Source organism: Mesoplodon mirus (assembly GCF_964341445.2).
Source record: "Mesoplodon mirus genome assembly, chromosome: 9".
Taxonomy (NCBI): domain Eukaryota; kingdom Metazoa; phylum Chordata; class Mammalia; order Artiodactyla; family Ziphiidae; genus Mesoplodon; species Mesoplodon mirus.
Genome location: NC_138985.1, coordinates 76,058,036 through 76,130,124, shown reverse-complemented (window position 1 = coordinate 76,130,124; position 72,089 = coordinate 76,058,036). Strand labels below are relative to the sequence as shown.

At 36.2% G+C, this 72,089-nt stretch overlaps 2 long non-coding RNA genes across 2 annotated transcripts; both read right to left on the bottom strand.

The window, feature by feature from the left end:
* Positions 1-22,772: 22,772 nt before the first annotated feature.
* LOC309810467 lies at positions 22,773-38,826 on the bottom strand. The gene is made up of 3 exons (XR_014294994.1): positions 38,747-38,826; positions 38,452-38,616; positions 22,773-22,858 (listed from the first exon to the last, which is right to left on the bottom strand). It is a non-coding gene; the product is annotated as an uncharacterized lncRNA (long non-coding RNA).
* On the bottom strand, positions 38,824-56,509 carry LOC309810468. Its single transcript, XR_014294995.1, has 3 exons — positions 56,356-56,509; positions 55,190-55,287; positions 38,824-38,878 (listed from the first exon to the last, which is right to left on the bottom strand). It is a non-coding gene; the product is annotated as an uncharacterized lncRNA (long non-coding RNA).
* Between the last annotated feature and the right edge of the window lie 15,580 nt (positions 56,510-72,089).

Below are 72,089 nucleotides of genomic sequence, written 5' to 3'. Positions count from 1 at the left end.
CTCCTGGACTTGATTAACTATTTCCTTTCCCATATTCGGGAAGTTTTCAACTATAATCTCTTCAAATATTTTCTCAGTCCCTTTTTCTCTTTTTATTCTGGAACCCCTATAATTCGAATGTTGGTGTGTTTAATGTTGTTCCAGAGGTCTCTGAGACTGTCCTCTGTTCTTTTCATTCTTTTTTCTTTGTTCTGCTCTGCAGCATTTATTTCCACTATTTTATCTTCCACATCACTTTTCCGATCTTCTGCCTCTGTTATTCTGCTATTGATCCCATCTAGAGTATTTTTAATTTCATTTATTGTGTTTCTAATCGTTGCTTGATTCATCTTTAGTTCTTCTAGGTCCTTGTTAACTGTTTCTTGCATTTTGTCTATTTCCAAGATTTTGGATCATCTTTACTGTCATTATTCTGAATTCTTTTTCAGGTAGACTGCCTATTTCATTTGTTAGGTGTGGTGGGTTTTTATCTTGCTCCTTCTCCTGCTGTGTGTTTTTCTGTCTTCTCATTTTGCTTATGTTACTGTGTTTGGGGTCTCCTTTTTGCAGGCTGCAGGTTCGTAGTTCCTGTTGTTTTTGGTGTCTGTCCCCAGTGGCTAATGTTGTTTCAGTGGGTTGTGTAGGCTTCCTGTTTGAGGGGACTGGTGCCTGTGTTCTGGTGGATGAGGCTCGATCTTGTCTTTCTGGTGGACAAGTCCACGTCTGGTGGTGTGTTTTGGGGTGTCTGTGGCCTTATTATGATTTTAGGCAGCCTCTCTGCTAATGGGTGGGGTTGTGTTCCTGTCTTGCTAGTTGCTTGGCATAGGGTGTCCAGCACTGTAGCTTGCTGGTCGTTGAGTGAAGCTGGGTACTGGTGTTGAGATGGAGATCTCTGGGAGATTTTCGCCATTTGATATTACGTGGAGCTGGGAGGTCTCTTGTGGACCAGTGTCCTGAAGTTGGCTCTCCCACCTCAGAGGCACAGCACTGACTCCTGTCTGCAGCACCAAGAGCCTTTCATCCTCCCGGCTCAGAATAAAAGGGAGAAAAAGTAGAAAGAAAGAATTAGTAGAAGTAGAAAGAAAGGAAGAAAGAAAGAAGGAAAGAAAGAAAGAGAGGGAGGGAGGAAGGAGGGAAGGTACGAAAAAGAGAAAGAGAGAAGATACAGTAAAATAGAATAAAGTATGATTAAATATATTAATGTTATTAAAATAAAAAAATAATTATTAAAAACAATTGAAAAACAAACAAAAAACGGACAGATAGAACCCTGGAATAAATGGTGGAAGCAAAGCTATACAGACAAAATCTCACACAGAAGCATACACATACACATTCACAAAAAGAGAAAAAGGGGAAAAAGTCGTAAATCTTTCTCTCAAAGTCCACGTCCTCAATTTGGGATAATTCGTTGTAAAAAGAGGAAAATGAGAAAAAATCATAAATCTTGTTCTCAAAGTCCACCTCCTCAATTTGGGATGATTCGTTGTCTATTCATGTATTCCACAGATGCAGGGTACATCAAGTTGATTGTGGAGCTTTAATCCACTGCTTCTGATACTGCTGGGAGAGATTTCCCTTTCTCTTCTTTGTTCTCACAGCCCCTGGGTCTCAGATTTGGATTTGGCCCTGCCTCTGCGTGTAGGTTGCCGGAGGGCGTCTGTTCTTTGCTCAGACAGGAGGGGTCGAAAGGAGCAACTGCTTCGGGGACTATGCCTCACTCAGGCCAGGGAGAGGGAGGGGTACGGAGTGCGGGGTGAGCCTGCGGTGGCAGAAGCCGGCGTGATGTTGCACCAGCTCGAGGCGTGCCATGCGCTCTCCCAGGGAAGCTGTCCCTGGATCCCGGGACCCTGGCAGTGGCGGGCTGCACAGGCTCCCCGGAAAGGGGGCGTGGACAGTGACCTGTGCTCGCACACAGGCCTCTTGGCGGCAGCATCAGCAACCCCAGCATCCCACGCCCGTCTCGGGGGTCCGCACTTTTAGCCATGGCTTGCGCCCGTCTCTGGAGCTCCTTTAAGCAGCGCTCTTAATCCCCTCTCGTCGTGCACTAGGAAACAAAGAGGGAAGAAAAAGTCTCTTGCCTCTTCGGCAGGTCCAGACTTTTTCCCAGACTCCCTCCCGGCTAGCCTTGGTGCACTAACCCCTTCAGGCTCTGTTCACGCCGCCAACCCCAGTCCTCTCCCTGCGCTCCGACCAAGCCCAAGCCTCAGCTCCCAGCCCCGCCCACCCCGTTGGCCAAGCACACCAGCCTCTCGGGCTGGTGAGTGCCGGTCGGCACCGTTCCTCTGTACAGGAATCTCTCCGCCTTGCCCTCCGCACCCCTGTTGCTGTGCTCTCCTCCGCGGCTCCAAAGCTTCCCCCTCTGCCACCCACAGTCTCTGCCCACGAAGGGGCTTCCTAGTGTGTGGAACCTTTTCCTCCTTCACGGCTCCCTCCCACTGGTGCAGGTCCCGTCCCTATTCTTTTGTCTCTGTTTATTCTTTTTTCTTTTGCCCTACCCAGGTACGTGGGGAGTTTCTTGCCTTTTGGGAGGTCTGAGGTCTTCTGCCAGCATTCAGTAGGTGTTCTGTAGGAGTTGTTCCACGTGTAGATGAATTTCTGGTGTATCTGTGGGGAGGAAGGTGATCTCTGCGTCTTACTCTTCCGCCATCTTCCCCCAGCTCTCCCTGAGGTACACATTTATTTTCAGTGTAGTCATTTCTTTATGGATGAATTATGTCCGTGAAGGTGAGTCTACTTAACTGACTTGTTGACATACCACAATGAAAGAAAGGGATGCCAGTATATTAGAACTAAAAAGCTTGCCTTTGAATGTTCATGACAAAACAAAAGGCCCAAGAAAGCAACATCAGCAGAACATACAAAAGAAGCAAAAAAGAATTGCCAATCATTCCATAAGCTTAAGGAAATTTACTCATTGTAAATAAAATGAAAATTCATCTTTAGAGCTGGCAGAAAAGAACAGTGCTCAAATTTGGTCCCCCATTGGAATGAATGCTTCCTCGACAGAGTAACAAATGAAAATTGGATCAGGGACACATTTTCAATGAAAGAGACACACTGCCAGATGGCTTCTTGGCAAAGGAAAGGGAAGAGTTGATTAAACTGTCATGTGATGACTTCAAATTCAGCAAAGTGCAGCTTAACTACTTCTGGTTGAGAAGGATAAAGGAGGACATTCAGGTACGGGGTATGGTTTTGATATTGTTAAGGTTTAAGATTACTTTGCAGTTTCATTGGTTTTCTGCAATGCTTTCAATAAGGAAAAATACAAAATGAACCTCAACCGAGAGCAAAATTTTCTGCTGAATAGAACTTGGGTTTCTCTCGAACTAATTCTTTGAAATCTTGATGCCAAACACTCCTCATAAAGCACAATTTTTCTTTTCAAGAAAAAATATAGTGTGCATGTTCATTTACATACACTGCTATTTCAGCATGAATTAGGATTTGCTCCCCTTATCATACCAGATAAAAAATGGGGATACTATAAAACTTGTACCAACATGCAAACATGTCCCCTAAGGACTTATTATCCTTGCTTGTCTGTCCCCCCTCTCCTTTCTTTTAACAAATCACTAGTTTGCTTTCATAACTGTACTGGCCCATGTGCAGGAGCTGTCATTTAAAAGGTTTCCAACCCACCTAGCCTGGGCATGCCAACAGCAATATGCTATATCCTTGGATTCAGCACTTGGTCCAGGGGTGGGCATATAACTCAAACAGAGCAGTCAACATCAATTTTGGAACTGGTATGGATGCTGGGAGAGGATCTCTTTCCTCCTGATGCTCCTGGATACTAAAAAACATGTTAGCCAATTGCTGCCACATAGTGAGAGCTTGCCTGAGAATAAAGGAAAAGGCAAAAATCAGAGACAAAAATGGGAGGAAAAGAGATAGTTCTGAGGGGACTGTATCCATGCCAGGCTCCTGCCTTGCTTAAAAGCACCTCTCATCTTATAATTTTCAATTATACAAGTCACTAATATTTTTCTATGATTACTGGAATTTTGTCATTAAGAAAAAGAGTGTCTTGACTAATACACTAAGAATCTGTGTTTGGAAGGTGAATCACCTGCATATTTGTTTAAGAAAAAAGATATTTACATTGAACTAAGTAAACAGCCTTCCAGAACAATTTTTCTAAAAAAACAACATCCACAATTGTATGTGTGTATGTGTGTGGTCTGCAGAGCCTAAGATCTTTGAGGTAAGAGGCTATATCACAAAAATTTCTATCTCCCCATAGTCTAGGACTCATGACTTTTTTTTTTAAAATAAATTTTATTTTTGGCTGCGTCAGGTCTTTGTTGCTGCATGCAGGCTTTCTCTAGTTGCAGTGAGCAGGGGATACTCTTTGTTGCAGTGCGTGGGCTTCTCATTGTGGTGGCTTCTCTTGTTGGCAGAGCATGGGCTTTAGGCATGCAGGCTTCAGCAGTTGTGGCACGCGGGCTCAGTAGTTGTGGCTCACAGGCTGTAGAGCACAGGCTCAGTTGTTGTGATGCATGGGCTTAGTTGCTCCACAGCATGTGGGATCTTCCCTGACCAGAGATCGAACCCATGTCCCCTGCACTGGCAGGTGGATTCTTAACCACTGCACCACCAAGGAGGTCCCTCATTAAGACTTTCTGAATCTAATTGAATACTGGTTTCCTTGCATAAAAAACTTTATATACAAACTTATCAGGGAACACAGTTTGTATCTAATGAACTGAACTCATGAGTAAACTATTTCTTATCACACTGCTTTTTTTTCCTTTAGTTTGTGGGTTTTTTTTTTTTAATGTTTTCACGTTCTTGTCTGACTCCATAATAGTAGACACTGAAAAAATAGAAATTAGATATTCAATTAGAGAGTGTCCACAAAACTTAAATTCTTCTATTTACATTCTTCTAGAGAAAATCCCATAATAACACAAATGAGCATTTTCATTCATAATTGTGGTAATTCATGAACATTATCATAATACTGTGCTTTTACTTAGCGTCCTCTGTACTACTTAAAACACATGTATTCGTACTTTTTCACTTTCCCTCTGTACCTTCTTTTTCAGTGAACCTTCTACTCTGTGAATAACATAATTGGTAGAAAACAACTTGGCTACAAAGTAATCAATAAACACCAATCAAATGAAAAATGCACTTGCTGTTGTTGGGCTGGTATTCCCTGGAATTATAAGCAATACATATTTTACTGAAGCTTTCATAGTGGAGATGGAGAGAAGATTTTCAGTTTTAACACTGAAATTTTCCATTAAGAAAGCCCAGTTGGGGCTTCCCTGGTGGCGCAGTGGTTGAGAGTCCGCCTGCCGATGCAGGGGATACGGGTTCATGCCCCGGTCCGGGAAGATCCCACATGCCGCGGAACGGCTGGGCTCGAGAGCCATGGCCGCTGAGCCTGCGCGTCCGGAGCCTGTGCTCCGCAATGGGAGAGGCCACAGCAGTGGGAGGCCCGCGTACCACAAAAAAAAAAAAAAAAAAAAAAGAAAGCCCAGTTAAGCATCCTCTCTCAATTTTCAAGTCTCCGTTTTGAAGTCACAGAGTCTCTTCTCTCTCCTCTCCCTTTACAGGGCTTACTTACCCTAGTTTTTCAACTCACCTTTCTTGCCTCTTCTCTCTTTCTTATCTATACAGAACAGTTTATACCCACCACTGTCCACCATCACTCCACTCATCTAAAGGATCAGCGTGCCTTAAAACGTACTTCTCAAAGCTTATTAACAGGCATATGAATCACCTGGAAATCTTGTTAAAATGCAGATTCTGAATTAGTGGGTTTGGGGAGGAAAACTGAGATTTTCTAGTTCTAAAAGCTGAATGACACAGATGTTTTAAGCCTGGGAACCATCCCTTGGGTAGCAAGGGTTAGAAAATTGAGGATGATCACTGATTACCAAAACTTGTTTCCTCCCTCTCTAACACAGGTCTGTGCCAGTATATGTTTATGAGACAAAATTTGCTCATCTATAAAATGGGAATAAGTACCCTCTCCTGCTACACAGTAATTGTGTAGTTTAAATAAGCTTTTGTTCTGGAAGAGTTTTGGAAACCATGAACAGTTACATAAATGTAAGGGGTCATGATTTTTGAATTCTGTGTATGCCATCATTCAACAAATAATTATAGGTGATCTACTAGTGAAAGGTCCTGGGTTAGGTGACGAAGTTAAGTCAGTGAACAAACAATGCAGTTTCTTTCTTTATAAAATTTATAATCTGTAAGAGAGCAAAATATTATGATATTACAAATTGAATTATTTAACTACAAATACCTTCTAATAAGAAAAAGTGTATGAGAGCACTTACTTGATGGTTGTTTTAGATCAATCTAGGAGTGACATTTCACCTGATTTTAGACACAGGAGTAGTAATTAACTTAAAAAAGAGAAGAATAGAGAATATCCAGGCAGAAGGAACTAAACATGCAAACACTCTGCAATAGGAACCACATGGCTTGTTCACGGAACTTTTTTTTTTTTTTTAATATTCTGCCCTTCTGTGTTTCTTTTGCATTATGATGATATTTTATAATTGATTTTATTTCTTTTATGGAAGAGTAACTGTGAAGTTCTTCTAACTTCAAAATTGTAGAGTGGTTCTCAAATCTTAATTCATATGATCAGTTTATTGACTGTGTACAAGGGGACAACATGCAACCTACTTCCCCAGGTATCTTAACAGCAGATTCACTTTGTTGTGGTAATAACTCACTGTATTGGAAGAGTCTTTCTGAAGCATCCTTTTATTTGGTTATAATTCTGAATTCTTAAATTCAAAGTTCTTAGAAGTTTATTTTAGGAACAATGGAAAGGAAACATGAGAAAGAGTTGGAAGAAAAAAAGATTTTTATGGGGATAATTCATATGAAAGATAAAAGGAAGAGGAAGTAGGAGTGGGTAGGGAGCCTTCAGATCTAAGATGCATTTGTAAGACCTGTGAAAGTAAAGATGAAAGGAAGGAGAATTTTGTAGTAAGGACAGCTCTGGGAAAGCCTCTGCTAGCCCAGTGGGAGGGATGATACAAATATTGCTCCTATACTGGGCAGAAATGGTGAGTCCTTGGAACATCACCTTGCTCAGAAAACAACTTGGCTACAAAGTAATCAATAAACACCAATCAAATCATTGCCTGGGACTGTGAGGGGGTGTGTGGTAGCAGAGGGGGGTCTAGAAGGCATCTTTAGCTACAGGTTTTCAGCTAAGTGACCAGTGCAGAAGTTCCCTCTTGAAAAGAGATCTGAATGATAATGCTTCAATGTCTGCTTCACCATTTCAATCTCTCTCACCATTTGTTCTCTATTGTTTTTTTTCATCAAATGTGTGACTCTGAGTACGTTTTGAACAGTGCCGAATTGTGTCTTTTTATTTATTACACTTTTTTTCCCCTCAGAATACCATTTGACTTCTCACTCTATTTATGATGGTTTCTCCCCCTGCCCCCCCAAGGTATTTTGTTTTCATTTGGAGCTTTTGTGTTTCTAGTCTTGCTTAAGAAAAATCTTACTTGCCCCCAAATTATATCATTTTCTGCTAATATTATTATTTACTAATTATTGAATTTTAAATCTTTGATTTATTGAAATTTATTATTTTATGATGTAATTCATACTTGGTAGACAATATTTTGTTACTTCCAGATAGATAGCCAATTATATACCACCACCATTTATTAAATAAACTACTTTCTCCCCATTCATTTAAAACAACACATTGTCACATAGTTTCTCCATACTTCATTTAGATCCTTTTATGAACTTTTATTTATAGACTTGTAAATTATTTCTACTCTAGGTTCATACTAATTAATAAATTAGTAACCTTATAGTAAGTTGTAAATACATTGTGTAGTAAGTTCCCACTCAATACTCATTTTAAAAAATGTGAGTATGAAAGAATAAAAAAATTGGTAAATTCTTTTCACCCGCTAAAAAAACTAAAAAATTGGGTAAAATCAGCAAAAATCTTTCTGAAAACTACTAACAATAAATGGAAAAGGCTTTATTTACAAAAAGCTGTCAAAACATTGAATAACATCCATGCGAGACAGTGGCTTTTTTCCATGGACCTGGTCTCATCCCACTCCCAGCTTGGTTAGTGTGGTGCTGACCATGTAAAGCAGAGGCTTCACTGCATGGGGAGTGCTGCCATGACCTGCAGGTTCAAAGCACAAGCTGTGAAGGGCGTTGTCAGTAAAGTAGCACATTCAATAGGAAACAAATGAGAAAAGCCTTCAATTCTGCTATCTTTGGATTGTAGTCCCATGTGAGGCTATCAATGGACCTGCCACTTATTTTACCGGGGAACTGCAGGAATGAAAGAGCATTATAAAAGTGAGACTTACTCTTAATTCACACCTGGTTAACTAGCAGACTGTGTGCACATGCAGGGGAGACCCAAGGGGACATGGTTAAAAGCAAATGCCAAAAGAGACTTGAAAGCTGTCTGAACTTTACATACGCTCCTTAACTAAATACACATCTATCTATCTGCAGAGGGTGGAAATCTTATGGGCTCATGGTGTTCAGCACAACCTCTAACCAATCATTGGCTGACCAGTGAGATATGTGGATACAGGAGCAACCCCAGGAAGTCAGGGGAGTTGAAAAAATCAAAAATGAGGAAAAAAAAATAACTGAGCAAAGACATCAACTACTGCAGCATCCAGAGTAGGTACAATACATGACCTAATATGTCTAGTTTTCAATGACTATGAGGCATACAAAGAAACAGAATATGTGACCCACTCAAGAAATAAAGCAGTCAATAGAAACTGTTCCTGAGAGAGTACAGATGTTGAATATAACAAAGACTTCAAAGAAGAAATTATAAATATGTTCAAGAATTAAAAGACATGCTTAAAGGTTAAAGAAACATATGTGGTCAGTGAATCAACACTTAAGGGAATCTCAATAAGGAAACAGAAACTGTTTAAAAGGAACCAAATCGATATTCTAAAATTGAAAAGCACTATAACCAATATGAAAATAGATTGGTCCCACATCACATTTTAGATAGCAGAAGAGAGAATGCTCAAACTTGAAGATGAATCTATTTAATTTATCCAATCTGAAGACAGAAAGGAAAATATTTTTAAAAGAGGAATAGAGTTTCAAAAACCTATGGAATAACATGAAACATATCAACATATATGTCATAGGAGTCCCAGAAGTAAAGGAGAGAAAACTATTTTAATAATAGTGGCTCAAAATGTCCCAAATTTGATGATTAAACAGTTTACAGAGCCAAGAAGCTCAAAAAACTTCCCATGAGACAGAGATTTACCACTGGGCACATCATAGTCAAACTCCTAAAAGACAAATATAAAAAAAAAATTGAAAGCAGCAAGAGAAAAATGACTAATTATGTACAAGGAAACAACAATATGATTCATGGCTAGCTTCTCATCAGAAGCAATGGAATCCAGAAGGCAACAAGATGCCTTTTTCAAAGTCCTGAAAGAAAAAATGAAAACCTGTCAACCCAGAATGTATATGTGATAAAACTACCATCAAAAATAAAGGAGGGAACTTCCCTGGTGGCGCAGTGGTTGAGAGTCCGCCTGCTGAAGCAGGGGACGCGGGTTTGTGCCCCGGTCTGGGAAGATCCCACATGCCGCGAAGCAGCTGGGCCCCTGAGCTATGGCCGCTGAGCCTGCGTGATCAGAGCCTGTGCTCCGCAATGGGAGAGGCCACAACAGTGAGAGGCCCGCGTACCGCAAAAAAAAAAAAAAAAAAAAAAAGGAAAATAAAGACATTCACAGATAAAGATTAAGTGAATTCATTCCTAGCAGAAATGCTTTAAAATGTGTTAAAGGAAGTCTTTCAGTCTTAAAGTACATGACATCAGATGATAAATCTACAGAAAAACATAAAGAGCACTGTAGATGGCAAAAACATAGATAAATATAAATGACTGCAAATGTATTTTTTTCCATTGCCTCTTAAATAGTTAAAGAAAATATTGTTGGAAAGGCCAATGACCTATAACACTATATCATTGAACTTATTACATACATAAATGAAATATACATGAAAATATTAGTATCAAAGAAGGAAAAGAAATAGAATCATACTGGAGAAGTATTGCTATCTATGTCCAGAATTAACAAAGTATTAACCTGAAATTGACCATGATAAGTTAAAATTCATATTGTAATCTCTAGAGCAACCATTAAGAAAATAACTTTTAAAAAGTGCTAAAAAACAAGAGAAATTAAAATGGTACAATAAAAAAATTTTAATCACAAAACAAGGTAGAAAAGTAAAAACAGAAGAACAAAAAAAGACTTGACACATTAAAAAAATGGCAAAATGACAGAGGTTAATCCAATCAATAATAACATTGTGTATAGATTAAACACTAATCCAAAGATATTGTTAGATTGTATTAAAGAACAATATCCAATTATAGCCTGTCTACAAATATACACTACAGATTCATAAACACAAATAGATTAAAAGTAAAAGGATGGGGGCTTCCCTGGTGGTGCAGTGGTTGAGAATCTGCCTGCCAATGCAGGGGACATGGGTTCGATCCCTGGTCCGGGAATATCCCACATGCCGCAGAGCAACTAAGCCCATGTGCCACGACTACTCAGCCCACGTGCCACAACTGCTGAAGCCCGCATGCTTAGAGCCCATGCTCCGCAACAAGAGAAGCCACTGCAATGAGAAGCCTGCACACTGCAATGAAGAGTAGCCCCCACTCACTGCAACTAGAGAAAGCCTGTGCACAGCAATGAAGACCCAACACAGCCAAAAATAAATAAATAAAACAAATAAATTTATTTTAAAAAAAAAAGTAAAAGGATGGAAGAAGTTGCATCATGCAATCAGTAACCATACGTTAAAGAGCTGAAATGGATAGATTAATATCAGAACAGACTCTAAGACAAAAGATATTATTAGAGACAAAGAGGGACATTTCAAAATAATAAATGGATCGATATATCAGGAAAATATAATGCCACTAATATATATGAACCTAACAAAGAACATGGAGCAAAATCTAAGAAAATTAAAAGCATACATAGGCCACTTAAAAATTTTAGGTAGAAATGTCAATACCCTCTATCAAAAATAGGGTTTTTTTGAAAACTAGATAGAAAATTAGTAAGATTATATAAGATTTGACCAACACTATTGGTCAATTTGATCCAATTGATGTTTATAGACTATTCTACCAGACAAGAAAATAATACTCATTCTTTTCATATATACATGCATTCTTCAGGATAAATTTTAGGCTAGACCTTAAACCAAAAGTCAATAATTTTAAGGAATTGACATTATTCAAAATATTGAATTAGAAATTAATAATAGAAAAATATTGAGAAACTCCCAAATACTTATAATCTCAGATCATATCTCTAAATAACACATACATTAAAAAAGAAATAATAAGGGAACTTTAAAAGTATTTTTAACTGAATGAAAATAAAAACATGAAAATTTATGGGGACAGATAAATCGATTCTTGGAGGGAAGTATATGGTTTTAAAAAAGTAAAAAGGTCTTGAACAAGTCATCTAACGTCCACCTTAAAAAACTATGCAAAATAATTAAGCCAAAATTAGGCAGATGATAATAAAAATCAGACAGAAGTCAATCAAATGGAATCAGGAAAAAAGCAGAGAAAAACAAGAAAACCAAAAACTGATTCTTTGATATGATCAACAAAATTGAAAAACTGTAGCTATACTGACCCCATCCCCTTAACTCTCTCCTTGTCCAAACTTTAGTCAAGCTCCTCTGAGCCTGTCAAAGGCTCCATACATCATCCCTCTCTGCCACTGATGCTTCAGGCACCATTGGATCTGCTAGATCTTACAGCCTAAGTGGCAGAACAGCTTGTACAGCAGCCTGGACCCTTTGTAGAGCCTTCTGTTCTGGGCCCCACTCAAAACTAGCAGCTTTTCTGGTCACTCAGTAAAGGATCCAGAATAACACACCCAAATAGTAATACACTGCCTCCAGAATCCAAAGAGGACACTAGACATTCTGGCACTTTTTTTTTTTTTAATTTTTATTTTTTTCAGTTGTAAGAGGGGTCAGATGTAACAACTTATTCTTCACTTTGGAAGGGGTATCTCAACCTACCCTATACCACCCAACCTCCCAGTGGTATCACTGAGTTAAAAGAATACACAAAAGATGAACTGAGGGTACATATAAGACAAGAGAGGTGTATCAAATTTAATCAGCAGTAATGAGTTAAGTTCATATATTGAGGAGATATTTTTCAGGTCAGCTAGTTGGTGGGAGGAGAAAAATCAAAGAAGAGGTAAAAGGCAGTACTTTAGAATACTTGGTGTTCTTCTAACCACAGAAATGAGTGGAACCTCGAGTCTCAAAGGAATCAAAACAAGTTAAAGGTTTGGGTCAAATCTGCAATGGGATTAAACTGCTCTTGCCTGCCACAGAAATGGAAATGCCTCCTTATGGTATTAATGTAGTGAGAAAAATAAATGAAATACACAAAATATTTTGAGCAGTATGACTTTTTAAGTCAGTCTTTTGTTGATGCTCAATATTTGATGTAGATGAATTCAAAGCTACTCTCACAAATGTAGAATAGAAGCTCAGACACCCCTTCTGCATACCTCCACCTTCCTACTGTGGAGCCGCTTATATACCTCCACAAAACTCCCCTTTTCCTCTTCCTTAGCTTTACCATTTAAACATCAGTAAAAACTAGAGTTTAAAAAAAGCCTTCTTTTTTTTTTTTTTTTGCCGTACGCGGGCCTCCCACTGTTGTGGCCTCTCCCGTTGCGGAGCACAGGCTCCGGACGCGCAGGCACAGCGGCCATGGCTCCGGGGCCCAGCCGCTCCGCGGCATGTGGGATCTTCCCAGACCGGGGCACGAACCCGCGTCCCCTGCATCGGCAGGCAGACTCTCAACCACTGCGCCACCAGGGAAGCTCCCCCAATAAGCCTTCTTTTTAACTAGAGTTAAAAAGTTGTTGACAATATCAAACATGTTTAATGAATTGAAGTGGTTCCTGAATTTAGAAGACATATGTTAATAAGAAAACCATTATAAATCGGTGATTTAGTATACTTTTCACCTTCTTAGGACAATTACATTTTAAGGAATGATTACTTAGAAGAAGGAGTTGATACCTGCTTGATTCTCAGGTGTTGGATTGTCAGGTAACAGGTGTAGCTGGGAGAATGCTTACCTATACATTATTCATCACTAGAGGCTATACTTTCTTATGCCTCATGTGAGCAATCCGGTATATAAATAATATGTATTTTTCCATTAATTTGATTCCTTCTCTGCAGTTTCCATACTTTAATTGTGACAGATTCAAATTATAAAATAATATTAGAGCTAATTCACAATATAGTGTTGCTATAGAAATTTTCTAATTTATTTGAATTCCCTAAGCATGTGAGTTTTGGAGAGCATTATTACTGCACATGGGTTATACCTTTAGCTTCAAGTAAATTGGTTACATTGTGTATTTCACAAGTCTATTTTTTGTAGACAAGTTTTCTGAAGTTGGTGTTAGGCTAAGCACTTTGAACCTGTGCTATGCGACAGCCTTATCATCTTTGAGTTACAATTATTTATTTCTCATCTTTGTTCTCCTTCTGACTAGGGAATTAATTTTATTTGCATTTATGTCTCCTCTGCTAGCCTGTGAGTTCGACAAAGGCAGAAAATGTATTTATGCATTTCTTGTACCCCAGAGCCTAGCAAATAGCCGGGTATGAAGTAGGTGTTCAATCAATATTTTTCAATAAAATTAAAGCCCACAAAGTACATTTTTTCTCTCCATAAAAATAAAGCTGGTAATTTTGTAGACATATTTTCAAAATGTCTTATTTTTCACGATTGTGACAGTTGCTACATATGTCCTAGAATTTTTTCTTTTTACAGAGGAGAAAACAGCTAACAGTTCTTATTATGTAAAGGATTTTGCCATAAAGCTTGAAAATAGACTGATTTTCTTACATTCTCAGGGCTTGCTCCGGGCGTAGGAGCACATATTTTCAAATAAAATATAATTACTGATTTTTATAAAGGAAGAAAGAAACCATTGACTTCATTTTATTTCCTGTGTGAGCTGATGCTTGGTGACAGTTCCTATCCCCCATGGGCTTCTCTGACAGTTCTGACTAGGCAACTCTATATTGGAACAGGGTAGGAATATAATCGTGCTCTTGTTAAAACATGCTGTAATGTCAAGCACACTGAATTTTAATTCTCTTGGTGGGTCCAGATAATCAGGAAATTTTCCAACTGCAGGAGGACTTTGAAATAGCATGTGACATTTTTACAGCTGGCCATAATTTCATGTTTTGTCACCTTTGATCAAAGTGTCATCTTAAATGAAAGCAAGGAGACAGAAAATGCTACAGTAAAATACACAATGTAACCAATTTACTTGAAGCTAAAGGTAAAACTCATGTGCAGTAATAATGCTCCCCCAAAACTCACATGCTTAGGGAATTCAAATAAATTAGAAAATTTCTATAGCAACACTATATTGTGAATTAGCTCTAATATTATTTTATAATTTGAATCTGTCACAATTAAAGTATGGAAACTGCAGAGAAGGAATCAAATTAATGGAAAAATACATATTATTTATATACCGGATTGCTCACATGAGGCATAAGAAAATATAGCCTCTAGTGATAAATAATGTATAGGTAAGCATTCTCCCAGCTACACCTGTTACCTGACAATCCAACACCTGAGAATCAAGCAGTATGTATCAACTCCTTCCTCTAAAGGTAGTTCTCACTGGGAAAATATCAACGGTTAGTTTAGGAGAATGAAATATTTAGGACCACCACAAATGTTCATAATACTATACAACGTAATGGTAGGGAAGGAAGTTATCTGCTCTCAAACCTCCTAGGTTTGGTACACATTTAGTTGTGAAGTGTTAAAATATTTGCAACCTAGTTTAGTCTGTTTGGGCTGCTATAATAAAATACCAAAGACTGGGTAGCTTATAAACAATAGAAATGTATTGTATCTGGAGGCTAGAAGGCTGAGATCAGGTGCCAGCATGGTTGGGTTGACTTCTCCTTGAATCCTCATATGGCAGAAGGGAGTTTTGTGAGGTCTCTTTTATAAGAGCACAAGAGGCTCCACCCTCATAACCTAGGTACCTGCCAAAGCCCCTACCTCTTAATACCATCACATTGGGCATTAGGATTTCAACATATGGATTTCAGGGACACCCAGACAATCCAGACCATAGCACAACCTAATGACTGGATTGTAAATTTTAAAACTCCTTATTTTCCTGCTGCCTCAACGTCCCCCCTAACAGGCTATAAGCACCCCTCCCAGGTGACCAGGTACACTAGTATGATAAGGCTGACCCCCTGCTACAGGTTCCCCTTCTTGCCCTCCCCTGACCATGACCTAGTGACATTCAAACACAACAATGAAATCCTCTGGCACCTTTTGCTGAATACTCCACCCTGACCTTCACTTGCCCACGGGTCCTCACTCTCTCTCTCAGCTCCCCACTCACTTGGCTGAGCCAGCTCCCCTGGTGCTCCCCTCATGAGGTCCCTTCACGACCCTGTTTCTCTCGGACCTAGGATATAAGAAACCTTGTTTTCTTGTGGCCACACCTGACTGACCATCTCATGAAAGAATATAGGACAATGACACAGCAGGGGCTTAGAGGTATTTCAAGGAGATGGAAGTAACCTCTGGATAGGCAATCTAATGAGTTAATGTTATAGATGAAGAATTTAAAACCCACGAAGATAGTGACTTGATCAAAGTCTCCAAGCTAATGAGTGACAGAGTAGATGTTTTATCTTATATTTTTGATAGGCACCTAATTCTTCTCTGCAAATACAATAAACGGCCTCTATAAATACCCGATTTTCCTGTGTCCTCTCTTGACTTTTACAACAGGTTACTTCTGTAAAGTAAAATAGTAAAGACCAATAATTATTGCAAAGATTATTCACACATATTAATAAAACTCTCGGTCAGTTAATCTGCTCAAACAAGTTTGGATACATTAGTGTACGATTACTATTTTAACCGTTAATACATGTAAACCTAATCAGTTGTCTATGTAATTGCAAATGGCAAGAAATTCTTTTCCTTCTACTTTTTTGTTGTTGTTATTGTTGTTATCTATTATAGTGTAACTAGCTACCCTATAATTTCGTGGTCTAAACAAAAACATGTTAGTATATTTCATGATTTTACAGATCAGGAATTTGAGCAGGGCTCAGATTAGTGATTTTTCTGCTCTGCATGACATTCACTGGGGCCATTCTACAGTATTCAACTGGTGGATGGGTAAATCTAGAGGGTCCAAGATAACTTTAACTACATTTTTGTTTTATTGGCACAGATAGCGAGAAGGTTGGTCTCAACTGGGTCACTTTCTTTCTCCATGTAAAACCTCAGAGCCTCTCCACATGGGCTCTTCAACAGGGTCATCGGACTTCTTACATGGCACCCTAGGGCTCCAAGAGATGTAGGGGGAATCTGTCTGTCCTGCTAAAGGCTAAGCCAGAGCTGTCATGGTGTCACCACTACCATGCTCTATTTGTTAAGGAAGTAGCGAGGGAACCCCAGATCCTTGATAGAAGTGTCAATTCATTTGTACTTATCCTTAATCTTGCACAATACATTATCAGCAAAAAGGTTAGATTTGAAACTTCAACAGTTACATTCTTTTCATTATCCTTCTGATTCAGAATATCTAAGCTTTCTTAATCAATGTTTAATCAGAATTTATAGTAGTCTTAAGACATTCTAAGTTACTCATGTTGAAATAACAAAAGCAGTCCTTTTTATTTTATGGTTGTAAACTATCAGATGCACTTTAGTTTTATTTAAACTTCCTGCTTAACAAGACTCACATTTTTGGTGGTACTGTCTATTGTTATGTTGTAGGTTTTTGATATCACTGAGGCTCAAATTCAGGTAGATTTGAAATGAAAAGCCTTTTCCACTGCTTGAGATTACAGAGTATTTTTAAGTGATTTTGTGAAATAGATAATTTTTAATTTAATGGATGTGTAACAAAATATCTTTCTAGATATTTTATTACTAAAACTCAAACTGAGAAGTAAAAGAGACCATGCTGATATTTGCAGATATGCAGATATTTCTCTGACAGAAGAGAACCTTGGAAGCAGCTGTAGCCAAAATCACTTCTCACATGAAAGGATGTGAAACCACCACAGATATTAATAGTATCTGAGAAAGAAGCCAGGTGATTACCAAGGCTAATCAGCATTTCTAAAAACTCAGATAAAGTTGAGACTGTAATAGGATTACATTTTCTGCTACTCAAGCCATCAATATTTGCATATGAAACTGGTAAGGTTTACAAATTGGGGTAGCTCTAATAAGCCCAGATTTGTGCCAGTAACAGCTAGAAGCTAGAACTTTTCTTGACTTTTCTTTCTGCAAAGACAAAATAGCAGGGAAAAAAAAAAGCCTCCTTCAAAGTATTTGCTTTGAAATCTCATGATTAGATGAGACTCAATCTGATATCAAATCAGAGAGAGAGAGAAAAATCATTTCAGGTGCTAATTATAGGAAATTCAAAATACAGGGAGAATAGTAGAATACTTTACTTTTATTAAATTTACCTTTTAAAAAAATTCCAGTGTTGACTGAAGTCACATGAGGCAGAACCTAGGTAAAAGAAAATGTTTTCTCCTAAAAAATAGAAAAGGATGTTACAAGACATTACATAAAAATATATACTATTGAATTAAGAATGCATACCTTGTAAAAGTATTAATATATTAACAGAATATTGGCAAAATAGAATAGCATGACATTCAATATTATGGAGCCATTTCCTCATAGTTGACGAATTAAATTTCACTTGAGCAGAATCATTTACTATTTCTGAATGTTGAGCATCTAAATGCTAAGTCTGATTGCAAGAGAGTTGATTGACTTGACACGTCAAAATGGATCAACTTGACTGAGTGTGAGTCATTCTAACCAGTTCTTCAGTAACACATACGAAAGGTTATTTATGCAAAATTTCAGTATATTTCAGTATATTTTAACTCAAGTTAAAAAACCACACTCTCCCCCTCTCCTGCCCAGAGAATCAATTCTAAGCACATGAAAGAACTTTGGACTTTCCCTCTCCATTAAAGGAGCCACTAGCCACATGTGGCTATTTAAATTTAAACTTAAATGAATTAAAATGAAATAAAATTAGGTTTGTAATTCCTCAGCCATATTACTCCATTTCAAGTGCTCAACAGTCCCATGTGGCTCATGGATTCCATACTGGACAGCATAGATACAGAACATTTCCATCATAGCAGAAAGTCCTATTGGACAGCATTGATCTAGAGAATTTCATTGGCTGAAATTAAGCTTTTGTGTATTGTATTAGAGACTATCTAATTATTAAGTCTCGTAAGAGCCTTCAAAGATACAATATTGAACAAAAGGTTGTTGATATTACCCTAGTTTTAACTTTCTACAAATGGACAAATAAAAGATAAAAAAATAGATTTCCCCCCTAATTGGCTAAAAATAAAAACAGGCATAATTCTAAATAGTAGATTAGCATATGAAAATAAGCACAACATAATTAATAGTCAAATAAAATGGATGTATTCCTGATAACTTTTTTAAAATCTGTAAGATTAACCGAACTTTAAAAATTGGCCCTCTTCATTCATGACTGGTGTGAATGTAAATTCAGCAAGAGATCAGATATTATCTTTTGTAGTTAAAAATATACATTTTGACCCACCTGTATGAATCTATCCGATAGAAATTAAGGTCTTGCTATAGAAGGAGGCTTATTTAGAATAATTTCTAGTGGCAAAAACTTGGAAACAACATGAATGGACATCAATAAAGGAATAGTTGAATAACTTACAGTACATTCACCATATAAAATTATAAAGTGATTTTTAAAAATATGTTAGATCTTCTACCTTTCATGTGCGGAGATCACAAAGTACACAAACATGACATACTTTCAAGTAAAAAAGTGAATGAAAAAGCAAAGCCACAAGAATATGTATAAGTGAAAAATAATGAGGAAAAACAAGAATAATTATCAAATGTAAAACTAAAGTTAACTATATTAATATACAACTTACATGAACATGAACAAAGTTGTGGAACATTATATACTGTGCTTTTAATATCACTTGTGTCTGAGAATTAAGAAAGGGGTTTACAGTAAAGTTATTAATTTTGTCTTTACATATTCTTGCATTGTTTCTCTTCTTCCAAGGAGCATCCATCATTTTGCAATTTAAAAATATTTAATTAAAAACAGTGCATTGTGAATCTCCTAAAAATAAGCCCACTTTTCAAATTAGGGATACAGCAATAGATATTAATAGATTAGACTTAGATAGAACTTTGTAATTTATAAAGTACTTTCATATATATTTGATGCTTACAAGGAACTTGTCAGGGTGGTTATTAACTGAAAGTATATCCAGTTAATAAATGGTGGAGCCAGGAGCAGCATCCAGGTCTTCTGAATCTCTGTTTCATCTTCTTTCCACAGTACCACAGCTCCTCCAAAAAATATCCCCAAAGAAAAAATTTTACAGATGGAGAAATGAAGTCCTAAAAAAGCCCATATGTCAGGTCTTTCCAATTCTATTATTTTAGTACTTGTCTCCGGCACCATCCTCTCTTCTCCAACCAAAATCCTTTTTCAACATTTCTAAATAAAGATGAGTTTGTAATTAGGATAAAAAGCATATGTGTGAAGAATCGTAATATGTTTGTATCAGAGATGTATTTTTATGTATAAGATAATGTTTAAATGTTGGAAAATTATTTTTAAGTGAAATACAATGTTCCTTATTTTATTCATTTGCATCAAATAGTAGCACCCTTTGGAAGAGATGGTGAACAGATAAATTTCTGTGTATTGTTAAAGCCAGGAGTGTCCTTAGACATCAAGTATTAGGGTAAAAAACAGCATCTCTTTTACATAATCAAAATTAAAAGGGAAGTGGTAAAGCCAGGAAGGCAAAGGTGCAGAAGGAAGTGGGGTAGCAAACAGAGTAGCATCATTTTTCACCTTCATTTTTCAGATAAGGAAAACTTGTCTATGAAAAGTGGATTTAACTTACAAATAATGTGGTTTAAATGTATGAAGTCCTGTTTTGTTATAATAATGAGTAAACTGAGGTAGATATATGCAATATTTATCCAGAAGAAAAAAGTAACATTTTAAAATAGCAATGAGCAAACAGCAGTAGAAGTATATATAATCTCTCATACAGAATGAATCAATTCAAACGTCAGAAAGCTTTCATTGTGCATTACGCTAAGCTGTAAGGGTTATCTGATGTCTGTTTTCAGTATTGATAAATAATGTCATTTTTTAAGTTGGCTTCTTTGCAAAGAAAGGACACTGAACATGACCTGTTCTAAACTTCAGTTGGAAAGGACTGCAGAATAATGCCATGCACTTTCCATTCTTAAGCCGTCTTTTCGGTTCAGCCTTTGTCAGTTTGTTTTCAGTGCAGGTTCCTATTTGCTTTTAGTCTCCACAGTAACTAGGCATATTAGGGAGCTCAGACACTTATAAATATCTTAAACCAGATGCTCTCTTACCCACAGGATTTCTGAAAAACTTCCAATGGGAAAAATGGGCTGGAATCCAGGGCCAAAATCCCTGAGCCCAAGTTGATGCAAGTAGCAGAAAATAAAAGAACAGGGGAAAAAAGAAACAGAAGATGTTTGATTAGCAACTCTCAATGATTACTAAATCTATTCTAACATCTTTTTTTCCAGGTGATTGGAACCATTCAACACCCATTACATGAGTTTTGGTATAAACTTTTCTTTGAGTTATTTTGTCCATACATCTGTTTTCACAGATGAATATAACTCATTAAGGCATTTTTAAAGTAATACATCTGTTGAAATTGAACATATAATGCCTCTTGAAAAATAAAAAAGAATGGTGACCTCATGAATAAGAGGGGAAAAATAATGTCAAAAGTAACAGCTGATTAGGGCTCAAAGAGTGGGAGAAGAATTGAGATTTCCAAATGTTTATAGACAAACCAGTATGGGCTCTTCAACTATAAGAAGGAAACTTTTGTAGAGATGATTTACCTCCAGTTCCAAGGAGCCCAATGTAACGTCCTGTGGAGCCATAATACTATCTACTATAGATTTCCACATTCAGATGAGAACTCTGCAGACAGCAGTACTCAAAGGGAAAAGAAGTAGAAATATTCCTACAGATATTTAAGTTATTTACAGATGTCATTTAAAATGCAAGAGTGAAAGGTAAATTTTAATATCTCATGTGCTGAATTCACTGCCAAATTTTTATTCCTATAAGCATGAGAGAGAAGTTTTGATGTTTTATAAAATTATACAAATATTACGCTAAAAGTTTGGTATCTACAGAATTGTCAGTTAATACTAAGCAAATAGCAAGGACACTAGATACTTATTAAATCCACGGAAAATGTTATCAACATCTTTGGTTTTAACAATAATAGGTGAAACAATCTACACTCTAATTTAAATATTCAGTGCAATTCTGTAATAACTTATTAGTGCTTATCAACATAGATGTGAGGGTCCTTATATTCATCATTCATTAAGTCTGGGCAATATAGACTGTCACCACCTGATAGAATTTGTTCACTCCAGCTTAAATATTCTGAGCAGGTTCTGTGGCTATAGTATTAAGATTGTGGTATACAATCTTATACTTATTACTTATTATGTGGTTGCAGTATTAAGCTTTGTCCAATTAGTGGCCCTGGAAAACACTGGGGATATAGGAATCTACTCTCTGCCCCTTTATTCCCTGAGACTGAGTTGCTGGCCAATTCTCTGGCAAGAGACAAGCATCATCTTCCCCTCCAATTCATTTCTACTCTTACTTATCCTCAAGGAGAACATAAGAATGCCCACTTCCCCTGCACAGGGTAGGGGAAACACAACAGTCAGCGTAGGTAACAGATACTTGTGTTATTGTGAGGCTTTAATGTGTTTATACACCAGGTGATTGTAAGCCATCTTATGAGGGAAATGAGCAAAGTTTGAATTGCTTTCTTATTTCTTAATGCACTGATAATTCTACTGCATATATGAATTAATTCAGTTTCTTTGATTCTATGCTCTAATTATGGAGGCAAGCTATATACATATGAGTAAAATAACAATCCAACGCACAATATTTGAACATGCTATAGATTGGAATTGACAGTTATTGATAAAGTCTGTTAATTTATTCCAATTATTCAAATTTCCTTAGCATAATCATAATATTTAAAAATATATTTTATAGTTAGGTTTATTATTTGATTTTCCTACACCCTTTATTGTTCCAAGATGACAGAGGCTTTTGTTTTTCTTATTTACTTGCCTGGTAATAATATATATGCAAGGAATATGTATTGAATGAATGAAAGAAGGGAAATATGAGTGTGTTCTAGAATAGCAGGAGAAGATGCAACACTTGAGAAAAAAAGGAGAAAATGAAATTTGTTTTAGCTGCAGGGATGTTTGAAGAGTAAAGGTGGGAATGCTCATGGTGTGTTCAGAAGACCGTGATGAGATCAACCTGACTTGAGCAGAGGTTTTTAGAAGAAAGCATAAGGAGACAGGGTTGAAGAATTAATATGGAGCCAGATTACCAAGGACTTTGAAAGTCAATTTAAATAACTGATTGGGATCTGTAGAATTAAGAGCAGAAGTGACATAGGGACCAACAGATACTTATCTCCCAGTTTTGGTAAAATTATAACTATATATTACTGCTCATGAAGCAGAAGGGGAAAATAACCTTTGTACATAATCTTTACCTTATATTAGCCTGAGTGAAAAATGCAGATTCATAAAAGGTCAAAACCTTGAACAGATTTCCAATATCTTGCAGCAGTAAAGGCAAAATGTCTGTTAAAAAAAAAAAAAGAAAAAGAGATGCATCATTAATATTCTCATATAGTATTCCATGGTTTACAAAATAATTATAGAAGTAGAATGAATCTCTAGGTGGAGTTCAGAAACCTCTATAGGCATTAAAAGTGGGTTAAGGGGCTTCCCTGGTGGCGCAGTGGTTGAGAGTCTGCCTGCCGATGCAGGGGAAATGGGTTCGTGCCCCGGTCTGGGAAGATCCCACATGCTGTGGAGCGGCTGGGCCCGTGAGCCATGGCCGCTGGGCCTGTGCGTCCGGAGCCTGTGCTCCGCAACGGGAGAGGCCACAACAGTGAGAGGCCCACATACCGCAAAAAAAAAAAGTGGGTTAAGGAAGCTGGGGCAGACCAGGTTACGGATGGCTGTGACCTGGAGACAAGGCATTCAGGGAGGGTCTCAGCAGCATAGGGGCAAAGGATAGAACCTAACATTTACTGAAGGACTGCTGTGTGCAAAGGACTTTAGATACACAACCTCAGTTAACGGGTATTTGATGAGCTCTAGGCAAGTAGGAAAAATGTTACAGGGGGATCTGGTAAAGTAATGGAGACTCAGACACTTCTACAAGGTCAAGATCTGAAAGATAGAAGTAGGTGTCAAGCACATGGTGTAAGAGAGGACCACAATAAAGCACTCAATAGAAAATGACAGGGCTTCCCTGGTGGCTCAGTGGTTGAGAGTCCGCCTGCCGATGCAGGGGACACGGGTTTGTGCCCCGGTCCAGGAAGATCCCACATGCCGCGGAGCAGCTGGGCCCGTGAGCCATGGCCGCTGAGCCTGCGCATCTGGAGCCTGTGCTCCGCAATGGGGGAGGCCACAGCAGTGAGAGGCCCGTGTACCGCAAAAAAAAAAAAAAAAAAATGGCAGCTACTATCTGCTTACCATTTTTCTTGAGCACATACTACTGTCCTTCCCTAATTCTTTTTTTCAAATAATAATGCACAATTTTCCCATATTGTAATATCTCTGTATTTGGGTTGACTACTAAATCTTTCAGTCACTCTCAGTCTCATGTCAGTTGTGACATGTTTGTCAGTTGTCCTTGAGTAAACATGGTTGTTACTCATGAAAGTTTGACTAGACAATTGCAGTCACTTAACTGTTAAATCAAAAATCATCTTGGGACCAATCTGAAGAAAGAATGTTAGTCATGGTATAATTTGAAAATCTTTTGTTGATACCTTCTGATAAAATTGTTTTATTTCTAGCATCCAAACTGGAAAAATAAGTCACTGGCTGGACAAATAAACACCCTGAGCCAACAGTTGACCATTCTTTTCAGTAATGTTTGTATCATGATGCTGGTAGAACAGAAGATGGACTTATGAATTTCAAAGGTATTGAGTCAATCTCAGAATGTTTAGAAGTTTTAGAAATGCCTCCAAGAATTCATTTTGCTTATGTTTTATTTTAATGTATTCAAATAATGCTATATGATTAGATATATGTATATACATGTTTAAAATAACTTTCAATAAATACAAAATAAAATGTCTACGTGATTACTGAGTATCGTCATAGTGTAATTCCTCTTCTTCCTACTATACATAAAATAATCTTACATCTTTAAATCGATGGCATCTTATATTTGATGAAATGTAATTGGTTCCAAGAATTGTACTAAAAGATTTATAAGTAATACTTTACTATATTTTCATATCTAGTCTGTACTACAGTCTATAGTATACTGTACTTCAGATATGTAAGATGAGCCACACATGTTAAGTCCATTTCCACAATCCTACATATAGTAAATAGCAATTTCCTTGGACCCCACATCTGGCTAATTCCAAGACTTGCTCTGAATCATGGTGGCAGTGGATATCAACTTCACTGTGCACAATTATCACCCAGTGAACTTGGTAAATATTTAGTTTTCTGCACTATTTCCCAAGATATTCTGCTTCAATAAGTATAGTATAGACTCTGGAATACACATTGTTAACAAACATCTAAATTGATTTTTTAGCAGGAGGTTTGCATACCTCACTAAAGTTCTTCTCTATTAGATGATGGTGAAACATAAAAAAGGAACACAGTTAGCCTATTTGGGGCACACAATCAACAGTAGACAGCAGGAAGGCAAATTGGAAATTAGTTCTCCAAGTTCCCTTGGCATTTATACAAGATAGACTCCAGAGTCTGCTGGAAAATAGTAAAAGAACAACTTGAATGCATCAGTTGTGAAAATTAGACAAATTCAGGGGCAGATAGCCAATCAAATAACTGTTCCAGTAGATTTAGGTAGAGAGTATCAAGTATTTAAACAAGTCACCATGCGCCTGAATTGCAAACATATTAAAAATAGTAAATCTCAGAATGTTTAAAAATGTTATAAATAACTTATCAATTTGTTTTGCTTATATTTATTTATTTATTTATTTATTTTTTGGCGGTACGCGGGCCTCTCACTGTTGTGGCCTCTCCCGTTGCAGAGCACAGGCTCCGGACGCGCAGGCTCAGCGGCCATGGCTCACGGGCCCAGCCGCTCCGTGGCATGCGGGATCCTCCCGGACTGGGGCACGAACCTGCGTCCCCTGCATCGGCAGGCGAACTCTCAACCACTGTGCCACCAGGGAAGCCCTGTATTTATTTTAATGTATGTAAATAATACTATATGATTGTATATATGTACATATACATATATGTTTAAAAGAGTTCTTTCAATAAGAATTTTAAAAATAACTATGTTCATAAAGATGGAATTAATGACATCTAATTTCCTTCAAAAAGCAATATCCTATGTTACTTTGATATGTTGTCATCAGTTTAGACAAAAACAATGTTTAAAATAAAATATTTTGTATACTCACAGATAACACCTGAACACACTTATCTAATTTCACTGCCCCTACTTCGAAAAAAAAATTTCATTAAAATTAGATTTTAATAAATTCAGAAGAATATCAAAGTAATATCCACAGATTAGGGATTCTGATTAATTTCTCCCATGAACAGTGGAAATAACCAAATGGGAGAAAGGAGACACACTACTTGGCTCCTTGGTAATACAAAGGAATATACCACATGAAAGTAAATGGGAGAAAACCTGGAAGAGCTTTACTTAGAAACCTTATCAATTAATAAATGCTAGAATCAGAGACAAGTTATGGGGCATGTGCAATACAAACATTTCCCTCAGTCACTTTTGGGAAGCACACCGGACAAAGGCAGTTGCACTGAATTTGGATTCTGTGGCGGTGCTTGTACAAGCTTATTTTGACGTGAATGGAAACCCTAATTCCGTGCTATACCACACAAAATTCAAAATTAATTTGACACAGAAGCCAAGCTAATATTGGCTTCCACTCTATTCCCAACAAGCTTCTGTGTTTCTAAATTAGCAATGTAATGTTATGGCCAAGCTAAGCACTTCTACTTTGTTTTGTCAGGACTGAACTATTTGAACATATCAAAACAGGAATAGAAGCAACCAGATATAAATTATCTAAGTTTTCTACTGAAAAAGAAGAAAACTCTCTTTAAAACAATTTTTAAAGCTTCACTAAACATAAGAAAACATACTTAAATAGAAATAAACCTTTGTAAACTAAGATTATCTTATGAAATAGAACTAGAAGGACAAAAGGAATTTTAGAAAATGTGTAAATCTATTCTCAATGATAGTCAAGAAGAAACTGCATCTATACAATTTATCAAAAGTCCCGATTAGGAACCATTTAAATAAGGAAAAATTGAGTGGAATTTTAAAAAGAAGTTAAAACCAAAATGAGAAACAGAATACAGATTTAAAATTTTAAAACATGATTCAGTGAAATAGCAGTCAAACTTAAGACTTTTTCCATAATGAAAAGAAAAGGAAAAACAATGTAAAATAATGAGATAAGATTTGAAAAGCATTTTAATTAATGTAATATGGCTACTGGTAAAGGAGTAAGAAAAATATCTTCTTCAAAGCATTAAAGAAATGACAAGCTACTTAATCTAGTAAAGACTGGTGTTAGAGAGATGTATGGAGAAAAATGAATGAATTTTTTTCCTGGTGGCATTTGCTAAACCTGGTGAACTGGATCTCAGATTTTCTCATCTTTATGGAGCAAGAAGTTTGAAAATAAACCTAGGTAGAGACCTAAGGCAGAGAATCCAATAGTAGATGCAGCCACCCATCAATCTAGAAGCCCAAAGATCTAAACATTCAGTATAGAAGTATGTTTACAAAAAAATTCAACTGAGTAAATTTTAAAGATCTTATTGGCTTTATTCAATGATTCATGAATTAAGCAGCACCTAATCTAGCAGATGGAAAGTGATTCTGAGTAGCTCTACAAAATGAAAGACTTTATACGCAGGAGGAAGCAGGAACAACAAGGTAGTTAATACTGGACAAAAAAGTGGGTTGGTTATTGCAAGGTTACTTTTCTATAGGGGATGGCAGGGATCTATCAAGCAGATTACCTCACTAGTGCTGATCAGATGATTCCTGATTGGCTGGTTTAAGATTCCATTTCTGGGAGAGTCCAAACTGTAATTAAGTCTCAGTTTGGTGACATAGGGCTTAGCCTAAGCAACTCCATTTTGGGTCTGTTTTATTGTTTTTTTAATAAATTTATTTATTTTATTTATTTTGGCTGCTTTGGGTCTTTGTTGCTGTGCTCGGGCTTTCTCTAGTTGTGGCGAGCGGGGGCTACTCTTCATTGCGGTGTGCAGGCTTCTCATTGTGGTGGCTTCTCGTTGTGGAGCACGGGCTCTAGGCGCATGGGCTTCCAGTAGTTGTGGCATGTGGGCTCAGTAGTTGTGGCTCACGGGCTTAGTTGCTCCGCGGCATGTGGGATCTTCCTGGACCAGGGCTCAAACCCATGTCCCCTACATTGGCAGGCATATTCTTAACCACTGCGCCACCAGGGAAGCCCTGTTTTATTGTTTTTAAAAGATTCTGGAAGAAGAAAATTCATCCCAGATGTTAGGGTAGAGATACAGGAAGGAGTGGGAGTGAGTGCTTGCTATTCCAGGAAAGATGGATGGGACAGTCATATGCAATAATCTTCAAAAATATTTTAAAACCATCTCCTTGAGACCATCCAAAAGCTGCTTAAGCAATATGAATTTTTTTAGCCACTATTTTGGAGAAACTGGAAGTCAAAAGAGGTAAAAATGACATTGGGTGCTGCTTTGCCAGCATGTTGATTGGTGATACTAAAAGCTGTAACTGAGAAGTAGTTGAAAACTTGAGCAGAACTTTCCATAGTCTCATGCGGTTAAGGGCCGGTGGCAGGGGGGTGTGGAAATCAGGACTTGCCAATGAGGAAAAGTTCTTGTAAATAACTGAGGTTTGGGAACCTAAAGGTCTACAAAATAATGATTAAAGTTGAACTGAAAATAAACCAGAGAATAAAGACCAGCTGTTATAATTTCAAGTGCTGATTATATTAATTAGGTTTGTCATCTGCCTGCCAGAGAAAAAGTAAATCCTCTCTGGAGAAAGATAACATTATCCAGAAGCTCAAATGATCTCTAAAACATTTCACATGTAATGTTTAACTTATAAACAAAAGTCGCCAAGTATATAACAGGACAAAATTTGAGTAAAAACAACAACAAACAGAAAATAAAAGAAGGACCACAGGAGAAGCATAAAGGAGATTATCTTACAAAACACAAGATTATGTTTAATATAGTCAGAATATGAAAACACAGATGGAGAATTTTGGTACAGAAATGGAAATATATACATAAAAATCATATAAATGCATTATAAATGCATCAAACAATATCACTGCCAATTGGGGAAAACGGTGCTAACCTAAGTAACTTTGTAAATTAGTTTAGTTTGTAAGACTAAAGGCAAAGAAACTTTGCATAGCACTATACTCTCCTTGATAAATTTGTGTCCAGGGGATATGGGTTAACAAGGTTAAAACCAGTAATATTTATACTAGAATTGAACAATTAAGTAAATGGATGGTGGATAGTGAGAGCCAGGTTTCTCAATGTTGAAGTAAGCAGTTACAGATAAACAAAGGAATGTTCTATGTGGTAATGGATAAGGTTTGGTGACATCAGTATGAACTCATGGCTTAACATAGATACAGATGGTTACATATAGAAATAGTTATAAGCATGTATAAATACATGGGTTAGTATCCATGAATATATTTACTTGTTCTTTCAGCTGAGTGGGCCCAGAAGCAACGGGCACATCTACTGCCCAGCTCGTGGTTTCTAATGCCACTCTCCAATAAAAGGAACCAGCACCTCCTGGAAAAAAAGGCTGATTCTAGGACTGGGGCAGGAAATATACAAGATGAGCCTGATGTATCGTATAGTGCCAGAAAATATAGATATGCCTCCTCTCCCCCAAAATAGTACATACACACTGATGGGGGTATGTCAAAGGAACACAGGAGCTAACTGAAAGATTTCCCAATTGCCAAAGCTGGAACACTTTGAACAACAAATAAAGCAGAGTCGAATTATATGCCACAGTATAAATAAATATCTATGTCTTATGTTGATACAAACAAATGATTGAGTTAAATGAGGACAAATAGGCAAATTTTCTATGCAAAAAAACTCTAAATAATTTTTGTCAATACTCTGCTCTCAAGGAGGTGAAGTGTCACTTCCCACTCGTTATGTATGGGCTGTACATAGTGACTCCCTTCCAAAGACAACACTATGAAAAAGTGGAGGGAAGTAACTTTACAATAGAAACACCTGCCAAACGACCTCAAGGTTAACATCAGTTTTAAGCCATGTTGATATTGTATCCTTGATATGATGTAATGAGAATGGCACTTTTCCTTTCTGGACTTTCTCCCCAAAATGCACAACCAGAGTCTAATCATGTAAAAAGTAACTAACAAATCTTGAGGGACACACTCTGCAGAATAACTGACCAGTACTCCCCAAAATGCAAAGGTCATCAAAAACAAGAAAATTCGGAGAAATTGTCACAACCAAGAGGAATCTAAATGTAATACAATATCCTGTTACAGAAAGAAAATAGGTAAAAATTAAGGGAATTCAAATTAAGTATGGATTTAGTCAGTAATAATATATTGATACTGTTTCATTGATTATTTCACACTTACCATTCTATAATATAGAGTAATAACAATGGAGGAGACTGTGTGTAGGGTATGTGGGCATTCTCTGTAGTATCTTCACAATTTTTCTGTAGATTTAAAACTGTTTCAGGGCTTCCCTGGTGGCGCAGTGGTTGAGAGTCCGCCTGCCAATGCAGGGAACACGGGTTTGTGCCCCGTTCTGGGAAGATCCCACATGTTGCGGAGTGGCTGGGCTCGTGAGCCATGGCCGCTGAGCCTGCGCGTCCGGAGCCTGTGCTCCACAATGTGAGAGGCCACAACAGTGAGAGGCCCGCGTACCACAAAAAAAAAAAAAAAAAAAAAAAAAAAAATTGGCAAGCTAGAAATAAAATGGAACTTTACTAGATAAGATATGAATATTGGGATGCAGAATTCAAAATTGCAATTATTTTCAAACATTATAATGAAAAAAGAAAATTAATTTCCCATTTTTAGACATCTAAAATAAACAAGTGGCCAAATTAAAAATTAACACAATTTTCTACCTATGTGACATTTTTATCAAATAGAAAATGAAAGAAGTATTTAAAAAGTGTAGCACACACATAAGAACCACTTTAGAACTCACAAATAACCAAAAGGTGGTCATGTCTAAATGAAAAAGAAAAGCTAAAGCTTTCCTGAAAGTTGTAAAAGAAGACCTCAATGAACTGAAAGAGAACAAATTCCTGTAAGGGAGAACTCACTATTGTAAAAATGTCATTTCTCCTTCAATTACTCTATAAATCCCTACAGGACTTTTATGAAACTTGTCAAACCATCTAAAATGTATCTGGAAGTGAAAATGTGCTGTAATAGCCTAGTACATTTTGAAGAGGAGGACAGTAAGCAGTAACTTCTCCTGTCAGATACCAAAACATACATATAGTATTTAACACAAGTTGATATTATCAAAGGCATATGTGAACTTTACCTTTGTGTACCCTGCACATGCATAATGTTTTAAAGCAACGTTTGCCAACCTTTTTGGCACCAGGGACCGGTTTGGTGGAAGACAAATTTTCCACGGACGGGGGTGGGGTGCCGATGGTTCAGGCGGTAATGCGAGCGATGGGGAGCAATGGGGAGTGGCAGATGAAGCTTCGCTTTTTTTGGGGGGGGTTGGGGACCCCTGTTTTTTTTTTTTTTTTTTTTTTTTTGCGGTATGCGGGCCTCTCACTGTTGTGGCCTCCCCCATTGCGGAGCACAGGCTCCGGACGCTCAGGCCCAGCGGCCATGGCTCACGGGCCCAGCCGCTCCGCGGCATATGGGATCCTCCCAGACCGGGGCACGAACCCGTATCCCCTGCATCGGCAGGCGGACTCCCAACCACTGCGCCACCAGGGAGGCCCGGGACCCCTGTTTTAAAGCATTAGTTTTCACACTTATGCCTTAAAGACTCAGTTGCCTTACCAACAAATCCAAGTAGATACTTTGACCAGCGTCTAAATTTAAAAGCCCTTGTCTAATATCATCCAAAGCACAGGCATTATTTTCTTATACTGCTTATCTGCTCCGCTCCCTCATTCATTCATTCTTTTCCATCCCAAAGTTCTCCATTAAGAACCAGTTATCTTAATTTTGCAGAGTTCTCTAGTTGCTTGCTATTAGAATCCTAAGAGAGATTCTTCACCTGCACATGTGAGAGGACAAAAGTGCAGTAAAATCCTGAAAAAAGTAGACTCATTTTATAAAGCTCTAATCTTATCAATTTCAAGTAGTTTTGCATCCCTATCAAAATTCTGCTAGAGCTGGCTAGCAATGGCCTCCCTTTAAACAAAATGCTGTTAAGAATACAGTTCTCCTACTGTATAACGGGGAACTCTACTCAATACTCTGTAATGGAAAAGACTCTTAAAAAAAAAAAGAGTAGATATATGTATATGTATAACTAATTCACTTGTACACCTGAAATTAACACAACATTGTAAATCAGCTATACTCCAATAAAAATTAAAAAAAAAAAGAATATAGTTCTCCAGTTTAGTATGTCTTAATTTTACCCACAGCTTCTATAATCAATGATGGCTGTAACTGCATAAAACTTAAAGGTTCTGTATAACCAAAAGCACCATAAATAAAGGTCGTAAATGACACAACTAGAATAAATATTTACAATATATAACAGAGGATCAACATCTTTAATATGTAAGAAATTTCCATAAACTAATCAGGAAAATATAAGCTACCAATGGAAAATGTTTCAATTAGAAAAAATATATACAAAAGAAAAAACACAAATTGCAAATATTAAAAAAAATCCTTAAAATCCATTCTTAATATTAAAGCGCACAGGTAATAATTTTTTAATGAGATTCAATTTTTAACTGATCATATTAAAGAAAAAAGTAAATGATCATGAACAATGCTGATAGGAGTACAAAATCTGGTATTTTCAGACACTATTAAAAGAGTACAATTTGATGCATATATTTGCAAGTCCATTTGACGGAAACTATCAAGATTTAATATACTTATAACTTCTAAATTAGCACTTCTCAGGATTCCAAAGCAAAGCTATGTGTGCAGTGATGTTCACTGGTGTATGGTTTGCAATAGCAAAATACTAGAAACTATCCCAAACTCCATTAATGAAGGAATTTCTAAATAAACCATGGTACTTCAGTATCACATGCTACTACATGGTAATTAGAAGTAAAATGTATACACAGATATGGACATACCATAAAGTTATATTCTCAAATGAGTCCATTAGGAATAAACACTGAAGACATGCATGGACCTTCCATGGAAACAACAGTCATGGTGGTTAACAGAACCAGCTCTGGAGCCAGATTGTCTAGGTTTAAATCGACATATCCTATTTAGTTTAAGTGTGGTCCTGGGTGAGTCACTTTAACTTTCCGTGCCTAAAGTTTTAATCTGTATGCCCTAAGGGAAAATAGTGAGCCCTAAATGTTGGTACTTCCTTTATTGTTCATTTTAGAATGTAAAATGAGCACTGAAGGACTTTAGTTCTGAGCTGTGAACACTGGACAAAATTCACGGAACAAAAGAAAAGTCCTGCTAGATAAAAAGAAAAAAAAATCAGTCTTGAAACTCATTAACAAACTGTATTAAACTGTTATAAGTGGTTATCTCTCTTTTTTTTTTCGGTATGCAGGCCTCTCACTTTTGTGGTCTCTCCCGTTGTGGAGCACAGGCTCCGGACGCGCAGGCTCAGCGGCCATGGCTCATAGGCCCAGCCGCTCCGCGGCATGTGGGATCTTCCCGGACCGGGGCATGAACCCGTGTCCCCTGCATCGGCAGGCGGACTCTCAACCACTGCGCCACCAGGGAAGCCCATAAGTGGTTATCTCTTAAAAGAAGTGTCAGATTAGAAGTTGACATTAAGAAGACTTCTATTATTTTCTTTAATCTGTTGTCTTTGGACTTTATAAGTATATATAATCAAGTAATGTGTAATTTATATAGATTTTTTAATAAAGGAAGAAAACAAATCATAAACAATTAGCAGGAAGTACACAAGATGGACTCTACTACCGCAGCAAGTTTTTGTTTTGTTTTGCCATACCACTTTTTTTTTCATCCATAGACTATGGTTTGGCTATTAAGGGGTGAAGTTTATAATGTACTATATGGCTCCTGTATGTATTCAGATGCTTAATTCATTCTGTTGCACAATGATTTTTATAAGAAGGACCTCAAATTCCATTTCAAGCTCATCTAATACACAGAATAAATATTGGTTAATTTATCATTTCTCTAGTCTACGGAATTTAACATTTAGAGTTAAATTATTTTTTCTAAAGAAAAAGGGTTTATGACTTTGTATATGTTTGGAAAGTCCAATTAAAAAGATTGTTGGCTAGTTGTGTCTTATGTTTATAAAGGCTCAGCAATAAAATCTAATTTTTTTTTAAACTCTAAAGGACTAACGACTAGCTCTATTTGTGCTCATTTAAAATACTTTTTTAAAAAAATATAGACACTTCTATATTTTAAACACTCAGTTCTCTGATAAAGCGTGACCAATATGTGAATTATCAAATTGCACTCTATAGATATGTACTAGGGACTTATTTTATAGGACTAGTGGACCAGAAATATAAAACACTTCCTATTATAAACTGAATATTGTTACATGTTTAAGTTAATATTTTAAGCTGCCTCATGAAAAATAATCTTTACCATTTTTATCCCCCTTGTAAACATGTATATGATCACCTTATGAGTTTTTATTAACATCTAGTAAGATATTACTACATTTAAAATTGCTTTTAGGGAATTCCTTGGTGGTGCAGTGCTTAGGACTCCATGCTTTCACTGCCATGGATGGCCCCGGGTTCAATCCCTGATCGGGGATCCCACAAGCCATGTGGCATGGCCCAAGATAAAATAAAAAATATATAAATTGCTTTTAAACAAATTAAAGTTATAGCAGAGATTATCAACATAAACACATATTTTATGTTGTACATATTAACACATTTTACAAAGCCTAATATAATGTGGTCTTTTTGGAGGAAAAAACATATTAAAGTGTTTTGTTTCATGCAGTATTTTGGTACAGGAAAGCGATGTAAAATCCTAAGATGTCAGAGCAGTTTCATAAAAGCATTTGAAACTTGAAAATTGGAAATTAATGAAGGTTAAATATTAATGACATAAAAATAGATATACTAAGACATTATAATCTTCATGAAATATTTACCTAATTGATGATGGTTAGACATGATTAATAAAATTAAATTAAGCTAATCATATTAGAGTATTTTGTTTTCAATTAAAATAAATGAATATGAATGTGTAAAGATGATGCTAAATATTTAATCACTTTTCTTTTTATGTCAATGAATTGAATACTATGTTCTTTATACATCCTATCTTTCTGTCAGGTAATGTATGTTTAAGAATATATTATTCTCATTCAGTTCTATCTACCACTTTAACTCTGTTCACCCATAAGCTTCATGAAGGCAGAAGTCTTGTCTTAATAATTTTATACACTATAAAATGATCACCATGATGAGTCTAGTTACCATCTATCTACCATATACAAAGTTACAACAATATTATTGAGTGTATTCCCAATGCTTTACGTCTCTGTGATTTCTTTATTTTATATCTGTAAGTTTATACCTCTTAATCCCCTTCACCTATTTTGCCCATATCCTTACCTCCTCTCCCCTCTGGCAGCCACCACTTTGTTCTCTGTGTCTATGACTATTTCTATTTTATTATGTTTGTTAGTTTGTTTTGTTCTTCAGATTCCACATATGTGTGAAATCATATGGTATTTGTCTTTATCTGACTTGCGTCACTTAATATAATGGCATCAAGGTTCATCCATGTTGTTACAAATGGCAATATTTCATTCTTTTTTATGACTGAGTAGTATTCCATTGATTGATATACCATATCATTCATCTATCAATGGACAGTTACGTTTCTTTCATAATTTGACTACTGTAAATAATGCTGCAGTGAACATCAGTGTGCATATGCACCTTTCAATTTGTGTTTTCATTTTTTTCAGCTAAACACAGAAGTAGAATTATTGAATAGAATGGTGGTTCTATTTTTAATTTTTTTGAAAAATCTCCATACTGTTTTCCATAGTGGCTGCATCAATTCACATTCTCACCAACAGTGCACAAGGGTTCCCTTTTCTCCATATCCTCACTAATGCTTGTTATTTGTTGTTTTTTGATAACAGACCTGCTGATAGGTATGAGATGATATCTCATTGTGGTTTTGATTTGCATTTCCCTGATGATTCATGATGTTGAGCATCTTTCATGCTTCCGTATGGCCAACATTTTTCTTTGGAAAAATGTCTATTCAGGTCCTTTGGCTATTTTTTAATTGGATTGTTTGTTTATTTGATATTGAGTTGTATGAGTTCTTTATATATTCTGGAAATTAATCACTTATCAGACATATCATTTGCAGATATTTTATACCATTTGGTAGGTTGTCTTTTAGTTTTGATGAAGCATTTTAGTTTCCTTCACTGTGCAGAATCATTTTAGTTGGTATTGTCCCACTTGTTTGTTTTTGCTTTTGTTTCCCTTGTCTTTGGAGTCAAATTCACAAAAACATCACTAAGACCAATGTCAAGGAGGTTATTGCCTATGTTTTCTTCTAGGATTTTTATGGTTTCAGGCCTTATATAAAATCTTTAATTCATTTTGACTTGATTTTTGCATATGGTGTATGAAAATGGTCTAGTTTCATTCTTTTGCATGTAGCTGTCCAGTTTTCTCAACACCATTTACTGAAGAGACTGTCTTTTTCCCATTGGATGTTTTTGGCACCTTTGACAATATGAGTGTCGGTTTATTTCTGGGATCTCTCTTCTGTTCCATTGATCTGTGTGTATGTTTTTGTGCCAGTACCATACTGTTTTGACTACTGTAGCTAGTAGTGTAGTATAGTTTGAAATCAGGGAGTGTCACACCTCCGGCTTTGTTCTTCTTTCTCAAGGTTGTCTTGGCTATTCCAGGTCTTTTGTGGTGCCATAAAAATTTTAGGATTATTTGTTCTAGTTCTGTGAAAAATGCCACAGATATTTTCATAGGGGATGCATTGAATCTATAGACAGTTTCAGATAGTATGGAAATTTTAACAATATTAATTGCTCCTATTTATGAAGATGAGCTATCATTCCATTTATTGTGTGGTCTTCAGTTTCTTTCATCAATGTCCTATAGTCTTCAGAGTACAGGACTTTCATCTCTTGGTTAAATTTATCCCTAACCTTTTTTTTGGATTCATTTGTAAATGGGATTTTTTTTTAAACTTCTCTTTCTGTTAGTTCATTGTTAATGTATACAAATGCAATAGATTTCTGTATATTGACTTTGTATCCTGCAACTATACTGAATTCGTTTACTAGTTTTAATAGTCTGTTGGAGTGTTTAGGGTTCTCTAGATAAAGTATTATGTGATCTGCAAATAGAGGCAGTTTTACTTCCTCCTTTCCAATTTGGATCTCTTTTATTTCCTTTTTTTTTGTCTGATTGCTATGACTAAGTCTTCCAATACTATCTTGAATAGCAGTGGTGAGAGTGGACACCCTTGTCTCCTTCCTGATCCTAGAGGTTAAAATTTTCACTTTTCACTATTGATATAATTTTAGCTGTGAACCTGTCATATATAGCCTTTATCATGTTGAGGTATGTACCCTCTCTGTGGTAATACCCTCTTTGGTGAGAGTCTTTATCATAAATGGGTGTTGAATTTTGTCAAATGATTTTTCTGTTTCTCTTGAAAAGATCATGTGATTTTATCCTTCATTTTGTTAATGTGGTGCATCACATTTATTGATTTACAGATATTGAACTATCTTTACATCTCTGGAATAAGTTCCATTTGATCATGGTGTATGATGCTCTTAATGTGTTGTTGAATTTAGTTTGCTAATATTTTGTTGAGGATTTTTGCATCTATGTTCATTAGGGATATTGTCCTCTAATTTTCTTTTCTTTTAGTATCCTTATCTTGTTTTGGCTTTGTAAATGAGTTTGGAAGCATTTCCTCCTCTTCTATTTTTGAAAGAGTTTGAGAAGGATTGGTATCAGTTTTTAAATGTTGAGTAAATTTCAATAGTGAATGCTTATGGTCCTGGACTTTTGTTAGATTTTTGATTACTGGTTCAATCTCCTCAGTAGTAACTGATGTGTTCAGATTTTCTGTTTTCTCATGATTCAGTCTTAATAGGTTGTATATTTCCAGGAATTCATCCATTTCTTCTAGGTTGTCCAGTTTTAGAGTATAATTATTTATAGTAGTCTCTCATGATCGAGTTGTAATGCTGTCTCTTTCATTTCCAGTTTTGTATATTTGATTCCTCTCTTTTTTTCATGTTGAGTCTAGCTAAAGGTTTGTCTATTTTGTTTATCTTGTTAAAAAAACACCTCTTAGTTTCATTGATCTTTTCTAGTGTCCTTTTAGTCTTTAGTTCATTTATTACTGCTCTGATTTTTGTTATTTCCTTCCTTCTGCTAACTTTGGGCTTAGTGTGTTCTTCTTTTTCTAGTTCCTTGAGATGTAAAGTTAACAAGATGTCTCTTCTGATAGAACTTATGTTAATAGGGATGATAGACAATAAACATGGAAAGAACAAATATCAAATGGCAATTGATAAGGACTCTGCAGAAAATTTCAGCTAGTTAATGCGAAAGGATAATTTAAAGGGGAGGTAGCGAGTCAGGGAATATCTCTCTAAATGAATCACAAGAATAATTAACCATATGAAAATCAACATAAAAAATTCCTAATAGATGAACAGTTGGCGCAAAAACCCTAAGGTGAGATCTAACTGTGCATCTTTGAGAGACAGAAATAGCAGCTATGTTGCTAAAGCAGGTAAGAGAAGAAATGGCATGCATGGCACCAGGGAGGTAGACAAAGGTTATTATCACATAAAACTTGATCTATCAAGAAAAATAATTCGTATTTTACTCTAAGTAACCCATTGGAAACCCATTGGAAATTAATGCATCACCACTGTTCTTATGAGAAAGGCAAAATTCCTTAAAAATATTTGATATTTTATACCTGTTAGAATGCATTGTATTATTCCATCCTTCCATCTCCTTTTGCATTATACTCTTCCTTGCTTTGGGTTCTACAGCATAGCTGGCTATATTTCAGTCCATTCAATTTCCATGATTCCTCAGACCACAAGGCATTTAACCATGCTGCTTCTTTCACCTGAGATAACTGAAGTTATAAATAAATGAGTGGATTATTTTTAGACATTGTAAGAAACCAACTCATACCCAGACTTCTGAAATAATAAAACAATGGAAAGGGGGAAAATAGGAGACTTCCTCCCAACCTCACTTCTTACTTCAACGTTAAAGTCGGTGCCTGTTCCACCGAAGTTTCTAGGTCAGCCTTCCTCCTGTATGTGGCTGTAGAACCAGTCTCAATATTTATTATGTATTTGTAGATCCGACATTTCTCTGTAAGGCCACACAGTCTGAAACAGAAGGGGATCTGTGATGGTACATTTTATTCTGAGTTAAGTCATGTAAAGTAAAAATAAGATGAGCATACAAAGCTGTACACTCCAGAGAGAACTGTGTTTACATGCAAAAGAAGACATACAGATTGCTTTAAATTATGACAGAAACCAGGAATGAAAAATATATAATTCTCACCTCAGGCAAACAGAGCTGCATTCTATAAATGCCTAATATAAAGTAGGGCCTATGTAAGAGTTATCTAAATAATTTAACTTAAAATTTTAGAAGTAAAGTAAAGATACATGGAAGTACAGAACATAGACATCCTGTCAGCAGCCTCTTGGTCAGAACAGATCTTTACTGCTTCAAGGCTATATAAACTTGGAAGGTGAGGGTGTGTGTAGGGCTGGGCAGCCTATAAAATATTCCACAACAAAGCATAGAGCCATTTTCTTAAAATAAGCAGAAGTTAAGTAAACCTATAAAAAATATTTATGAAACAATATGACATGTAAAACTATATTAATTTTGATTTTTCAGAAATATTTTAAAAATTCATGAAATAACATTAAAAATTAAATTTAAAAGATTATTATGATATATATGCAACAATGCTAAGAAATTAAAGATGAAAACAGAAAAAATATTTTCATGAGTTAAGAAAGAACAGAATGAACCAACACAAAGTCAAATCAGCAATTTGGGAAACAGACTGAAAATATCTTTAAAATATGATAACTATGAAAGACATGATGGATATCAAAAGCTGATAACATATAGAAAATATACAGAGAATATAGTTTCACATCATGGGTGAACTACATTTCTGAAAAATAAGCTAGAATAAATAAAATAGAAAAATAAAGAAAAAACAAAAAAATATTCAAAAATATTCCCACTGTGTGTGTGTGTCTGTGTTTAACTAACCTACTGACTGTAAGAATTCACTATATTCCACGCTCAAATAATGCAAAAATAACATGAGTTTGACATATTCTGGAAAAGTTTTACATTTTGATAATAAAGAAAATAAGGTCATAAATTCTCATGCATAAAAACATAAGCAACCATTTTTAGGGAATGTAAAGTAATTCTGGTTTGTTATTACATTTTCATAACCTACCATCAATGTGTAAAGACAGTGTAAAGAGATTTTTTAATATGCAAAATAACACAAAATTTTAAAATGATCTTTGTTACCTGGCCCCAAAAATGCACTAACTGAAAACATGAACTCTAAAACAGAGAAGTCTGGATTTATAGAATGGCATAAGCCTGATTCTATCTCATATCATCATCTCTATGATGGCTATTCATTATATTTAAAATTAAGTTTAGATCACTCATTCATTCAATATATATTTTTTGAGCACCAATAGGCCAAGGACTATGCTAGGCAGCAGAATAATGACAAAAATAATGAGCAATATGGTAACAAAAGTGCAAAAGGAAAAGACCAATATTGAATCTTACAGGATGATTACATAAAGTTAATGATACAAGTCTAGAAACACAGATCTTATTGCAAAGAAAGAAATTGCGGAGCAAGAGAGTATTAAGCTAAATTCATCTTAGATTAAGAGGGAGTCATAAGTAATGAAACTGTTCTTGAATATGGAAATTTTGAAAATCATAAATTTAATCGTGTATTATTTTAAAGCTATAGTATAAACTCAATCATTTAAGACAAGTGTAAAAGCAAAGATATACCTATGTAATAAATACTATAATTAAAATAATTTTAAATATGAAAAATAATACATAAAAGACATACTAGATATTAACATACATTAAAAAATTACCCATTAAGAGAAAACATGTATTTTATTTGCAGAAAAAGCAATAAATTGTAAGAATATATTATTTATTTGAGAAATAAAGTACAAAATTAAATAAAAATGTAAAAATGAAATGATATGTGAAATAATTTTGAATATGGAGAATTTTAAGAGTTTTTGTATATGATGCCTATGAGAATGGGTATAGGTAAATAATATCCCTAAATAGCTATACTTGTTGGTACTACAGGTGATTTTACAATTTGTAATTTCTATATTTCCATTTTTTTCTTAAAAAGTATATACTTTAAGATTAGTTTAGGAGTTGAAATTTTTATGAAAAAGCAAACAAACAAATATCTCTGGCTTATTTATTATTTTGTTTGAGCAGAATATTTCTCATCTGTCTTGCTTAATTAACTAGTCAAGTCAGTACTTTGTTATTTTGGCAAAGATGAATAAATCTAGGAATTAATGGCTATGCACAGGGAATATTCTTAGATATCATGACCTTGATTTTAATGTGTCTCTAGAAATGCTGGATATTAAATGAGCTGGAACTTATTTTTCATCATTTGAAGAAATATTTATTCTTACCTGATATACTTAACCCCAAAGCTCTTGAGATTTTTTGTTCTACTTTCCTAGCAAATGACAGCTTTGAAGTGTCTTTCATTTGAAAAGTACTGCATACATTTCAAATGTTTAAATACGACAGGAATAAACATCATTATGATTCCAGTTTGAGGTACAATTTAAATTTTAAAATGGTTATTTTAATCATTTTTTTATGAGGCCATTTTAACCAGTCATCAACTCCCCCATTATCCTCTAATTCCTGTGTTCAGACAGCAGAATTTTCCATTTTTGCCAAGAGTTCTCTTGCCCCATGGCATTTCTGATAATTCATCACCCAGAACTAATTACTTAAAAATCCTTTATACATTTTCCATTTGCTAAGTTCCACCTTAAAGTTTGCATTACCAGAGAATTATTTTTGTTTCTCTTCCCCTCTCTGCACAAAGCCTTCCTGGCCCCTCTCCCCTCCATTTATTCCCGAGATCTTTAATGTTGAGAGGTTAAACTTAGCCCCCGTTTTCCTCCACAGACATGCATGTCCCAACTCATGCCAAAGCTCAGCAAAGCAAAAGGGTTTCTAATGAACAGGACTCTCCTGAATTTTATGGCATTTTATTAAGCATGAATTTTGATTCCTCTCCCGAAACACAAGTATTTCTTCCTAAAATGTAACATACTCCCCCGAAAGGGAGTTCAGTGAATTAGGATTTCTCTGTCCTCTTCCGCCACTATAATAGAGCCCAGTAATGCTCAAAATGTGGTTCCTGGCCTAGTGTCAGCGTCACCCGTGACCATGATAAAAATTCAGATTCTTGGGCCCTAATCCAAACCTACTGAATCAGAAATTCTAGGAGTTTCCCCATTGATTCTGATGCCTGAAAAAGTTAACAAGCAATGAAAATAATCTGCAGCCACACAGAAAAATTGTAACATGTATGGACTCAAAATACACTTCTATGTGACTGGGTCATATTAAGAATGGCAGCATAGGGTTGGGAACGGAGGTGGAGAGGTGGGGAGGCACCGGTACATTCAAAGTCGAGTTCTGGTCATGCTGCCCTGAACTTGCCTCATCCCCTGCTTCACTCTTTAATAGCCCTCTTGAGCCTGTTTGTCCTACTCCACTTTCTTCTTCCTCCATCACACAGTTCACTTTAACTCATTGCTGGATGCCTACATACCTGACCTGGATTCAAACCTACCTGCAACTTTTTCTGTGCTTTCCACAGGCAGGGCTCACCTCACTCCCAGGTGAGACTGACCAACTGCTCCAGTTCTCTATGTATCATTTTCCTAGTTTCCCACTTCTATAGCCTTAAACCACCTGGTAACAATTTTTATGGTGTCTCACTGAATGCCTGAGGTCATCAGCAATTCTCTCCACCCTGTCTGGATTGGAACACCAACATCTTCTGGCACTGAATAACCTGCTGCATCTCTGAGCTATTTCTAGCCCTACAGTAGCCAATCTTTGTTAGATCTTGCTGAGTTTTGCTCTGTGCATGCACAGGCCAGCCTTTGGCCAAATGCCTTAAGGTAAACCCCTTCCCCGCCCCCACACCAGACCTCTGATGCCTTCCTCTGCTCAGCAGCCTTTCCTCATGTACTCTGTTCCAGTCACCTCGGAAGCTTCAAACTTTGATCTGTACCACCTCAGCTTAGCAACATTGTTCTCTTCTTAGTCTCTACCTCCACACTGTCCTGTCAGAGTTCCCCCAGGGAGAAAGGCAACAGAAACATGAGGCTTAAACTGTATGTCTCACTTCTCTTGAGGATTCATCATCCTTTGCTGTCTGTTGTCAAATGCCCAGTATGGGAACATAGTCAAGTGCCAGTTAACCCATCAAGGCTGAAAGAGAAGTTCTGAGTCTTGTTTTAGTTTTATTTTTTTTCAAGTTGTCATCTTTCATGTCTGTCTTTCATTTTGACTATATTTAGCAATCCATAACTTTCTAATTTGCTAATTGTAAACGTTTTGGAATTTTTTTGTAGGCTAGACTCCCTAAGAAGAAGAGCCTGAGCTAGAAACTTGGTGAAAGTGATGTATGGAGGGAGGGCTCTCAGGAGAAGAGGCACGAGGGAAGCAGGATGCAGAAGGAGAGCAAGTCAGGAAAGGTGTGGTTTTGCCCAGAGCACTGCCTTTCGCCTGACCCCACAGGAAGCTCTGGAACACGAACTAAAGCAGAGTCTTCTCCACCGTGAGGCAAGCGGGCCAGTTTTATGTACCCTCATTTCAATCATTGTTGACTAATGGCTGTCCTGGGCAGTGCTGGTGGGTGCTTTTGGGGTGGGAATGTGTAACTTCCCAGACAGGTTTGCTCCTATTTAGCTGAGGGAAATCCTCTGATAAAGGGGGTAACTTCGGGCCTTTAGCAGTGAACATTCGTCCTGCTGGTGAAGAGAATGTGAGCAGACAAAGAAAAAAAGAAAGAAGAGAAGAGGAAAGAGAAGAGGAAAGAAAATGGGAAGGGAAGGAAAAAAAAGAAGAAAAGAAAAAATGCATCCACTAAATTCTTGTAAACCAAATAAATAATTTGGGGGATACAGTGAGTATAAATAGATTCTACATAAAAACAGCATTAGGACTTAGCGTTAGCTACTTTTTAAAAGAAACCTTTTCAGGGCTTCCCTGGTGGCACAGTAGTTAAGAATCTGCCTGCCAATGCAGGGGACACGGGTCCGAGCCCTGGTCCTGGAAGATCCCACATGCTGCAGAGCAACTAAGCCCGTGCGCCACAGCTACTGAGCCTGCGCTCTAGAGCCCGCAAGCCACAGCTACTGAGCCTGCATGCCACAACTACTTAAGCCCGTGCGCCTAGAGCCCATGCTCTGCAACAAGAGAAGCCACCACAATGAAAAGCCCACACACCACAATGAAGACCCAATGCAGCCATAAATAAATAAATAAATAAATTTATATTTTTAAAAAAACCCAAATACTTTATTTGAATGTCTAAAACAATATTTAATGTCAGTTTATTAAATATTAGAGAAAGTTTTATATTTCTACTTAAACTGAAAATGTTTTGCTTTTAATAATATCCAATTCTGAGGTGAAAATCAGAAAAAAACTAACATTGATTCCTTAAAATTAGGAATTCAGATTTTTACAAGGATAACAGACTAATCAATGTTTTTTTATATGAAAACATGTATTCCCTTTGTAAAAAAAAAAAAAAAAAAAAAGACATGATCTCCAGAGAATTCCTAAAGTCACTGTTTGTCTTTCTACAAGCGGTATATAAATTCCTTCCTGTTGGGTTTGCCATTATGATTAGCATCATTGTTGGCAATATTTGCCATCATCTGCTTACTTTTTTCTCATGTATTTAGAATGCTTATGAGTGAAAGTCTTCTTTTTAAATATAATTTGTTAAAGAATATTTTGAAAAATCCCAAAGTCAAATTTTCATACTTAAAACCACAATTATTGAAAATATTTATTCAAAATATGTTTATTCTAGCTGATGTTTACTATTTATTGAGCATTCACCAGGTTGCATGCAATGCCTTTGCTGTATTTTTTCCCTTTCCCCAAAGAAATGGAAGTCATTTAATTCAACTTTAGCCAGCAAAGAATTCTTACCAAAGATGTATGAATTTATGCACACTTATGATCTTCTGAGGATGATCTATAACACCTGTTTTCAACTAAATTGAAGGAAATACCCTGTATAATGCATGTTCTGTCAGAAAAGCAATATGGGGAATGAATGCTAACATTTCATGAGGCTGCTACATCACTTCATATTGAAAGGTAGGTCAATCAATCAATCTTTGAAAAAATTACTGGTACTCATTTTATGTGAAATACTTCACTACATGTTTAAAGGGAAATATAATATGGAAACCTACTTCTCAAAGTTTTTGCATTATAATTGGTGGCATCCTAGCATGATAGGAGCCAAAAAAGAACAAAAAGAAATGCTTCCCCGGATACCTGTGGTACTGTCAGACAGTGAAACTAATGAGACTTTGAGTAAAAGAAAGAATGCCTGAAAAGGAAAAGGGGGTGCCTTTCCTTATAGTCTTAGGATATAGGTAGAGGGATGCTTCACAGAGGTAAAAAGACATCAATCTATTAAATGATGAGAGAAAAAAGCTGTAAAATAAGTTTCACAAATTAAGTAAATCTTCACACACCTACAACCTTGAAAATATAACTTCAGGAGTTTTCAGAGCAGAATGTTGCAAACCTTCTAAGAGGATCCATAATGTTAGCCCTGTAGCCTGAGACTTACATTGAAAGGCTTCTGTGAACATTAATCCACTTCCCAATGAGTAGTCTTGACAGATTCAAGAATAAAAATCAAGGATTGGTCAATTGTCATTCCCACTCCTTCCCTGGCAATTAATTTGGCATTGTGCAGACCTATCCAGAGAGCTTAGCATGAAACACTGTGAAGAGTGCTTGAAATGGAAACGTTTGAAATGTCAAAGGACTTAAATGAAGTTGAGTTAGCCTGGCCTCATTTTCCTGGTCAGTAAAGGCTTTTCAGACAGTAAAAACCTACATTTTAGCAGTGTATTTTACATAAATAAAAGAATCTTCACATAAGACATCTATTTTAATTAAAGTTGGAAAACGGAGTGCTTGAAAAACAAAACTATCTCTTTTCTCAGCTTTCTAGTCTGGAGGTACTTTCCTGAATTTAAAATCAGAAATGTTTAAGTGGTAACAGCAACACATTGGCAGACTTCTCCATCCTTCTGAAACACCAGAGTCATTTACATTTGATATGCTCTAGTATTTTTAGTGTTCAATCCACCTTCTGAGTAGCCAGAGCGTCTTTCTAAGAATTCTGCCAGAAATCAAAAATGTCACCATTTGTAATCTGTATTATGTTTTAGGCAGCTAACAACTGAGAACTTTGTCTTCACCTGATGATTTGGAGTAGACTCTGTCAGGGGACCAATGACAAGTCAAGAGAATGAACTGGAACTGGGTATCCCACCTAAGAATCTGGGAAAGGAGAAAACAGAGATGGTGCTCAGTCAGCATCCTTATTAGAGAATATTAGTTAATACTATTGGCCTAGAAAAGCAAAATCAATGGACAAATCCAAAGGCAAGGAGAGGGCAGGAAAAATGCAGATATACCCGGACCCCAGAGGTCTGAAATAGAAGGGCACTGAGATGGTTGTGAAGCAAGGCTGACCCAGAAAAGCTACTGCAAGTGTGACTGGAGTGGCCTGCTTACTGTTCTTTGCTGTTGAGACATGCAGCAAGTTTCAAAGGGTCAGGCTGCCTCAAAGGTATGAAGTCAGGATATAGAGCTAATAGGCAAGTTGGAAATCTATGAAATTAGATAATGGAGTAAAGGCTTCAACTGTGATATATATATCCTAATGAGAAAAATTCACGTTTATTGTAGTGTCTGGTATAGGACTAGATTCCAGAGCATTTTGTCATTGTTAAAATCCTTGCTTGTCAAACTCTCTTCATTATATATTGACCTCATTTTGTTAAGAGTTAAGTTTTTAACTTAAAAATAAATAGAATTATTTAATATGCCCTACACTAAAGCTACTTTCCATGATCTTCCATAATATCCATTATCATAGCAGTCATATCTGCTATGATGTGACTGACCACTTGGATATGGTACCTATATTGCCATCTACTGGAAACTATTTCAAATTACATACGGAAACACCAGACCACAGAAAATGCTGCTATAAAAGAGTTCAGTTCTTTATACAGTGACATAATGGTGAAATTTCTGGTAGACAACATGGTAAAAATAAGCACTGTGTGATAACTCTGCTTTCAGTTCTTAATGAATACAAACAGGCTGTGTGAATTTCTTCACTCAGTGTGCCTGACGTGATTTTGTACAATCAACACCTCATCACCTGATGGTTCTAAATGTTCTGTTTTTGACACACAGGGATGCTTCAAAGTTTTATTAATAAAGTAAAAGACTGGACTTCCCTGGTGGCGCAGTGGTTAAGAATCCGCCTGCCAATCCGCCAGCAGGTTCGATCCCTGGTCCAGAAGATCCCACATGCCGTGCAGCAGCTAAGCCCATGTGCCACAACTACTGAGCCTGCGCTCTAGAGCCCGTGAGCCACAACTACTGAGCCCGCGTGCTACAACTACTGAAGCCCGTGCACCTAGAGCCCGTACTCCACAACAAAAGAAGCCACTGCACTGAGAAGCTCACGCACCACAACGAAGAGTAGCCCCCGCTCGCCGAAACTAGAGAAAGCCTGTGCGCAGCAACGAAGACCCAACGTGGCCAAAAATAATAATAAATAAATTTTTTTTAAAAAGTAAAAGACAAGTTTGAATTTATTCCATAAGGAAAATTATGAATACTTCTTAAATTCATGTTTTATTCTAAACACTGGTATTCTGATGTTGTGTCTTCTCATTATTCTTTACATAATGTTTATACTCAAAGGAAATAGAAAGGAAATGCCTTTCCTTTGTACAATTTAAGATAAAAAACAGTATAATTTAAAAGTAAATTCAAAAAGTATAATTTAAGGTAAATAGCATAAATATTTGAAAAACATGTAAAATGTAATATTATGCATAAAAATGTAGACTTTAAAATTCATTTTGTTGTATTTTAATAAATTGGGCTCAGAAAGACATGGTGATTAAAATCACACCTATGTGATGGTAACATTTAGGATGAGAATACAAGCCTGGGAAAGAATATGATTTAATTTAATCTTAACCACACAGTGACTTTTTACACGGTTCAATTTTCATTAAATTTTTTAAATAAGATCTTGAGGATCTGGAAACTACTTAAGCAAATCAAATTAAATATTTTTTGGTACCAATAATGTATGATATACAATTTTCTACAAAAGAAGTATGATTTCTTGTTATTATAAAAATACGCTGATTCCACATAAAATGTATCAAAATTTACTCCAGTATTAGACTTTGTTTTATATAATAAAGTACCATCATCAGAAAACTTAATATATTGGAACTGTTGCATTCTTCTTCATGGAAAATGACAAATGTTAAGAAAGCAAATTGCTCAATATCTACCATCTATCCATAACTGTAAATATTACAGAAGTGATTTGTATTCACAACAATGCTACATATGTCTCTGTCTTCTGATCTTTGAATTATGCTTCTTAAAATATATTGCATCAGTCTTGAAGAATTATATGATAGCAAAGATCCTTGAAAGTGTATCTGATTCCTCCTGTTGGCTTCAGCTGGAAATGCATGAAAGTCATACTAGATGGGTGAGTCTTATTATTCAACAACTACACAGTAGCAGAAACCACAAATTCTCTTCCAAATAAGTTCATTCTTAAATTCAAAGACCTTTTCTATCAAAACAGTCCTTAATATATGTGCTGCTGTAGGTTAAATTTATTTCCTCCGTGGAAATAGAGAATGACATGACATTGTATATTTAGGATATTATCAGTGAGTTCCCCGGAATGACATCTAATCACAAGAACCCTTGCTAAAAATCTCTTTCATGTCAAAATTAATGTTCAAATATTAATTATATGATTTTAATTATATGCTAGTCTCAGCTTTCTCTTTTAAGGAATAAATCTGGTTACTTAGCCACATAGATCCCATCTTGCATTACAAGATTGTTGTTCTGAAGCTTAAGGGAAGAGTTTCAGTATCCTGTTTTAGCTTCAACATTCTGAGGAACAAATTATGAGTTCTTCACCTGGATTTCAGTTATTGATTTTCCCTGGTATTTTGGATTCAATTCTTTCTACAGTGAGACAACAACAGACTCATTTTTCAGTAAATTCTTTGTGGGAGAGAAGTTCATAGAGGAGTTCTCTGAATCCACTTCTATTTAATGGATTTGTCAGATTCACTGACTCTTCACTGTTCCTTCTGGAAGATATTCTGATACACACAGTATGCTGATTACTCGTGGTTAGTAGGGTCTTCTAAATGTGCTTTTGTATTTCTGCCCACATTTGTCAGGTTGAAAGGCTTGTTTATATCATAAACTGCTGAAGTTTGAGGAACATAAAGGTTACTTTTTATTGTTTAATCAGAAGTGTTCCTAAGCATTTTTCTGTATCTGGGTTCACTGTCTTTGTTTCCTTACAAATACGGAGAATGGAAGCAATCTTGAGCAAATTCTTGTTATGCCTCACCTTTAAGTAGTAATATGATTGATTTATTCCTTTTATAATTTGGGGGTAAACTGAAGAGCTAACATTACAAGCATGTGAACACATGCATGGACACGTATGCTTTATTCTCTAGTGTCATCTGTTTTTTCTACTAACTTAAAAAAAAAGTTGATACCACTTCTGTGTTCCTGACGTCCAAAGAACATAGTTTTAGAACATATACTTTCTCTTTCTGGTATTTTATTATCCTGCGTACATCTGTATGAACTTAAATAATATTTTTCCGAAACAACTAACATATGCAGCCTTTAGAAAGACAATTTGAAAAATTTTACACATAGATATATGAACTTGTAACAATTCCTTAAAACCTGTCTTTCCAATTTTTTCTTTATATCACCTCATTAAAACAGTGTTTAAAAGTATGATTCAGGGCCTCCCTGGTGGCGCAGTGGTTGAGAGTCCGCCTGCCGATGCAGGGGATACGGGTTCGTGCCCCGGTCTGGGAGGATCCCATATGCCGCGGAGCGGCTGGGCCCGTGAGCCATGGCCGCTGAGCCTGCGCATCCGGAGCCTGTGCTCCGCAACGGGAGAGGCCACAACAGTGAGAGGCCCGCGTACGAGAAAAAAAAAAAAAAAAAAAAAAAAGTATGATTCAAAACAGGTGACTCGCAATTTTCCTGAAAACTCAAAGCCCACATGATAGTTAAAAAGCTTTCTACCTTATCCATTTAATCATTTAAGTTCTACTCTTGAGAAACCCACTGTGTAATTTTATGTAGTATAAAGTTAACATTTTTGGTGAGATTCAGTGAAGCTATATTAACGGCAAGTCAAACTTCAGAATCAGAGGTACCTCATTTTCATCAAGCATTATGTGGATGATGGTCTTCTTTCTCCTTGTAAAATGTGTGTTACATTTTCATTAACCATAAAAATACATTAAAAACTCATAATTATGGTAGTAATGATGACTTTTAAATAGTGCTAAGAAGTTTAAAATTATAAAACCTCTCAAGACTTAAATAATATGCAAAATAAATTATTATGCCACTTCACTTAGTGAATATTAAGTAAGCTTCTTTAGCTACTTGTGCCATCAGTTTATTTCACTCAGCTGAATAGTCTAATAATATTTTCATTAAATATTTATATGAACAATCAAACACTGTAAATGAAGAGCATATCCCTTGACATTCAAGATGGTTTCCAGGAGGATATAAGCAGTTTGTTATGTAGGTAGGGCTCATTTGCTATAGCTTAGAATGATGTTTTCCATTAGCTTTGAGTATCATATGTCTGACCTTAGAATAAAGGCTATTCATCATGTCTTCTAATTTCTAAATTTTATTTCTTCATTGAGAAAGTACTGACAATAGAAAATTAAGTGAATTTAAAAGTTGGGGTTATGTTTACTAATTCAGCCAAGGAAACTGATGAACACAGCTCATTTTTTAAAGCATTGGAAAATATACTCTTTGGTGTTATATGTTTAATACCATCCTGTTCATCTCACTTAATTTATATTTCCATTAAGTAAAGGTGAATCTAATATTTGACTTCAGCTTTATATGTGATTTTTCAATTTATGAATGCATGATAGCATAGTGACTGAAATTTAATTGTCACATTTAATTTTAAATCCTACAAGGGTAGTCACATGCTAAGTCTGTACATTTCTCCTCCTGAAATATTTGTCTTACTTTCATGGCTACTATTTGAGATCACTGGAAGTTAATATCAAAATGATCCTGTATGTTATCTAGATTATAAATCTAGAAATTAGATTCATATCACAAATTTCAAATAAATACAAAACTTCTTGGGTTGCCACTTTAAATGCTTGGAAGAAGTTACAACTAAAACTTAAAAAGGTAAAAATTACTAGCTTCAACATCTTATGGAAAAACCTGAACAAACCTTTTGGCCAACCTGATACAAACAGGGATGTACAAAAAAAGTTTATTTTATTTGAAGCAAATTAAATATGACTTATTTGCATCTTTTGTGATTAATGGGAAATTTAATTTAGATTATTATAGGGCTAATCCATACGCAGCTCAGGGCCATGTGAAGGCACTGAACGTCCTTCACCTCAGTACTCTCTGTTTGCTGATATGGAACACCGTCCATAACTGCACAGCTTCTGTAGTCTGATTGTTCCACTATTTCTATGATATATTTGGGCACAGGGCATATATTTGATAAGGACAAAAACCCTGATGTCTAGCATCAAGCCTCTCAGTCACAGTAAATAGGCAATATCCTCCAACTTCTCCGGGATATTGCAAGGGCCTGACTTATTATCCCCACTTGTTCTGGAAACCATAGACCTTAGACCGAGCCCACTCTTCCCTATAATAATGTTTCCAATTCCCACCCCTTAGTCACTAGTTCATCATGTTCCATATATTTCTTGAGAACACAGCATAATATCCTCAATCAATTTTGTCTTATAATAGTTCGAGTGACCACATAATTCGTCATCCAAACCAGAGCATTTTGGGGGTAAGAGGTATTAATAATCATGAGAAGGCAACAGATACAGCTGGCTGTCTCAGATTAGGCTCCCCAGAAGCAGACTCTGGTTTATATTAAAGTGATTTCTTAGGATGTATTCCCAGGAAAACCTGGTAGAGGAGTGGGGAAGTAGAACTGTGATGGGAAAGAGGCCTAGCGAGAATGCTGCATCAGTGAAGTCCCATGGGAGTGCACTTACCAGATAAAGTACAAGACATCCAGTTACAATGGATTTTAAATTAAACAATAATTAATTTTTTATGGTATCAGTATGTTCCAAACATTGCGTGGGACATACTTATACCAAAAAACAATTCCTTGCTGGCTGTCCTGTTTTTTATTTGCTAAATTTGGCAAACCTACCCAAGAGGTCTTTGGAGAGTGAAAGAATGTGGATCACACCTGGGAGGGCCAGGGGACAAGAAAGTTAGTATATTTAAACCTCCACATCCATCAGTCACTGGTGGAGCACAGCTCTGGATGAATATAAATTCCCAGGCAATTCCATCTTTCTGGGTACTCAGGCAAAGGAGATCATAGGAGTCTGAGGGCAGAATTTCCACAAAGAGACACAAGTGCTAGCTGTTGGCATAGAAGCCACACTGGGAGCTTCCATGTGCAAAGATGGGAAAAAAAGAGACCTGAGTGGGTATGGGTAGAGCACTGACAGCATCATATTATCCCAGGAAAACTGAGATGTGTGGTTGTCCTGACAATAGCCAGTGGTCTATGCTCAGGGCTTGAAAGCGCTCCTGAGACTAAGAAGAAGAAACACTTTTTTGGAATTAGATGGTAATGGGGTTCTTCCAGAACACTGGAAAAAATAGTATACCCTCCCAAACATCCACAATTTTACATCTCAATGAATTACCATGCCATCAAAATTAACTGGGACATATACTCTCCATTTTGTAGATATTGCAAGTGAATTTATTCCCTAAAGATTATTTTAACTTAACAGAAATTAAAAGGTCATGAAATGAAGCTTCTTGCTTTATTTTCAGACAAATTTAGCCATTTATGATATATTATCATCCTGTAAGTAGGACTAAGATGCATGTTACTTAAACACTACCTGAAGATTAATTGGAGCTTCATGTGGTACAGAAGGCAATGGCTCCAATTAAGAGTGAAAAAACTCAGAGTATGAGACATAACTTGGAATAACCTTCCATTTCTTTTCAGGTTCTTCTGGTAATTCCATATCCTGAACTTAATGTATAGGCCTCCTAGGTAATTAGGTTGCTAATTATTATTGGAGTTTCCTCTGACCCTAAGGAATTGTACAGTTAAATTTATTCTAAAAGTTAACTACAGTTTTCTGACTCCTTGGGGGTGAGTCAAGAAGTAAGATAATGAAAATTTGCTTCCAGGTTCAGAAGAAGGCCTTCTCCTATAATATATAATGCCTAATTATTCAACATAAAAACATCACTCTTTTACATAGATAATTTACAGTTTCTATCCTACCACTGAACTTGGCTATCAATTAGCTTGTTGAATCTGTTAGTGCATGCATGTAAATATGCATGTAGTGTATAATGGTACATGGAATAGTCAGTGGTAAGATAATTAGATTGATATCCTTGAGATATTGCCTAATAGAACTACCTAACCCATCAGGATGCATCTTTCTTTAGGAAATATGAAAAGTAACTTTCAGTCCAGAGGTCTAATTAGGATATATACTTTCTGGGGAGCCAGAATGTATAGATCCTCCTCTCTTCATAGCCATGAGACCACAGGTATGTTTGTCATTGCAGGATACTGAATGTTCTTACAGAGAAAAAGTATGTGATGAGTGGTTCCTTGAGGAGAAAAAAACAAAAAAACCAAAAAAACCCTCTGCAACCCATGATTTATTTGATTATATCCACGTTTTTTAGCTTAGCCTGCAAGATCCATCTTGACCTGGCTCCTGCCTTTTCCTGCCCTCACTCTAGTGGTCCCTTTTTAAACACACACCATTACAGCATACCCAAAATTAACATTATATCTTTCCCTTTGCTAAAACTGCTCCATCTCACTGGAATGTGCTCACTACATCCCTGTCTCACATCCCCTGGCTAACAGCTACTTATCCTTTAATACTCCATTCAGGAAACACACTTCAGGAAGTCTTCTCTGTTCTTTCCCAGACTTGGTTAGGCATTTCATCTATTCTCCCATAATGTATAGTGCATATACTATCTTCAAAACCTGATGCATTGGCATACTTTACCTATGTATGCATCCCTTTCTCTGGAGAGGAAAATTTTTGAGCAGAAGATGAGATCCAACTTTCTTTGCATTCTCTAAATTTAGCAGAATATCCAGGACACATAGGAGGATTTCAATAATAGTTTATGGAATAGATGAATGAATTAATTAATCGCATACTCTGGCTTACTACTGAAGCTGAGAATAAATAACCATGAGCAGAGGATAAGAAAATGTCAAGCCTTCAGTTTAAATACAGCTCTATTTCATTCTAAGTTGGTTCTTAAATAAGGCTATAATGCAGATAATTGTTAGCTGGTAGATTTACAGTATAAAGTATTAATACCACGTTAAATTAAAACATGAAATTCATGTAGAGTTTTTTTATCGGTCTGCCATTAAAAAAGAGAATATTATAATATATACAAATTTTTACATCCTATTTTAATCATTTTTCATATTCATATATATTAAACATATGCATATACATATGAAAGCAAATGAATGATTATAGTAATATTACTATGAGAATAAAATAATCATTCATGTCTACTTGTCTACATCACCTTATGTCTTAAGAGTTAAGGAGACAGGATTAACTTCTTTAATTTAAGATTTAAAGGAGACAATTGATTAGCTCTGTTAAAATCAATTAACAATGATATTTAGAATGTCAGAGTAAATTCAAACACTCTGATCTTAAGTTTTTCAAATCCCAAGAGAAGAAAATTTCATTTAGTCTAATCAGAAAAAGTAGAGGTTGCCTAAGACCAATAAACTTAGATCTGGATTCTAGGAATCAAGGACTGAGCCTATCATCAAAGCATTAGACTATTATTCTCTCTTACTATTTAATCAGAAACTGGTAATTGTCATTTTGCACATAAATTAAATTCTTTGAGGCACATTAGATGATACTCTAACATTTAAATAATGCTTTTCATCTTTAACATAATTTATAAACATGAATTAAGTAATCTTCCAAAGAGGCTATTTGAAAATTTTATCTCCCTTGAAAGCGATTATGGTTAAAATTTCCACTTAGTGGCATTGCATATAATTGTGCAACCATTACACTTCACAGCTAAACTAATCCATCATTTTTTCCCCCAGTTACCATGTACTCTGATACTAAATGAGATAAGAATTAGATACTTACATAGTAATTTTATCAGGAACCTGGACCAGTGGACAGTTTTATCCTTCATATCTAGTTCTTGTGCTTCTGGGGGAATTCCCAGTGATGCCGTTCTATTCCTTGAAAATAAAGTAGACAATGGTCTTTAATACCATTCTTTAACAGGAAAAAATGTTCACTGTTAACAATATCACATGGGTACCACATTATTAATGAAATGAAAGGAAGAACTGCGTTATATGTTATCTTTTCAGTTGCACTGGATGAACAGAGACACAGTCAGGCAAAATGCAAATAATGGGGATTTATTATGAGGGTATACTGGAAAATAGGAAAGAAGAAGAAACATTTTTGTGAGCATCACATTAAAAATTCCCTCAAAGAAAGATACAAGTGGCTTTTTTTGTACTCTTGTCATATCCCTACACTAAGCCATAGGCTACTAGCTCTTTGATCAGTCAGCTGGTTATAGACCAATCAAATGTTGGCCAGAAAGGCAGGGTAGCATGGTACAAAGTATGGCAATCTTTGTATAAAGATTTTCTCACCAGAGAGCTGAATAACCATCAAATCTTTAGCAAATGTCCAAAGGGGACAAAATAAGTAGCAGGCATCTGAGGTTTATCAGAAGAAAGGCAATACAACTAGCAGTGAAGATGAAACTTAAGAGTTTTTCCAGTACGAAAATCATAATTTATGGAACACTCACTATGTAAGATGTGCATTACATATATCAATTATTTTATTTAATCATCATAACAACACTTGGAAGGTAGATATTGCTAACCTCACATTACAGATAAGACCCCAAAATTTAAGGAACTTGATCAAGTTCACACAACTAGTATTAGATCTAGAATATCAACTGAGGTTTGGCTGATATTAAATCTAATTCTTTCCTCAATGGTACCACACTGACTTTCACAGGAGTTATTATAAAATCAATTAATGGTTATGAGTTGAACCTCATGCTGATTACTCATATGCAACAATCTCTCGTTCTTATTAACTTGGAGCATATTAAAGTGGGATATATTCTTTTCCTATTTGGGAGAGGGTGGAACAAATTTTACACATTCATGGATATGAAAGAAATAATTATTTTTCTTTGGCTCAGAACTAATGGGAGGCAAAAGTCAGGTGCACTCAGCAAAGACAAGGTCATTAAAAATAGAGTCAGGGAGTACCTTGTCCTTTGTCCTCTGTCTCCCAGGCTGGTGCTTCTTTATTTTATTTTATTTTTTATGCGGTACGCGGGCCTCTCACTGTTGTGGCCTCTCCCGTTGCGGAGCACAGGCTCCGGATGCGCAGGCTCAGCGGCCATGGCTCACAGGCCCAGCCGCTCCATGGCACGTGGGATCTTCCCGGACCGGGGCACAAACCCGCGTCCCCTGCATCGGCAGGCAGACTCGCAATCACTGCGCCACCAGGGAAGCCCCAGCCTGGTGCATCTTGAATGGTGCCATGCTGCCTCTCTGCCTGCTGGCCTTCCTGCTGAACAGGCAGCATTCATTTTATAGCTAGGAGGAAAAATATTAATAGTTCAAATTATGGATAAATAAAATATAGTTTATTATGCTGCACATAGCATTTTGTGCTCTATGGAACAAATTCGGTGTTAATAAATATCTCTTAGGAAACCACAAATAGCACCCATTGACTCCAAGAAGAATTTAGACGTTTGATCCTAGGTCAGAATACGTTAAATATTAAAAGAGCCTTCTCACTGGAATTCAGCAAAACAGTACTAAAATAATAATGTAAAAGAGAAAACTATGACTTTACTTATTAAGGAAAAACCTACGAATTTTCTACATTGCACTCAAATTTTTATTCCATGGCAAGAAGTGGAGATGGTAGAAATAAAATGAAATAAAATAAAATAAAAAATAATAAATTGTATTTCCGCAGTACATCTGTTCTTTTAGTGAAACATATTTTGAAAAGTGTCTCTGAACTTATAAATTGAGCTCTCTGGGGAAAAAAAACCCACAAAAATATATAACAGCAATAATGTGATTTATGAGCATTAAGGCTTCCAAACAAACCCCCATCCCCAAAAGATGCCTTGCCTGGTATACCTGTTATCTAAAAAGGAGGAAGCACTTCTAAATGAATTATCTTTTACTTCTATTTTTTAAAAGTATTTTTTAAATTTATTTTATTTTTTAATTGTAGTATAGTTGATTTACAATGTTGTGTTAACTTCTGCTGTTCAGCAAAGATTATTCAGTTATACATAAAAATATACTTTTAATATTTTCTCTGAAACCTGAGAGACTAACCATAAAATTCAAAAGACTGCAGAAAGTGCTTGCTCTTAAACAGGCAATACGGATTCCTATTTTTCCCTTATAAAAAGAGGTTGTAGGGCTTCCCTGGTGGCGCAGTGGTTGAGAGTCCGCCTGCCGATGCAGAGGACGCGGGTTCCTGCCCCGGTCCGGGAGTATCCCACATGCCGCGAAGTGGCTGGGCCCGTGAGCCATGGCCGCTGAGGCTGCGCGTCCGGAGCCTGTGCTCCGCAACGGGAGAGGCCATAACAGTGAGAAGCCCGCGTACCGCAAAAAAAAAAAAAAAAAAAAGTTGCAGCAAATCTAGTCCTTTTAAGAAATCTTGCCTTCTCAGCCTATGGAATTCTGTTTAAAATGTGTTTTGCCGGGCTTCCCTGGTGGCGCAGTGGTTGAGGGTCCGCCTGCCGATGCAGGGGAAACGGGTTCGTGCCCCGGTCCGGGAAGATCCCACATGCGCTGGGCCCGTGAGCCATGGCTGCCGAGCCTGAGCGACCGGAGCCTGTGCTCCGCAACGGGAGAGGCCACAACAGAGAGAGGCCTGCATACCGCAAAAAAAAAAAAAAAAGTGTTTTGCCTTATGAGTAATGTAATTTCAGCTACTGCTTACATCTATATAAGGCACTTTACTTCTATGATACTAAAAAGCGGTGTTGGTCACTCTAGACTTCCAAGCTATCACCTCTGTAAGATCCCTCTGGCTAATACCAATGAACATATTCCATACTCTGAATCTCTTTTCCTCCCTTCCTCCCCTAGAAAATATAATTGCTATTTTAAAAAACCACAAAATGCTAAGAATAATTTATTCATTTCCAAAAGGGAACTTAAATGCAAATACGATCTCTTTTGCAAAAGCTAAGGGGTCAAGTGAATAAGATATTCTAGCAAAACCTCAACCATTAAACATTACAGAGGATAGTCTACTTATTCAATAACATTACATGACTAGATGGCCATCACAGGTATTTCTTCTGCTTCCATATCACGCAGAAAAAGGGAAACTTTGAGATCATGATGTATTCTTGGTCCCAACAGACAACAGTGGCATAAGTCCTCTTGTGATCTAGTTGCCACAGGGTTTCTGTCATCTCTCTCTTGAGAGCTCTAAGGCACACTAGCTTCTTTTAAAAATTGAGGTAAAATAGTATATAACATTGTATAAGTTTCAGGTGTACATTATAATTCAACATCTGTACACCTTATAAAGTGATCACCATTAAAGGTCTAAAGCTACCATGAATCCTCATATGCTTGACCCCCTTCACTCTTTTTGCCAACCCCACACTTCCTTCTCATCTAGTAAACATGAATTGTTCTCTGTAGCTAAGAGTTTGGTTTGGTTTGGTTTGGTCATTTTGGATTTTTTAATATTCTACATATGAGTGAAATCACAAGGTATATGTCTTTCTCTGTCCAACTTATTTCATTTAGCATAATACCCTCAAGGTCCATTCATGTTGTCAAAAATGGTAAGATTTTACCATTTTTTATGTCTGAGTAGTATTCTACTGTGTGTGTGTGTGTGTGTGTGTGTGTGCGTGCACACACATCCTTTAATTATTTTAGTTTTAGCTAATTTTACTACTTTTGTCTTTTTTATTTATCTTTTTTATTGGAGTATAGTTACTCTACACTGCTGTATCAGTTTCTGCTGAACCGCAAAGTGAAAAACGTATACATATATCCCTTTTTTTTGGATTTCCTTTCCACTTAGGTCACCACAGAGCACCGAGTAGAGTTTCCTATGCTATACAGTAGGTTCTCATTAGTTATCTATTTTATACATAGTAGTGTATATATGTCGATCCCAATCTCCCAATTCATCCCAACCCCCCCTTCCCCCTTGGTATCCAAACGTTTATTCTCTGCATCTGTGTCTCTATTTCTGCTTTACAAATAAGATCATTTATTACTTTTGTCTTTTTAACCTTCCTACTTGCTTTATAAGTGATTGATGCATTACCGTTACTTTTTCCAGTATGATTTTTTTACTTTGATATGTTTTCTTCTTTTTTTCTATTTTTCTTTCTTTCTTTTTTTTTTTTTTTTTTTTGGCCATGCTACACAGCTTGTGGGGTCTTGGTTCTCCTACCATGTAATGAACCTGGGCCACTGGCAGCAGAAGCGTGGAGTCCTAACCACTGGACCACCAGGGAATTCCCCAGGACGTTTTCTTGTTATTAATTAGTGTTATTTCTTTTCAGCTTAAAGAAGTCCCTCCAACATTTCTTGTAAGGCCAGTTTAGTGATGATGAACTCCTTTAGCTTATGCTTATCTGGAAAACTTTTGACCTCTCCTTCAATTCTGAATGATAACTTTGCTGGGTAGAGAATTCTTGGGAGTTTTTCCATTCAGGACTTTGAATACGTCATGCCCCTCCCTTCTGGACTGCAAAGTTTCTGCTGAAAAATCTGTTGACAGCCTTATGAGTGTTTCCTTGTACATTAACAAGGGTTTTTCTCTTGCTACTTTTAAGATTCTCTCTTTAACTTTTACCATTTTAATTATAACATGTCTTGGTGCAAATCTCTTTGGGTCCATCTTATTTGGAACTCTCTGGGCTTCCTGAACGTGGATGTCTGTCTCCTTCCTCAAATTAGGAAAGTATTTAGCCATTATTTCTTCAAATATCTTTTCTGACTCTTTCTCTCTCTTCTCCTTCTAGAACCCCTAAAATACTAATGCTTTACCACTTGATGTTATCCTAAAGGTCCTTTAAGGTATCTTCACGTTTTTAATTTCTTTTTTTTTCACTGCTCTGTTTGGGTGAGTCACATTGCTTTGTCTCCTAATTCACTGATCCATCATCCTTCTGCTTCATTCAGTCTGCTGTTTTTTTTTTTTTAATTAATTAATTAATTGTTTATTTTGGGCTGTGTTGGGTCTTCACTGCTGCATGGGCTTTCTCCAGTTGCAGCGAGCGGGGGCTACTCTTGGTTGTGGTGCGTGGGCTTCTCATTTCAGTGACTTCTCTTGTTGTGGAGCACGGGCTTCAGTAGTTGCGCCATGTGGGCCCAGTAGTTGTGGCTTGCAGGCTCTAGAGCACAGGCTCAGTAGTTGTGGCGCACAGGCCTAGTTGCTCTGTGGCATGTGGGATCCTCCCAGACCAGGGCTCGAACCTGTGTCCCCTGCATTGGCAGGAGGATTCTTAACCACAGCACCACCAGGGAAGCCCCATTCAGTCTGCTGTTGAACCCCTTAGTGTATTTTTCAGTTCACTTGTTGTATTATTCAGCTCTGTAACTTCCATTTGGTACTTTCTTATATTTTTTATCTCTGTTGGAGTTCTCAGTGTGTTCATTCATTCTTCTCCCAAGTTTGGGGAGTATCTTTATGAGTTACCTTGAACTCTTTATCAGGTAGATTGATTATCTCCATTTAATTAAGGTCTTTTTCCAAGGTTTTTGTCTTGTTTTATTTGGAACATATTCCTCTGTCTCCTCATTTTGTCAGACTCTCTGTGTTTGTTTCTATGTATTAGGAAAATCAGCTACCTCTCCCAGTTTTGAAAGAGTGGCTTTGTGTAAGATATATGGTATGTCCCATCGGGTCCAGAAGCACAATCTCCCTGGCCACCAGAACAAGATGGCCCCTGTGTGGGCTACATGTGCCTTCCTGCTGAGGCATGGGGGTGGGCAGGGCTGTTGCCTGGCCTGGTTGCTGTGGTGCATAGCTGTGGCTCTTTGGAGGTAGATGGGGCTCCCAGTAGGGTGCGCCTACTGGTGCTTGCAGGTGAGAGGGAGAATTCCAAAATAGTGCCTGCCAGTGTCAGTATTAGCAAGGTAGAATGAGGTCTCACAAATGGTGTCTACCAGTGTCTCCGTTTCTAGGGAGCATACCAATAGGTTCCTGTCTCTCTGAAAGATACATTAAAATTAGTAAGTGTGTCTCCTTCACTTGCGGTCTAGGTGCTTTTCAATCTGGTTTTTTGTTTGTTTGTTTGTTTTGTCTTTATTTTTTTGCTACAAAGTGAGTCTGCAAATGAGCCCTTTAAGATTGGGTTCTTCATCTCCTACAGTACTATGGTTTTCCTGCATGTATCGTTGCTATTTTTCCAAGCCAGGGGTTAAAGGGCTTATCTCTGCTGCATGGGATCTCAGGGCTGGGGTGCCTGATGTGGGGCATAAATTCATCACTCTTAGGAGAAAGTTCTGTATTTTTGAGCTCCCTCCCAACTGTGGATTGCTCACCTGGGGTGGGATGTTTTGGCAAGACTGTGTCTCTGCCTCTACTACCATCTCAATGCTCCCCTTTTATCCTTTGTTGTGGACACTTTGTTCATCAAGTTTTCAGGTCTTTTCAGAGGAAACTACTCCATATGTGGTTGTAGATTTGTTAGTCCATGGTAGGAGGTGAATTCAGGATCTCCCTAAACCACCATCTTAAACCACTGTCTAAGACGTACTAGCTTTTTATCTTTAGACTTCCCTTTCATTCTCCTTTCTCTTTCATCCCAGACACGGCAGTAATTTTAACCTTAGGGGTAGAAAAACCTGATGCTGACTGTTCAAAAAAATCTAATCCTTTTGCCATATGGAATAGTTGAAAATATCAAGAAAAGAAGCTTCCATCTGTTTACATCTCAAAATATTATCCTAACATACTTATTCAAATTGATCTCTTTTCAGCAGATATCTTCGCCTGCTGGAGACAAAAATGTCAAAGAAATTGGGAACGTTTGATATCTCCTTATACAGTAGATCCTTTTTAAAATCATGGTTCAAATCTTTTAAAGCACTATAGAAAGTACATAGTGCAGTTCCTAAGACATAGTAAATATTCAATTAATATGAATTAATATTAATGAATATGTAATTAATATTTACAGATTATTTTTTATTATTATAAGTCTAGGTTTACAATTATTTTGAGTAGGATCTGCCATCAGGGGAATGTGACTCAACTTCAAACTCCACTTACTTCCCAAGGTACCCGAGCACCAATATTACCTGTTTCTCATTGTTTCCAGTCTCTTAAGCTGAACTTTAAATTTCCTCACACATTTATTCATACAGTCATTCATTCAAGAAATATTCAGTGAGGTGGCAAACTCTGCAAAACACAGAAAGAATAAAATGTTACTGTGCTAATAATAATTAACACAACCCTACACTCATACGATTACAGTCCACTGACAGAGAGAGGTATTAACCAAATAATTATCCAGGTGTGAAACTGCTATTATAATATGTGTTAGGAAGGAAAATTACAAGAGACTATATTTTTAAGTAAGTCAGGGAAGGCTGAGCTGTTTGACCTAAGACCCCCACACACAAATGTCTCAGTCTCCTTCTTCAGATATCAACTAGATAAAAAGGGAGGAAATACTTCTCTAGGCAGTGAGAATGATATATACAAAGGCCCTGGGGTGGAAAAGAACATGCCCAGAACTATGGATTGTAAGGTAGAACAAAGACAAGAGAGGAGCACAGTGCAAGATAAGGCTGGGGAGTTAGATATGGGTGACAGCATCCAGGCTCTTGGGATTTAACATGGACTTTAGCTTGAGATTCACAGTACAATTGAAGATTGAAAACAAAATGGGGATCGAACAAATGAAAGTGGGTTTACCTGGAAAATGGCACTTTTCACTTGCACTGAAGAGATACAAAGAGCTGAGATGTCAGCTTGCAAGAGAACAGAATGGTAGCAAGGAAAAATGGTGGAGTCTAGAAATATTTAGGAAATGAAGTCAAGAGCAGTGCTAATAGATTTCATATGAGAGAGTTCATGAGATGGAGGTGTTAAGGATGATGAACAGATTTCTAGTCTGGGATCTGAGCTTCAGGGAATAGGTTGGGAAGAAGTGTTTTTAAACAAGAGAATGATGTAGGCAGTGCCTTTCCATTCATAACTTGTTTTACTCATGTGTGTAAAATAGCTACTACTCTGATGGCAGGTGGCCCATAATTCTCTCTATTTTTATAATTATTCCTCAACTAGAAAAAGTACAAAGCTTAGTTTGATTTTGCTTCCTCTCTATGCCCCATATGATTATTTTATTCTACAGGAGTAATCTAATCCATTTAACAAAATCATATAATGTTAGCAACTTAAAGGATCTTATGAGACTTCTCATGCCATTTTGAAAGAGGAAAAAAGTGAAATAATTACACAAATGTTAGTAAAATCTATACCAGCTTTTTTTTCTTTGGCTCACATTGAAAGCAAAGTATCTGATCTATCAGTACTTTGGAACACATGGATTACTGAAACATGTGGCAACAGTAGAAATTCATCATTATCCCCAAGCCTTTAATTTTTTTTTTGTTTGTTTGTTTGTTTTTTTGCGGTACGCGGGCCTCTCACTGCTGTGGCCTCTCCCATTGCGGAGCACAGGCTCTGGACGCGCAGGCTCAGCGGCCATGGCTCACGGGCCTAGCCGCTTCGCGGCATGTGGGATCTTCCCAGACCGGGGCACGAACCCATGTCCCCTGCATTGGCAGGCGGACTGTCAACCACTGCGCCACCAGGGAAGCCCCTTTAGTGGTATTTTTATGGACTGGATTTCTATCAGTATTTTATTCCAATTCAATCTCACACCCTGTAAAGGAGCGAACCGAATTTAAAGTCATTGCTTACATTCAACGTCATAGCATGTCCAGAATAAAGTTTCATTATGGCCCCACGTCCAATATCATAAACCCATATAAACATATGTCTCACTTCAAAGTAATAAAGATGTTTTTTACTAGAAAATGGTGAGCGTGATTCTTTCCGAAATATGTTATTAATTAAAGAGCGAGTAAGTCTGTTTTGAAGATCAGTAAATATGTATTCCATACAAAATCATAACTTTACAAAAGTGTAATCCATGTCAAACCCCACCTCCAAGTTTTACCAAGCATACGTTCTTGCTTTACAAGCATATATATGACACTTAAATTACATGTTTAGTATTTTCACTGAGGATATTTGAAATTTATAGGTTGTGGTAAAAACAAATTAAGTAATTCTGCTGCCTTAAAAAAGACAAACCCGCTACAAAAGCCGGATGTTCTCTGCTTTCAAAGGAGAATAGTTTTGGTTTCCGAATGTGAGGAGTTTTTACTTATTTTCTCTTACATACATAAAAATAAAAGGAGTTGTAGACATTGATAGGCATTGTTTACTAAATTTTTGTAAATAGCCTACATTAGTTCTTGGCTGATAGTAATTTAAGAGACAAGTCATTCAGGGACTTAAATGGAATAAAATAATTAAAGCAGGTCTTTTACTGGCACAAGCTGTATTGTTATCCTCAGGTTGTTCTGCTGAAGCAGATTTATTTTGTATTGTGGTTTATGACCAAAGTTAGAGGTGTCTCTGAAAGAACAAATTTAACTAGGCCTATCACCCAACCTGGGTCCTTTTGCACCTTTTCAAGGGCATTACAATAGTTTTGTGTGAACATGATTGCCTTCGGGAAAGCCTAGGTCTAGATTTTCTCATTAAATGATAGACCGAAAAGGATAGCTTGAATTTCAGGTTTCCACATTCTTTTTAGGAAAGGAAGGTGTGAATTCGATCCCACAGAAACTACTAAAAATCACATTTAAGCTACAGTACGGCAGAATGCTTGCTACAGATTCAGGCTCTGAATTTTAAGATAAGTATCCTTGCAGAGTATCTGCAAGTTTTGTGCATTCCAGTAAATAATCCAAGCTTAAATGGGAGAGGGGATTCCTCTGTTACAAATTAAATTATGTTTCTAATTTTGAATTTTTTTTTTTTTTTTTTTTTTTTTTTTTTTGCAGTACGCGGGCCTCTCACTGTTGTGGCCTCTCCCGTTGCGGAGCACAGGCTCCGCACACGCAGGCTCAGCGGCCATGGCTCACGGGCCCAGCCGCTCCGCGGCATGTGGGATCTTCCCGAACTGGGGCACGAACCCGTGTCCCCTGCATCGGCAAGTGGACCCTCAACCACTGCGCCACCAGGGAAGCCCCTAATTTTGAATTTTTTAATAATTATTCTGTAAATCAGAGAAGCCCTAAGCGATACCCTGTCTTTAATAGATCATTAGGACTACACATTGTGACAGTATTATTTTATATCCACCTATCAGACTCTATCCCATCATGATCTAAAGCCATTTAACTGGGGAAATAAAAACAAAATGGTAGTTAGTCAGGAAGAGTCTCAGTTTTACTGCAAGATGGCATTGTTTGTGACTCAGGGCAAGAAAATTTGAAAAAGCATTGATGCATCCAATGCAGTGGGGGTGCTGGGAACCTTGTCTCCTAATTCCACCATTTCCACTGCCATCTCTTGTTCCTTTCAAGTTGTACATTTTACCAGAAGTGCGGTTCATGCTATTTTTGTGGGTACCAAAGGCCCTTTTGTTTCGTTTAACCGCAGCCCTTCAATTACTCAATAAACATATTAATTATTTTTATACGTACTTGAAAAAAAGAAACATTTGACATCTAAAAGAGGTAGGCTTAATTTTAGTTTTCACTCTTATATCTCCATAATATGTCTTGCTACTTAAATACTGTAGGATCCCTTTGCCCTGCACAGAATGCGAATAAAGATGTCTCAGGTTTAGTATAAGAATTAAATGAGACAACAGAATATATTATAAACCTTAAAAATCTAAAAAAGGGAGAGGGCTTCTCCTATACTTAGCAAAACTTTAAAATATGAAAAGTATCTCAAATGGCTTTTCACTTAAAACCAACATAAACTGCCTAGAAATTAGCAATAATGAAAATATTACATTTAATAGCTTATATGACATAACTAAAGCAGTACTTGGAGAAATACTTAATAGCCTAACCATTTACATTACTAAACAGAAAAAAATATAATGAATATCCAACCTAATAAGTTAAAGAGCAATAAGAAAAGGAGAAAAAGTATATTGAAAGAAGTAATAAATGGCAAATATTGAACTGAAAAATAGAAATTAGTTATATAAGAGACGAGTATACAGGGAAAATAAAGAACAGATAAATCATTATCTAATTTTAAAAAAGGAAAAAGACAAATACACCAAACATAAAGACACAAATTTTCACAGAAGATGACGTTAAAGAATTATAAATTACTTTGCTCATCTCTGTAAAAATTAATTTGCAAATGAGGTAAATAATCTAAGATAATCAAGATAGCATAAAAAATTGAAACCTACAGATTACCATAGAAGAAATAGAGAAACCTGTCAAAGAATAACTTCTTACCTCCTGTCTCCAGACACACAAACACATTCAAGTTAAAGCATTAATCATAAATAGATTCTTCAGGAAAGTCACGGAATTCTATCAATTATTTAAGTAATGTAAAACTATTCTATTTGCATTGCTCAAGATAATCTTTAACAAATGCAAACATAGGTAAAAGATAAGCAAAAAAAAGGCAATTTCCCTAAATGCTAAATTAAATATTAGCAAACAGAATACAGGAACATAACAAAATAATAATAATCCATTATTAATTAGAGTCTTACTAGATTCTGGTATAATTCAATACTGAAGGACTATAATAATGTAATCTGCATAGTAATATAGATTCAAATATAAAATACTTATAATCACTTCTTAAATGTTAAAAGATATTTTAACATTTTTAAAAGAAAAATTTAACATCCACATTTGCCTTAAACAGTACATAATAAGTTTAAAATCACTATTTGACATTAGAAAATATAGATATAAGTTTAAACACATATTTAGATATAAATCTAAAACTTATAGTATTAATGTGGATATAGATTTTAATGTGCAAACCAGTGTTCCTGTTAAATTTAGAAACGGTGCAAGGATATCCACTCTTGTTTAACATTGTTTTGGACATAACAGCTTATGCGATTAGACAAAAGAGAGAAATGAGGTAAGAAACAGGTGAAACTATCATTATATACCCAAAACAATATTGTGTGCCTGGAAAACTGAAGTAAATCGACTGAAAAACTGTTTTTAAAATATATTCATTTTCTGTGGAGGGATTAAGCATAGAGAGATATATTTTTAAAGTAATGTTCAAGATTCACATAGAATAAATTTTAAAACCCTCTTGTGGGACATAAAAATAAAATTTGAATCGATTAAAAAGCAATATGCTGTTTCTGGCTAGAAAGGCTCAAGAAGATAAAATGTTAAATTTCCTAAATTAATATTTAAAACATAATCTGTTACCAATAAAAACAGCAGTGTAATTTTTTTTTGAACAAGTGAATTCTAAAGTTCCTACACATAAACTTTAAAAATAACACAAGAAAGAAAAAGAAGAAAAAGATCAGTAAACTTCTGGAAATCCTATTAGTCTGGTGCAAGATTAGACAGAGAAACCACAAAAGAGGAGAAAATAAAGAGTCTTAAATTAGACTCCCATACATGTATGTAGGACTTTAGCATAAAACATCAGTGTTTTTTTATTACGGGTGAAAATAATGAATTGTTCGATGAATGGCATTGGGAAAAATCCATGCATATTGAGAACATACAAAGCTACTATCTATAGCTTACACTAGAATTAATTCTTGATGGGTTCAAGATTTAAATATCAAAAATAAACTGCAGCAGTATAAGAAGAAGGTACAATTTCGGCATGAAGAAGACCTTCCTAAATTTTATATAAAAAATGGAAGGCATGAAAAGAAAAGGTATGTAAATTACAATAAAGCAATCTCCTTGACAATATATGTCATTACAGAATCAAAAGCAAACATCAAAGAGAAGCAAAGCAAAAACAGCAAAAAAACAACATCACCTAACAACATCTGATAGCAAAGGTATGGTTCCCTTCAGATTTCCTTCAAGTTCATTAAAAAAAAAAAATACCAGAAATTGGTAATTTGTAAAGGGCAATATTGTGGCAGTTCACACAAAAAAAGAAAATATATATGAATAATAAAAATGTTAATCTTGTCTTTTATTCCAATATCATAGTGGTCTACTGCCCTTTGAAAACTCATAGATACTCAATAAATTACAATAAGCATATTTTAAGATGCATTTCTAAGTTCATAGTAAGTTAAGGAAAATCCCAAAGAACCTATTTAGATGAACAGAGATATTAAATTGAAGAAATAAGCAAATACTAAAGAAAGGACAAATATCCAAATCAGGAAACTAGAGCATTAGAAATTAAGATGCTAATTCTCAAAGCTCTAGTTAAAGGGCTATACATGTATGGAAAAAAGGAAACTAATCTTGGACAAGGAGAATTGAGAGAAAGCCCATGTCCTCTAGCAGTACTGTCCAATAGGACTTTCTGTGTGGAAGTGTTCTATAGTTGTGCTCGCCAATATAGTAGCCACTAGCCATGTGAGGGTGAACTTGAAATATGCCTCATGAAACCAAGGATATAATGTTTAATTTTATTTAAGTTTAACTAATTTAAATTTAAATTTACAACACCACACATAGCTAGCACATAAGTTATTGGACAGCACAGCTAAAGAGCCTCAACATTAGTAAAAGATGGGGCTACAAAAAGGTTTCTTCCCATGTAAAATAACTTATATTCTTAAAAAATATCAGACACATTTATTTAGAAATAGGTAAATATTTCTTGAAATAGTCCCAAAATGTGTAAATAATTTTAAAATGTTGAAAAATCTGATTATATGAACAACTTCTGTTTATCAAAAACACCATAAAGTAAGAGTAAAAAAGAAAATATACATAATGAAAAAACAATTTTACCTAAATTACATAACTTTTATAAATAAATTTAAAATATGCAACCCAATAGAAAAAAATATATATATATATTAATAGGTGTTTCCTAGAAGGGAAAATTAAAGGAACAATACATGAAAAAAGTTTAACAATGCCAATTTTTGGTAAGGATGTAAATAAAGATCACTCTCACTAACTGTTGATAATATGATATCTTTACATAGACACACACACATACACGCAAGACATTGCAAAACAACATGGTACATAATAACAGGCAAATAGACTGAAAAGGATTTCTTACTTATAAAAATAATTGTAAATACATTGGAAATGTCCTGATTAAGCATTTTGTTCTCATATCCACAGTTAAGTTCTATAATGTAAGTACATTAAACATAAATCATAAGCAAAGAGCAAAGGTCACTAATGAAAATGATACTAACAAAAAAGAAACAAAATCGTATGCATGATATGATTAAGAGTTCAAACATAACATTTGAGTTTTACCATCCAAAAAAACTGAACTATACTACCAACTACTTGAATCATATTTTATCAAATTATTAACAGACTTGGCCTCATTTGTTCAAAGACTAAATTATTAAGATAATAATTAAACAAGAAATTGAATTATTTGTATATACCCTTTCTATAGTGAAAAAAGAGTGTTAATATCTACTTTAGAAATTGAAGGTCCATTGAAGCTCAGTTCTTACAAAGAAAGTACTTTTTCATCAATAATTAAATCTGATAAAAATATTTGCAAATCTGCAGAGAGACAGCAGGTTCATTAACAAAAGGTTATGAAGGTTCTTAAATTTACTCCCAAACATAATTTCTTTTGAACATTGAACAAAAAAATAAACATATGAGGGCTTCCCTGGTGGCGCAGTGGTTGAGAGTCCGCCTGCCGATGCAGGGGACGCGGGTTCGTGCCCCAGTCCGGGAAGATCCCACATGCCGCGGAGCGGCTGGGCCCCTGAGCCATGGCCGCTGGGCCTGCACATCCGGAGCCTGTGCTCCACAATGGGAGAGGCCGCAACAGTGAGAGGCCCATGTACCGCCAAAAAAAATTAAAAAATAAATAAATAAACAAACATATGAAAATCATGGAAAAATCGGTACTCCTGAAATGCTGAGTCCATAATTCTTCCTGAATGACCAAGAACTTGTCCAAATAAAGTAATTTCTGTACTGTTTTAGCATCCTTTTCAAATCTCTATTGCTATTGGAAACATTAGGTTTATATCAATTCTCTAATACTTTAAGTCTGAATAAATTAAATACTCAGGCATAAAAATATGACTATGAATATACTCACATATATACACATAGTTCTCAAAGAGCTTAGCATTTAATACATTTTAGAAATATTTCCAATGACATTTTGTTTTTTGCTCTAAATTTGCCTTTGTCTGTAGCATTTTAAAAACAATTCTCAAATATGACATTTCCAGCAGCAGTTAATTTTCTTTTTACTTATACAGTGCATATGTACCAAACAGGTGCCCAACTTCCTGACATTCATCTCATGTACACTTCATAGATGTCCTTATTTGCAAATGGTCACTATGAGGTTTCTTTATTTAGCATTATATTTCATGAAAGATTAAATCCTTCTACTGAAGCTTCTGCTCTGAAGTTTGATTAGTGACCTCTTCACATTACAGCAGTTATTTCAGGTCATATAATGGTTAGAAAAAGCTCTTCCTTTATAGCCAACTCACTATTGTACATAGAGTTTTGTTGTCTAGAGCAGGCAGATGAAGGACCGACTTGCATTAAGAAAGTGTACCTTAATAAGAAGTATTCCAATGTATCTTTGTTTTACTTGCCATCTTAGAAAAAAATCTATAATTTATACTCAGTTCTTCTAGAAACAACTTAGCTCACTGGCAATTCTCCCCTCTTGTGGTATTGCTATTTCTGGTCCATCATTCCTTAATTTTCTATTTGACCTCCTCCTTCTCTACCTGACCTCTGAATTTTGCACAGTTTCAGTGCTTAGTTTTAAGTCTTTTTCTGTTTTTCATCTGAAACGCTTCCCTACAAATTAATAAATTGATTTACAGATGTTGACTAAAGACCTTCTGTGAGCTATATATGATCTCATTGAATCTTGCTGTTTATAACTAATTATGTTTAATTTCATATTTTAGTTTAGCATTTCCCTTTGAATTTCATTCTTGTATATCTCTGCCTAAATAATATCTCCACTTTAATAACTGATAGATATCTTATTCTCAGTATATCAAGTTGACATTCAAATCGAACAAAATATATTGATAAAACTACCAAAAAAATAGAGAATTTATAAGAATAAGTTCAAGCTCACTCTTAATTAGAGAATGCAAATTAAAACAACATCGAAATACCACTTCTCAACCAACAGACTGACAATAATTTTAAAACATGACAATATTTTCTCTTCATGAGGCTGAGGAGAAACAGGCACATTCATTCATTGCTACTGAAAATGGAAATCAATACAAACTTCAGAGAAAAATTTTGGCAATACACAACAAAACTTCATGTGTGCTTTCTTTTTGATCCAGTAATTACACTTCTAGATATCTACTGTGAAGATTCACCTCTAACAATATAAAAATACATAAGCACAAAGTTATTCACTGCAGCACTGTTCATAACTGCAAAATATTGGAAACCTAACCTATGGTAAAGCTTCACAAGGCTGCAGCACATGGGGGAAGACCCAACCAGCGATCAGCAGACTCCCTGATTTGAGGAGATAAAGGTGAGAGTCTTGGGAGACCAAAGTAGGTAGGGTTGACAGCACAGAATGCTAGTGAATAAGGGCTGCCCAGAGAGAGAAATCTAGAGGTCCACAGATAAGCCCCCATAATACTCATCAACATGTGTGTGTGAGGAAACTCCCCAAAAGCCAGGGAAAGAATCACCCAGAAGACTAGAAGTAAGCATGTTAGCACTAACATGGGGCCGAAAATAGTGCCTGTTCCCACTGACCTAACTGGAAAACCTCATGATTCATGGAGTACTTAGAA